This window comes from Saimiri boliviensis, chromosome 6 (assembly GCF_048565385.1).
Source record: "Saimiri boliviensis isolate mSaiBol1 chromosome 6, mSaiBol1.pri, whole genome shotgun sequence".
In the NCBI taxonomy this organism is placed as follows: Eukaryota; Metazoa; Chordata; class Mammalia; order Primates; family Cebidae; genus Saimiri; species Saimiri boliviensis.
The window spans coordinates 46,206,534-46,278,622 of NC_133454.1; the positions used below are offsets into that span (position 1 = coordinate 46,206,534).

Genomic DNA, 72,089 nt, shown 5'->3' on the forward strand with positions numbered 1-72,089 from the left:
AGGAGTTTCCACTCACATCCAGGAAGGTGAGCCTGTCTGCTTCTGCATTGGTGGAGAGCAGTCTTCAGCTTGGGCCCCCTCATTAGGTGAGAAACTGGTTTGGAATTCTGTCTTGCAAATTCTTTTTAAACAACTAAAGTTAGCACTAACAACCAGCTGTTGTTAATTTCTGCTTACACTTGGAGCATTCAGAAATCACATAATTTGTGTAATCGTTGTTAGTTTTGCTGAACTGTTTTGTTGTTTGTTTCTGTGTGGTTGGTTTGTGTGTGTGTGTGTTTGTGTGTTTGCCCTTTCCCTTATCGGATTTGACCAACTCCATACCTTCTAGCTCAAGAGTGTGGAATCCTCCACTCTGAAGAAATAAGAGTATCTTACTCCCCTCAGCCTTTTGGGACATTCTCAGGCAACTGAGAATCATGTGAGGGTATCTGGGAGGAATGTTTCCTAAGACATGCAGCGGCTTTAAGTAGGTTTCCCCCTCAGAAGAACATATTTAGGGTCTAATCTCAGCGAGCAGGTGCATATAAAGAGCTGACCCCTCCTGCACCTTGAGTCCCTGACACACTGTGCCAGGTTGCTGTGACACAGGTGGACTGAACCGATTCTGGGGGTAATGGCCCTGAAAAGCTAGGTCTGCAAGCAGCACACTTTGGGTCTGACACATGTCCTGACTTGGCCAAATCCGAAGAGGAACCTTAAATTATGGGGAATGAGGCCTCTAAGTTAGCTAAAACCCCAGCAGCTGTGGAACATAGTTCCACCTTTAGAAACTCTGACCAGGTATATGCAAAATATTTATGGTGAATTGTCATGTAAATATTTAACCAAGTGGACCACTATAACTAAAGCAGAATCTAAGTTACAATGCCCTAAATGGGGCTCTTTTGAGATGCCCAAATTAGTGTACTCATGAACTAGGATGGAAAATGCAGGCACAAAAACCAAACAACTAGAATGGGAGAGCTACCTTCAGTGGTACCTGGAGAGTAAAAGCAGGGAAGATCACCTCATCTCCTTACAGAATATCAATAGTTAACACAGAAATGCTAATCAAGAACTCTGGAATTTTTTTATTTGTTTTAGAGAAATCCTGGGAATCGCCTTACTTCTCCCTTGGCACCTCCCCCACCTCCACTTCCACCCTCACTCTACCCTAAACTCTCTGAACTTCCCGGACCATATCTGTTCCTTCTTCTGCATGTTCCAATCTGCCATCTTCTCTTCTTTTTTTATCACTGGCTCAACAGAAGACAGTAGAGAGTCTAACTTCAAAGACCCTACCTCCTGCCGATTCTCTGGTGGCCCCAGTGGCAGCCTCTCACCTGGAGAAGAGGGACCTTGCAGGGACATCTCTCATGATCACTCTGTTTCGGGAACAACTGGTAACAGGTACGGGAACTCTAGTGATTGTCTACCAACCCTGGTCAAAGGCTCAATTATGAGGCATAAACAATTTTCTGACCCCCATAAAGATCCAACTGGGCTTGCCTGAGAATTTGAGCTCATTATCAGAGCCAATATCCCAGGTCATTCAGACCTTTATCAGCTATTCCACATGTTGGTCTCGGAAGCTAAAGCTAAGGAGTGGCTGGAAAAATCACAGTGGTCTGACTCTGTAGCAGATTTGACCCCTTAAGGCCCAAGAGATCCACAGTAGCTCCCCCAAATCCAGAAAACAGGGGCAAAGACATACAGGAAAGAGCCACTGCTCTGTTAAATATCATTTCTTCAGTGTTCCAAAGGGCTGTGGATTGTAATAAAATCCAACAATGCTGCCAAAACCCGACTGAATCAGTTTTAGATTATTTTACACATTATGATGAAACATTGAGACAATATTGCAGGATGTCCGCTGATTGTTTTGAAAACAATAGAAATGGTACGTTATTAAGTGCAAATCTCTTGTTCTTTTTTTTTTTTGAGATGGAGTTTCACTCTGTCGCCCAGGTGGGAGTGCAGTGGCACAGTCTTGGCTCGCTGCAACCTCCACCTCCCAGGTTCAAGCGATTCTCCTGCTTCAGCCTCCTGAGTAGCTGGGATTACAAATGGATTAAATGATGATTTATCCACCCTTGTAAAATGGCACATGACAAATTGGGCCATGGCCAGAACTAATGAACTAGTTAACTTAGCTGACCAATTATCCGGCACTATGCTAAAAAAGGATAAACAAAAGATTGCCTGAGTTATGCATTTACAGCTAAAGCAATTAACTTCTCAAATCTCTCAGCCTCAGAAAGATTTTAAGCTCTCTCAGTTTGAAGACTCTTCCCTCCCAGTCTGTTAGTACTGTTAAGAGACCAGGACACCTTAAAAGGGACTGCCTTACACAAAAAGGAAAGAAAAGGCAGGTGAGTGCAACTCAGGAAGACTAAGGGTGCTCCCGGGTTTCACCTCTCCAGATATTCCAGAGGAAGTACAGGGTTTTCACCTCTCCAGATATTCTATCCTGACAAAGAAACTGGGAAAGATTAGTATAATAATAAACCGTGAGCTAACAACTGCCTTAAATGACACAGGAACAACTGTATCTCTTATAAATCCAACTTATTTAGAAACCCCATTCCTCAGAGTAATGAAAGAATTAACATGGTGAGTGTGTCTAATAAAACGATCTCATGTTTTAAGTCTAAACCTATACCTTACCATTTTGTTGGGTTCAGCTCCCCGGCCACAGGCTCCATGTGTGACACTCTCAGTGTGTCTCATGTGTTTCTAATATGCCCTGGGGCCCCTGTCAATCTTTTGGGCCAGGATCTCCTCAATATCCATAATGCCCATATCTCTTTTTCATCAAAAAGTGAATTTTTAAAGAATTGGAGCAAGGAGACCAAAAATACCAAATTAAAAAACATCGTGGCAATGTACCACAATTTAGTAATGTTAAAATGTCATCTTGTGACCAGGAAAGTGAAATGGAGACAGAGAAGGAAACATTAGACGGGAAGAGAGAACATTAGAATAAAGGGCAGGAAACAGTAAAACTCCTTTTAGCTTCGGCAGTCTTCCTGTTAACCCCAGAAGCAGGACACTTGCTCAAGGCTGTCCCCTCCCACTCATGATCTCAGTCAAATACAGATATAGAGAAAATATTCTCAGTCACTGTCACTCCTATAAAGGTAGAGATAAACTCAAAGAAATCCCTACTCAACCTTAAACAACATCCTCTATGACAAGAAACCATAGATGAAATTGCCCCTATCGTACAAGATTACCTAAAAAAGGGGTTCATTATTCCCTCCACAAGCCCCTGCAACAGCCCTATGTCCCCTGTAAGAATAAAAGAAGTGGGAAAGGATGGAGATGTGTACAGGACTTGAGGATAAGAAAAAATATAATACCTAGAGACCCAGTAGTCCCCAACCCACATACCCTTCCATCAGCTATACTCACCACCAGCCAGTATTTCCCAGTTGTGGATCTCTGCAGTGCCTTCTTTAGTACTCCTGCACATCTGGACGGCCAGTATTTGTTTGCCTTTATTTGGAAAGAATGGCAATATACGTGGACTGTAATGCTCCAAAAATACACAGAAAGTCCCACTCACTGTTCGCGAATATTAAACGTTGATTTAGCAGATTTAATTTTTCCCCAGGCCTCAGCACTCATCCAGTTTGTGGATGATCTTCTCCTTTGTTCAGACACACTCTCTTCCTCTCAGGAAGACAGTCTATATTTACTCAGTTAGCCACCAAGGGACACAGTGTCTAAAGACAAGCTGCAGCTACACTCACCACAACTTAAGTATTTGGGGCATATTATCTCAATCAAAGGACTGAGTATTAACCCTGATAGAGTGAGAAGAATTTTAGCTTTCCCAATGTCCACCACCAAGAAGCAACGTAGAGGACTTTTGGGCCTGACAGGCTATTGTAGAAACTGGATGCCAAATTTCTCCCTTAAAACTCAACCTCTGTATGCATATCTAAAAATTGAACAACCTGATCCCATCACATGGACTCCAGAGGGAAAATCAGCTGCATGACAAATAAAAAAAAAATTCTACCTAATACTCCAGCCTTAGGGCACAGAAATTACAAATTGCCTTTCTCCTTTTTTGTACATGAAATCAGAGGTACTACACCTGGGGTACTGACTCAGAAACATGGTGATCATCAGAGACCTAGAAGCTACTGTAGCCAACGGCTGGACCCTGTGGCTCAAGGGCTGCCTCCTTGTGTGAGAGCAATAGCAGCCATGGCCCTTCTGTACAAGTCTGTCGAAGAAACAATTATGGGTTCCCCCTTCATCATTTTTGTGTTGCATTCTCTTGAAACCCTTCTGAACTCTCATAGTCAACTTCTCTCTGTCGACTGGTTATCCTCTTATGAAATTCTTCTTTTATCATCTCCCAGTATTACTATTTCCCACTGTAATTAATCTTAACCTGGCCACTCTTTCACCAGGCCCTTCCAGTGAAACCCCTCATGACTGTGTTCTGATAACTGACCTACTTCTCACACCCAAGACAGGCCTACAAGAGATGCCACTGGATAATGCTGAGATAGAATGGTATACAGATGGGTCTTATTTAAGAGGAGAGGATGGACATTTTAGAGCAGGATAGGCTGTGATTTCCTTACTAGAGATAACTGAAGCAGTCTTCTTCCCCAAGCCACATTAGCTCAAGTGGCCAAATTGATTGTCCTGACCTGAGCTTGTCACCAAAAGAAAAGGCTGCCAAAACAAAACATTTACACCGACAGTGCTATGCTTCTGGAGTTGCCTATGACTTTGGGAGGCTAGGGAAAGAGAGAGAATATTTTAATTTCCTCAAGGCAACTCATAAAAAATGGACAACAAGTAACAGAGTTGTTAGAAGCCATTCTAAAATCAAAATGTTTGGCAATTATAAAAATCTCATTTAGACAACACAGAAAGTTGGGGTAACCATTTGGCTGAGTTAAAAGAGCAGCAGTTGAAAAGCCACCAGCCCCAGTTTGGAAAATGGCCATGAAACCTGAAACACTTAAAAGCATGTTGAAAGAAACCCAGAACATAGCTCCTACAAAAGAGAAATCTACTTGAAAAGAGGCAGGGAGATATTTGTCTCCTGAAACTGAAATATGGTGTGGACCTAATAATAAACCCATTATTCCAATGGGATGTCAGGTGTCCCTTATGGAATATGTTAATAATCTAACCCACTGGAATTCAGATAAAATGATATCCTGGTGTAAACGATATTACTGTAAACCATCCTTCACAGTGGCACAAAAAGTTTACTCTTGATGTGTTGTTTGTCCCAAATATAACCCAAGAAAACCACTCCATGGGGCCCAGTGTCAATTTCCCCTTCCGGCTGGACCTTTTGAGGTATGGCAGCTTGATTTTATCCACCTGCTATCATCTCAAGTTTATCAGTGTGTCTTAGGGTTGAAGCTTTACCCTGTAGGCAAGCAACAGCCACAGCAGTTGGAAAAATCCTACCAGAAAAAATTAGCCCACTATTTTTTAATAAAAACACAATTGGCTAAGTAAGTTCACAGAGGCGTTTCACCTCCCCTGGCCCAGAGCACTCCTGCTAGTGCTGCTTTTACTCCAATCTACCCTTTCAGGAAAACATCAACTGCCTCCTTATGAAATTATAACTAGAAGGCCCATGTGTATGGGAATGAAAATAACCAATCCAATTTTTCTCAAGGGAGATATATTGCAATACTGAGTGGGACTCATTTATCATCTTAAAAAAGCCAAGATTTGGTAAAGAATTTCTTTCACAGTGTGCTACCTGAATATAATGTGCCTGGTCATGATCTGCAGCCTGGAGGTTTTGTCTATTGGAAAAGACATTTAATAAGGGATTCTCTTCAACCCCAATGGAGAGGCCCATACTAGGTACTATTGACTAATCCACCTGCCGCAAAATTAGAGTGATTTATATCTCTCATGGATTCACATCTCTTATCTTAAAAAGGCACAAACTCCTAAGTGGATTGTAACTCTCATCAAAGACCTTCACCTCCAGTTTGCTAAACATCGACCTTCAACCCAGAATTAGAAGCAGACAACAGCTGTTGTGGACTGCTTAACCGCACGACACAGGGCAGGCCTGTATACAAAAGAATGCCTATGTTTATTGCATAATAACCGTTACAATTACTGTCCTAGAGATACTGGCAACTGCTGTCTTATAAAGAACACTTGCCTTGTCTGATTTAACATCCTTTTAGTAGCTAAAATGAATTTCACAACCTTGCTATTATTGATCCTATATCCCTACACCTTCTTGCCATTGCCACCCACTGACACCCATGAAACAAACCTGTTTCTACAGTGGGCTCAGGATTATGGAGACAGATCACAAAAGGACACCTGCTGGATATGCAGACTCACGCCTCTTTCCAGTGGCTCCACCCTGCCATGGTGGGTATCCCCCTTCCAAGGTCAGGACTGGATAGAATACCAAAAAATTATTACATCACAGAAATGGTCTGGTACTCTTAGTGCTGGCATAACAGAACAAGGAACACGGGAAAAGTTTTTCAATGGAGAGGATGAGCTCATTAGCTCTCACTTTAGCATCTCTCCCAACTAAAACAAAAGGTGGTAACTATGCCCCAAACAACAGCCTGTTTCAAAATGGAATAATGCAAATTTGAGATGAATTTATCTGGCCCACTCCTTCGTTTGGCCAACTCAGTTAAAATGCTGGGAGCAAAGAAACCCACCAAAGACCTATGGTCAAACAGTACGAGAAATATGGGTTGGATACTGGGGGAACGCTGTGACACATTCTCATATTACAAGACACTGGCATGCCGCAAATCAGTTGTAGCAACCAGGTATTTATTGGCTAGCTCCAAATGGGACATATTGGCTGTGTGGCATTAATTTATGGCTGTTGTCACCTCCAGGGTGACTAGGACAGTGTTCCCTAGGTTATGCTTGGACACAAGGATGAGTAACTCAGACCCTGCCAAAACTAGTAAGCCTTTTTCATTTACAATCTCATTGGACACCTTGAGTATTCCAATGGTATGATCATTTAACTTCAGTCCTCATACTTGAAGATTGAAGGTAGGTATTGAAGATGTTATACAGCATATAGAGGCCTTAATGAATTATACCAAAAATGTCCTATATGATAGCCAGATGAGTATCTCATTGCTAAACAAAGAGGTCATGCTTTTGAGGAAAGCTGTGTTGCAAAACCATATGGCCTTAGATATACTTGCGGCAGCACAGCGGGAGACCTGCATCATCATAAAAACTGAATGTTGTGTTTATATTCCGCATGAATCGAAGAACATAACCTGACTTATGAGGGATATGAAAACCCAGATAAGCCAGCTATCGGATCCAAAACCCTCACTAATCGATTGGTTGAGTGGTTGGTTTGGATCTTGAGGAAGTTGGTGGCAGAAGCTGTTGCTTATAATAGTAATAATAATAATAATTTCTGTTCTGTCCTGTTTCGGCTTACAGTGTTGTTATGGTATGTGCTTTCAAATAAGTCCACGCACAACTGAAAGGGCTTGAGGAGGCAGTAATATAACCTGACCCAGTTTCCACGTTTGCTGGTTTGCTACCTATTTGTTGCTATAAATCTGGCCTAGGTCCATTTTATATTTACACACACACACACACACACACACACACACACTTTCTGTTTTTTCCTAGAGATGGGGTTTTGCCTTGTTCCCAGGCTGGTTAAGCAATCTGGCCACCTCAGCCTTCTAAAGTAGAGGAGTGCGCGGAGGACCCGCGTGCCTTCCGGGTGACCTAAGAAGACACTGGCGAGCAGAGTGCGGCCCCGCCCTGTTCGCCCACACCGCCTGGGCCCACGGGGCGGGGCCAGAGCAGGGAACCTTTACCTACCCTCCAGGTTTGGTCGTAAGCTGGATGCTTTTTTAGCGCCTGTAGTTGCCATTCATAAACAAAAAATTTAAAAAAGATAGCTGGACGTCTGGCGGAAACCGGTTAGCTAGACTACTGTGTTCTGTTCTGTATCCCCTGCATCCCCTGGATGAAATATATAAATAAAGTATATGTATATATATTTTCTTTTCATTCTTTTCTCCCCGTTTTTTTTTTTAAATCTTCGTGAGGCATAACTTCTTAGGAATGAGCCTTCCTAGCAACGTGAGACATGATTTTTTAAAGAAATGATCCTTCCTAGGAAGGTGAGACCTGAACTTCTAAGAGTTAGCCATCCTAGTGAGGGGAAACCAGCTCAAAAGCAACAACAACAACAACAACAACAACAACAAAAAACCAAACGAAACCAAACAAAAAAGAAAAGGAAGAAAAAGCAACGCTAGGCCTGAAAGTTGTATTCCTTCCTTCAAAAATGCTTTCTTCAAAAGATTCTTTTAAAAAGAAGGGAAAATGTGAAAGGAAGTTAAATCTTGAGACCCCAGACTCATTAAGCCAAAGGGAAAAGCTAAGCTGGGAACTAGGTTATGCAAACCTGCTTCCCCATTTCGGTTTCCAAATAAGATGGCTACAGGATGAAAAGCTACAGGCCTCTTCCATATTTTACCACAAAGTAATTCTTAGTGATCTGCAAGATCTTTTAAGGTATTTCTGTTAAAATTTCACCATGGCAATGTAAATTGATAGATTATGTTTACAGATGCAGTCACCCCAGTGCCCACCACACACAAATGCCTGTCTCATTGCTCCCCTGCCCCATTTTGTCTATGTTATCTTATGTAAACATGTGGATTTCCTGCATTTTTTCTCTACTTCATTTGTCTATGTCAAATGTGAAAAATGCAGATTCACTGGAGAGACTTTACTCAGGTCTACACTTTCTTGTTCTGAATATTCAAAAATTATTGGAGTGTGGTGGCGCATGCCTGTAGTCCCAGCTACTCGAGAGGCTGAGGCAGGAGAATCACTTAGGTAAAAAAATGCAGATTCACTGAACTAGGCAAAGGCATGAAAGAGTATTTTTCCTTATTCCCCTCATACATGAAAATTATGTACTTCTCAATATCCCACCTTTTCCCCTTTTAATTTGGAGCCCTCAAAATCATCTTAGGAGAAAGGTATAGAACTGTCTCCTGGGCATGCATCTTTAACTTTGGCAAATAAATCTCCTAAAATGATTGAGCGTTGTCTCATCATTTTTCTCTATTGACACCTTTATAAAAGGGCTGGAGGAAATTAGGCATGTTTGCCCTTCCTTCTTCCATTGTGTGAGGACACAGCAACAAGATACCATCCTGGAAGCATAGACTGGCCTCTCTCAGACATTAAACCAGCTGGCACCTTGACCCTGGGAGACCCAGTCTCCAGAATTGTGAGAAAAGAAATTTCTGTTCTTTACACATTACCCAGTCTGTGTGGTATTTTGTTATAGCATCATAAACAGACTAAGACAAAAGTCTTCAAACAGTGAATGGATTTTGAAAGGAGTAAAAGATGGGCTGGGCATGGTGGCCCACGCTTGTAGTCCCAGCACTTTAGAAGGCTGAGAAGGGTAGATTGCTTAACCAGCCTGGGAACATGGCAAAACCCCATCTCTAAGGAAAAAGAAAAGAAAAAAAAAGAGATGGAGGGGTGGGAGTTTTACAGACAAGGAAATACATAAGCAAACTGATAAGCAAAAGCATGTCGTTAGTAATTCCATGTTGCTTTATCCATATTCATGACCATGTTTACAAATTCCTTCTGGAATTCTGCTATTGATATTTATAATTTTTGGCATTACCTCTCATTTACCTTTGAAAACCTGGAGAATACTTTTTTCTTTCTTTAATCTTCATATACATGCTTAATGAATTCTCATGATTAATGGAAATTATGTAACCTTAATTTATTCACAAATATTTATTGGACCCTTGACATGTTCAAGGCCCTGTAACCGGTGCTGTACGAGTTACTAAGATGAATATATAAACAACTACTCTATGTATACAAAGAACTACCCTACAAAGCAGAAAGCTATAAAGTACCTTAATTGAGTTGAAACTATATTTGCTATAGGAGGGCTGAGAGAAGAGGGAACATCTACAATTTTTTTTCTTTCCAATTCTTTTCCTACAACTAATTCATCCGACCTTGGAGGTTTGATTTGATTTTTTTTAAAAAGTTAACTGTTCTTTTACAACTTCCTCTTCAGGATTACTTGTCAGGGTTTGCTGCACCCTTCGCAGCTTGAAAGACTTTCTCTTCATCCAAAGATTTGGAGAAATTAGGAGCCATTGCCTTCTCTCTGCCATTGGGTTCAAGCATGCACCATACATTGTCTGGAGAGACTTTACTCAGGTCTGTACTTTCTTGTTCTGAGTATTCAAAAATTAGCGGGGTGTGGTGGTGCACACCTGCAGTCCCAGCTACTCAGGAGGCTGAGGCAGGAGAATCATTTGAACTTGGGAGGCTGAGGTTGCAGTGACCCGAGATCATGCCACTGCACTCTAGCCCGGGCAATAGAGACTCCATGTTAGAAACAAACAAACAAAAAAAAGGTATCCGATTGTGTTTAGCATATCTGCACTGACCCCTTGTATTTGGCCTTTAGCCTCTTTATGACTACCCTGATGGAGGAAGACCCAGGAAGTGGTAGCCTTTCTAGTTTGTGACGCACTGTGTGTTTTGCGTGTTAGTTTAATCCTCAGAATGGCCCTGAAGGCTGGGACATCTTATCTGTGTTTAGAGTTATGGAAACTCTGATCCTCTAAGAGAATTTTTCCAAGGTCTCAGATCTCTGAGGTAGTAGACCTTGGATTGGAACATCGCTATTTCTGACCTTAAAGCCCATGCATTTCCCTCAACGTATTAACCATGATAAGGTGTATTTTAAAGTCATCTTCCTGGGTTTTATAAAAGTCTTTTAGAAATCTCAGTTCATCACAAAGTTTCCTGTTCAGGCTCATGGGTTTCATGTACTCAGCCAGCGTTTATTTGCCAAACTCTAGGACAGCCACCTGCTCTCTGCAGCAGCCCCAAGCCTACTCATTATTGTCATTTACAATTTTATAGTCATAATTATTTCTTTGTATAACGGCATTCTGAGATTTTCCAGAATTTCCCACTGTCCTTGTTTTACAGTGCGCAGAATTCGCTTTTGCTCTAATTTGACTCCTAGATGACACAATTTCCCAGTTTTTTTTGAACGGGTGGGGGATGGGGGATGCGGAACAGAACACAATGGTCTAGCTAACCGGTTTCCGCGAGACGTCCAGCTATCTTTTAAATTTTTTTGTGTCTGCAAGGCAACTCCAGGCGTTAAAAAAGCATCCAGCTTACGACCGAACCGAGAGGGTAGGTGAAAGTTCCCTGCGCTGGCCCCGCCCCGTGGGCCCGGGCGGCGTGGGCGAACGGGGCGGGGCCGCACTCTGCTCGCGGGTGTCTTTATAGGTCACCCGGAAGGCACGCGGGGACTCGGCGAGTTCTTCGCGGCGGGGCCTCTCTGCCACTCCAGCCCAGCGCCCCTCGCCCCTCGCCGCGGCCCTCAGGGGTCAGCGCCGGAGCTGCGGTCCCCGCCTCTAGGAGACTCTCTCGGCCTCAGCGCGCGGTCAGCGTCGCTTCCGGCAGTTCCCGACCGCGGGCGATGGCCGCCGCTGGGGGCGCCCGGCTCCTGCGCGCCGCTTCCGCGGTCCTCGGCGGCCCTGCAGGCCGGTGGCTGCACCACGCGGGGTCCCGCGCTCTGGCGGGCGGCCTGCTGAGGAGCCGGGCGCCTGTGGGGAGCGCGGGGGCGAGCCGTCCACTGAGCTTGTCGGCGCGGGCGCGGAGCAGGTAGGGCGCTGTGCAGGTGCGATCGCGGGCAAGAGCCGGGATCCCCGGTGGGTAGTGCCTGGCCCGCTGGGCCGGGTCTCCGGTGCCGCCGCCTCTCCTGGGCGCCTGCGCGCCGGGCGCACCCCCCCGAGGCCTGCCTCTCACCCCGCTCCCCTGGGGTGCCCTTGCGGCTCAGTCTCGCTGCTCGGTGGCGTCTCACCGCAAAGCTCCTTCCTGCACCAGCCACTCCCTTTCCCAGCGCCTCCAGTGCCCTCAGGAAAGCCGGCAGTTTGCTGCTGCTCGTTCTCCGGTTGATTTGCTTGGGATCTGACCTTTGCTCTGCCCGCAACTGGTAGTGACCTTCGTGACAGGCTCCCTGCTGCTGTCCTGGCCGGACACTCCTGCCAGCAGTTTCTTTCAGGGCCTTGCCCTGCTGTGGGAGGACACCCTGGTCCCAGATCTTTGTCAGGGAGTGTTTAGGTAGAACACACCGAGCCCACACCTCTGCTGCCCTCTAGGCCTTTTGCTAGTTCCTCAAGTGTTGAAAGCCCCTGCGTCGAAGTCGTCTGCCGGGACTTGAAACTAGACTTTGGTAGGGATTGTCTGACGTGTCTAACGTCGTCAGTCCTTAGGAACCCAGTGTCCCCGTTTGTACGTTGAAGATAATAACAGTTTAAACCTCCTACGGTTAATTGAAGGATAGATGAGTTAATACAGCGATACAGGTAGTCTTGTGCCTGGCACATAGTGAGGGCTCTGTGGATGTCACCTAGTAGCAGCAGCAGTCGCTGCCGGCTGCCTCTTAGGCTCACAGTGTTAAGAGGGTTTTGTATTAAATATTGCAAGATGGGACCAATTTCTCCCAAATGTGTTGAAGTTTTAGGTTCTTGGGCATATTTGTTTTTCAGAGACACTCCTTAGATATACTACAGATGAAATTTACACATAATTTCAGAGGCTAGCAACATGGTGGAGATTTATATAATGCATATCTCTCAACAGCCCTTTGACCCCATGATGTACGGTGGCAGGAATCACGAGCTAGAGGAAGAGTGTGTTGGATTTGTATGCTGCTTTTTCTGGTTTCTTCTTGAGAAGGTCCCTGAGAGCAGGGCCTAGGACTTTCAGTCATCATTTCCCCATGACTCCCGTTATCTAATGGGTGCTCCATATATTTTTGTTGCGTGAACTTTGGGGGAAATCAGGGAGAAGGTAAGCCAGATATATTTGTTCCCGTTTCCTCTGCACTTCCCTGCCTCTGACCTGTGCGGGTGCCTTGCTTTCTGTTATACAATAGATGAGTTTTGGACAATTGTATACATTGGGACAGATATTGAACATACTTGTGTAACTGGTATAAGGGAAAACGAATGCATTTGTGGTAATTGGGAGTTGTCTCTGTCAGATTTGTTCAGATTTGGATATGTCAGATTGTCTTAAAGGGGAACACATCTATTTCCTCATAATCCTGCTGCCACTCTTTATTGGTACAATTTCTCATCATGGCCTTATAATTCCTCTTACAGACTTTGGAGCTACAAGTAGATTTTCCAGTTCTTATTGTGTTAATGGGACTTGTGCTGTCCAATACGGTAGCTACTAATCACATATGGCTATTGATGTTTAAGATAATTAAAGGTAAATAAAATTAAAGGTTCAATCTCCCAGTTACACTAGCTACATTTCAAGTACTCAGTAGCCACGTGTGGGTGTTGGACATTGTATTGGACATTGCAGGTATGTGGAGAACACCTTTGTTATGGCACAGAGTTCTTATGGACAGACAGAGCAGTTCTAGAAACTAGTTCTTTGAAGTTTAACAACTCAATAAGCATCAGTAATTGAGAGTCAGAAAAACCCCTTTTACTCTAAAATACCGCGACACAATACTTTATATTTTGCAGTGATTTAGGTTACAAAGAGCTTTCATGTGTATTATTTCACACGACTCTTAAGACAATTCTATGACGTAGGGAGGATAGATAAATGGGAATAAAAATTTTGTATTAATTAGTTGGCAAAAAACTAGGACTAGAACTCAAGAAGTTTTCGTTGATTTTTGAAAAAAATTTTAATTTTTATTTGTTTTTAAAATTTCAGTAGTTGTGGGGGGTGGGGAGTTGGGGAGAGATAGCATGGGGAGAAATGCCAGATATAGATGAAGGGAGGAAGGCAGCAAATCACATTGCCATGTGTGTACCTATGCAACAATCTTGCATGTTCTTCACATGTACCCCAAAACCTAAAATGCGATTAAAAAAAAAGGAGTTATAACAGTGCTGCTGCCTCAATAAAGCTACTTTCTTCCAAAAAAATTTTTTTAAGTAGTTTTTGGGGCACAGGTAGTGTTGGTTAATGGGGGAGTTCTTTAGTGGTGATTTTGGAGGTTTTGGTGCACCCTTCACCCTAGTGCAGTGGTGCCATCATGGCTCACTGCAACCTCTGCCTCATAGGTTCAAGCGATTCTCGTGCCTCAGCCGCCTGAATTGCTGGGATTACAGGTGCGTGCCACCACACTCACACTGTGTTTTGGTAGAGATAAGGCTTCACCATGTTGGCCAGCCTGGTCTCGAACTCCTGGCCTCAAGTGATCTGCCTGCCTCAGCCTTCCGAACTATTGAGATTCAGGCATGAACCCCTGTGCCCGGCCTAGTATCTACAGCTTCCGACTCTTAGGTTCCATACTCTTTCAACTGAAGAATTACCTTTTTCTCTCATTTCCAGTTCCTCTCCTGTTCTTTGGTAAACCTGTTAATACTCTTACTTGACAGTTGTTTTGTAAGGCTGTACGCCTTTAATATAGACCAGCAGGTTGGGCTTCTTAGCAAAAGCGCGTAGTCTTTAAATAAAAGTTATTAATCAGTGTTTGTTGAAGTCTACTCTGAGTAACCTATTTTGCATGCATTGTCAGAACTGTAAGATTAATGTCCTGATTTTATAGAAGATGAGGCTGATGTAAAAGATATTTCAAATTCCTTTGCTGTAAGCTTAGCTCTAGAGTGCTTCAGAAGAACAGCAACACTAAAACCTCTGGTTTTCAGTAGTGTTTATAAATGATGGAATTCTTTCTAACGTACTTCCTGTAGCTTTAGCTACCAGGCTTTCATTGATGTCAAATCTCTAGACTTCTCTGCTGGGCTCAGACCCATACCCATATTTCCATCTGGCTTTTGGACATTCTTATCTAGCTTTTTCAGTATTGAATTCAGCAGGTCTAAGCTTGAACTTATTTCCATCTTCCCCAAAGCTCCTTTGCTTTCTGTCTTATTTATTTATTTATTTATTTAGAGATGGGGTCTCGCTATGTTGCCCAGGCTGGAGTGCAGTGGCTATTCACAGGCGCGATCCCATCAGCATGGGAGTTTTGACCTGCTCTGCTTCCGAGCTGGGCCTGTTCACCCCTCCTTGCTTCCTGCCTTAAACCTAGGTTAAATGGTGCCACCTAATTGCGTGAGCTGGAAATCCCAGTGTTTTTCTTCCTCCCTTTTCAGTTCATCTTATGTAGATGGCCGCTAAAATTTGGTCTACCTCCTGGATGTCTGTTAAGTCACTGTGTTCTCTGTCCTTGCTTAGTTTGTGGTCTTTTGATAACCTCCAGAGTGGTCTTTCTGCCTCCTGGGTATTTTCATTCTCAGCCATTCTACTTTGAAAAAAATGACAGTTGTCTTGTTGAAAATCATGAGTAATGTGTGGGAATACTAGTTTTAAAGCATTTTTGGCTGTGAAAAAAAGTTGGAGAGCACAGGCCCTTTTGAGGAACATTTCTGTACATATACACACACTTTTGATGAGTTTTAATTAATAGAATCCTGGTTCTTTCCAGTGTTATAATATTAGGGAGGGCTTCAGTTGCCTCATTTGTGAAATGGGATCACTAGACTTGATAATTTTCAAGATAGTTATGGCTCTGAAATTATTTAATTCTGAGTTTTACCTGAAGATGTAGTTGATGGGCTCTTGCCATCTATTGGTAGTAGTAAGAATAACAACTCATTATTTTAAGTTGAGAATCTTTCTAAATGTGAGGTAAAAATTAAAACGAACAATAGTGGAGGAATAAGGATCTAGTTGCTAGTATAATGTCTTTTCTCAAGTTTTGGAGGGATGTATGTGAGAAGTGAAAGAAATTTAAGTCTGCTAGCTGATAGCTAACAATCTTATAAAACATGCAGGGAGGTATTTATCTTACAGATTCAAACAAATAAAAAACTTTTTCTAGTCTTTGATTTGTAAGTATACAATGTGGACTGAAATGAGATGTCAAATACACAGAAAACTATTAAACAACTTCTCTCAGCAATAGTATTCTATGTAGCACTTGTACAGCAGTTGCCCTATTGAGAGCAGAATGATTTGCTCTTTTTTTGGAGACAGAGTTTCACTCTACCCACTAGGCTGGAGTGCAGTGGTGTGATCTTGGCTCACTGCAACCTCCGCCTTCTGGGTTCAAGCAATTCTGCCTCAGCCTCCTGAGTAGCTGGAATTATAGGCATGTGCCACGATGCCCAGCTAATTTTTGTATTTTTAGTAGAGACAGGTTTTGCCCTATTGGCCAGGCTGGCGTGCAGTGGTGCAATCATATTCTACTGCAACCTCCTCTTCCTCTTGGGTTAAAGGGATCCTCCCATCTCAGCCTCCCAATTAGCTGGGCCTGCACGTCATATTACTACACCTGGCTAATTATTTTATTTTTTTAAAGGTGGGCTCTTGCTATGTTGCCCAGGCTGGTCTCAAACCCCTGGCCTCAAACAACCTTCCCACGTCAGCTTCTCAAAGTACTGGGAATACAGGTACAAGCCATTGCACTGGCTTTTATGAGAGTCAGATAGACTTCATGAGTGATAATAATTGCCAAATGTTTTGTAACTGTGACATTAGGGAGACATATACTGAGGCCACCAGGTGGCCTTGACCGGGTAGTCATTGCCATTTCCCGTAAGGTTGTAGAGCTTATTACCTGGTAGGTGGGTAGATGTGTCATGCCTTCTTCCCAAATAAACTTTGGAAAGAAAAGAAAATACTTTCGGCTAGGTATGGTAGCTCAGGCCTGTAATCTCAGAGTTTTAGGAGGCCAAGTTGAGACAACTGCTTGAGGCTAAGATCTGAGACCAGCTGAGCAACATAGTGACACTCTGACACTACAAAAAATAAAAATAAAAAAATTATCCAGGTGTGGTGCTGGGTATCTGTAGTCCCATCTACTCTGGAGGCTTTATAGGCTTTTAAACTAATTATTTTAAGTTACGTTTTGAAATTACTAAAAATACTAAAGGACTGCTTTCTTTTCCAGCTCAGAAGATAAAATCACAGTCCACTTTATAAACCGTGATGGTGAAACATTAACAACCAAAGGAAAAGTTGGTGATTCTCTGCTAGATGTTGTGGTTGAAAATAATCTAGATATTGATGGCTTTGGTGAGTATGAAACATTTCTTAAAATACATAAGTGAAATTGTTAGGTTTCAAAATTTTTTTTGAAGAAGTTTAACCTATAGCATGCTAGGTAAAATATTAACATTTAGGATGTATTAGTGTTATATTCTTATTTATAAAGAATAATAGAGTGACACTGTTCTGTTCTTTGTACACCTAAATAACTCGTGTCCAGAAATCTGCTGTAAGGTAAGGCCTCTTTACCTTACTATTTATGTGTGTGATGCAAAGCTGATGGTAGGGAGTACAGTTAAAAGATACCAAGTTAGAGAGAAACAAATGTAATAGCACAGAGGGGTAGTTAAATATCTTGAATATCAGCTCGCCTTCTTAGGAAAGGTAACTTGTCCGAGAAAGTGTTTTGTTTAGAAAGTTTTTGTTTTTAGTCTTCTGACCATATGCCTTAACTACACGTGCAAATCCGGTGTTCCTGCAGCTGCCCTTTTACACTTCCTCAGGCGTAGCCTGTATATCACCTGTCAGTTTTGTTCAAGCACTGTGTGCCTAGGATAGGAGTTCTCAAAGAGGGTTTCCTTGACCACTAGCATGAGTGTCACCTGGTAAATACAGATTTTCAGACACTTCTCCCCCGCCGCTGCCCCTACCCCAGACTCACTGAGTCACAAAGTCTGGGATAGGCCCAGCATTGTGTGTTTTAACAGCTGTCTGTGATTTTGATGCATGTTCAAGTTTGAGAGCCACTAGTCTGGAATAAGGTTCAAGGAACATATCTGACTAGGCTTCTTTCAAGGCATAGTTCACGTTACACTTGTAAAACCATTTCTAGATCAGAATTAATTTCTCTTTCTTTGGTTTTCTCATGATATATTAAATCTACCTCTCTTTGTTAATGCTTATAACAGTTTTCCTTTTTAGAGAGACTGGACCTCTCTCTTATTAGAGTACTTGTTTTTGAAAGACTGTTAGGTAACCTCATGGAGTAAACTTTGTTCAGAGTTGGCACTCAATAATATTTGCTGAATATCTTTTTTTTTTTGAGGCAGGGTCTCCCTCTGTCACCCAGGCTGGAGTGTAGTGGTGCAATCACAGCTTACTGCAGCCTTGACCTTCTGGGCTCCAGTGATCCTCCTTACTCTGTCTCCTGAGTAGCTGGGATTACATGGGTGAGCCACCATGCCCAGCCTTGAATGTCTAAATCTACTTTTTTTTTTTTTTTTTGCTAGTTTAAAAATAATTATAACAACTAGAATTTGAGTGTATGCTACATTCCAGCATATGTTAAATGAGGTAGATTTTTTGTTTTGGTCTCCCTTTGATAGTTGAAGAAACTGAGTCTCATAGAAATTAATTTTCCCTGGTTATGCATGCAGCAAGTGAGAGGGCTAAGACTCGAACCTGTCTTGAAGTCAAGATGTGTATCTCATTGTGGTTTTGATTTGCATTTCTCTGGTGATTAGTGATGTTGAACGTTTTTTCATATGTTTATTGGCCGCTTTTATGTCTATTTCTTTTTTGTTTTTGAGACCGAGTCTCACTCCGTCACCCAGGCTGGAGTACAGTGGTGCAATCTTGCCTCACCACAACCTCTGCCTCCCGGGTTCAAGTGATTCTCCTGACTCTGTCTCCTGAGTAGCTGGGACTACAGGCACTTGCCACCATGCCTGGATAATTTTTTGTATTTTTAGTAGAGATAGGGTTTCACCATGTTAGCCAGGATAGTCTCGATCTCTTGACCTCGTGATTTACCTGCCTTGGCCTCCCAAAGTGCTGGGGTATCAGGCGTGAGCCACCATGCCCAGCTGTCTGTGTCTTCTTTTGAGTGGTGTTTGTTCATGTCTTTTTTTTTTTTTTCCAACTTTTATTTCAGCAAGTACATGTGCAGGTATTTTAAATGGATGCATTCTGTGTTGCTGAAGTCTGGGGTATGAATAATCCTGTCACTCAGGTAGTACACATAATATGCAATAGATAGTTTTTCGTCCTTGTCCCTCTCCCTTCCCCTTCTGGTAGTCCCCAGTATTTATTGTTCCCAACCTTATGTCCATAGGGCCCAGTATTTAGCTCACACTTAAAAGTGAGAACACTTTGTTTTTCTGGTTCTGTGTTAATTTGCTTAGGATAATTGGCCTTGAGCTGTATTCTTGTTGCTGGAAAGGACATAGTTTTGTTCTTATTTATGGCTGCATATTCCGTGGTATATATGTACTACATTTTCTTTATCCAGTCCTCTATTGATGGGCACCCAGATTGATTCCATATCTTTGCTATTATGAATAGTGCTGAGGTAAACATACAAGAGCATGTGTCTTTTGGTAGAATGATTTATTTTCTCTTGGGTATGTACCCAGTAATGGGATTGCTTGGTTGAATGGTAGTTCCATTTTTAGTTCTTTGAGAAATCTCCAAACTGCTTTCTGCAGTGGCTTAACTAATTTACATTCCGACCAGCACTGTATAAGTGTTTCCATTTCTCTGCAGCCTTGCCAACATGTACAATTTTTTGACGTTTTAACCTTTTTTTTTTTTTTTTTTTTTTTTTAATTTTTAAGTTTTTTTTTTTTTTTTTAAGCAGGCCGTTGTAAAGCCCTGGCTGGAGCACTGATGACCCTGACTTTTTAATGATATTCTTTATGACTGGTGCAAGATGGTATCTCGTTGTGGTTTTGATTTGCAAAGTGGAGTATTTGTCATGTTTCATGTTTTTGGCCACTTGTATGTCTTTTTAAAATATTTATTTATTTATTTTGAGACAAATTCTCACTGTCACCCAGGCTGGAGTAAAGTGGTGCAATTTCAGCTCACTGCAACCTCTGCATCCTGAATTCAAGTGATTCTTGTGCCTCAGTGTCCTGAGTAGCTTGAATTACAAGGGCGCTCCACCATGCCCAGCTAATTTTTGTATTTTTTTTTTTTTTGAGACCGAGTTTCGCTCTTGTTACCCAGGCTAGAGTGCAATGGCGCGATCTCGGCTCACCGCAACCTCCGCCTCCTGGGCTCAGGCAATTCTCCTGCCTCAGCCTCCTAAGTAGCTGGGATTACAGGCACGCGCCACCACGCCCAGCTAGTTTTTTGTGTTTTTAGTAGAGATGGGGTTTCACCATGTTGACCAGGATGGTCTCGATCTCTCGACCTCGTGATCCACCCGCCTCGGCCTCCCAAAGTGCTGGGATTCCAGGAGTGAGCACCACGCTTGACCTCTGCCCACTTTTTAATGAGGTTATTTGTTTTTTAGTTGTTGATCTGTTTAAGTTCCCTAGAGATTCTGGATATTAGACCTTTGTTGGATGCATAGTTTGTGAATATTTTCTCTCATTATGTGGGGCGTTTACTTTGATTTTTTTTTTTTTTTTTTTTTTTTTTGAGGCAGAGTCTTGCTCTATTGCTCAGGCTGGAGTGCAATGGTGCAATCTTGGCTCACTGCAACCTCCGCCTCCCAGGTTCAAGCAATTCTCCTGCTTCAGCCTCCTGAATAGCTGGGATTAGAGATACCTACCACCAACCCTACCTAATTTTTGTATTTTTGGTAGAGACAGGGTTTTACCATGTTGGCCAGGCTGGTCTAGAACTCCTGACCTCAAGCAATTTGCCCACCTTGGCCTCCCTAGTGCTAGGATTACAGGTGTAAGCCAGTATGCCTGACCACTGCCCACTTTTTTTTTCCCGAGATGGAGTCTCACTCTGTTGCCCAGGCTGGAGTGCAGTGGAGTGATCTTGGGTCACTGCAACCTTTGCCTCCTGTGTTAAAGCAGTTCTTCTGCCTCATCCTCCTGAGTAGCTGGGATTATAGGTACATACCACCATGACTGGCTATTTGTTTTGTATTTTTAGTAGAGATGGGGTTTCATCATGTTGGCCAGGCTGGTCTTGAAATCCTGACCTTGTGATCCGCCTGACTTGGCCTCCCCACGTGCTAGGATTACAGGTGTGAGCCACCGTGCCCAGCCCTCTGCCCACTTTTTAATGAGGTTATTTGTTTTTTTTGTTTATTGATTTAAGTTTCCTATAGATTCTAGATATTAGACCTTTGTTGGATGCATAGTTTGTGAATATTTTCTCCCATTTTGTAGGGTGTTTACTTTGTTGATAGTTTGTTTTAATGTGCCGAGGCTCTTTAATTAGGTCCCACTTGTCAATTTTTGTTTTTGTTGCTATTGCTCTTGAGGACTTAGTCATAAAAATTCTTTGCCAGCGCCAGTTTCCAGGAGAGCATTTCTGAGGTTTTCTTCTAGTATTTTTGCAGTTTTAGGTCTTACATTTAAGTAATCTGAGTTAAATTTTGTATACAGTGATAGGTAGGGGTCTAGTTTCATTCTTCTGCAGGTAACAGCCAGCTATCCAGCACCATTTACTGAATAGGGAGTTCTTTCCTCATTGTTTATTTTTGTTGACTTAGTCAAATATCAGATTTTCTGGATGTATGGCTTTATTTCTCAGTTCTCTATTCTGTTCCTTTGGTCTGTGTGTCTAGGTTGTCTAGTTTGTGTGCATAGGGGTGTTCATAATAGTCTCTAGGATCTTTGTATCTTTATGGGATTGGTTGTGATGCCATCTTTGTAATTTCTGATTGTGCTTATTTGGATCATCTCTCTTTTTTTCTTTGTTAGTTTAGCTGTGGGGTATACATTTTGTTTATCCTTTCAAAAAACCAACTTTCAGCTTTGTTGATCCTTTGTGTAGATTTTTGGGTCTCAGTTTTATTCAGTTCTGCTCTGAGTTTAGTTATTTCTTTTATTCTGCTAGCTTTGAGGTTCTTGCTTTTCAAGTTCTTCTAGATGTAATGTTAGATAGTTAATTTGAAATCTTTCTAACTTCTCAATGTAGGTGTTCAGTGTTTTAAACTTTCATCTTAACACTGCTTTTGCTGCATCCCAGAGCTTTTGGTATCTTGTGTCTCTGCTTTCATTTATTTCAAAGAATTTTTTATTTCTGTCATATGGTGGAGCCACTTTAGCTGGTAGAAATATTTCCTGATCTTTGACAGAAGTGGGTAAACCATGCTGTGGTTTGCGTGCGTTGGAACTTGTGGCTTTTATGCTGTTGAAAAAATTTAAATCTTAATATCTCATAACAGTGTTAACTAAAGTTTCATTTAATGATGGTGTGGTACTCAAATATATCACAAATCAATAATGTTGGAATCGCTGCTAAACATGATCCAACACTGAAAAAGGCTGAACAATCAGCCTGACATTTGGTGCTGTTTATTTAGGAGTAGATACTGTATAGACAAAAGTACTTACAAAATAGGATTTTAAAAAGGCATTAAAGTAGGATTTTTTTTTTTCCTCCCTGAGACAGAGTCTTGCTCTGTCGCCCAGGCTGGAGTGCAGTGGTGCCATCTTGGCTCACTGCAAGCTCCACCTTCCAGGTTCAAGTACTTCTGCCTCACCCTCCCGAATAGCTGGGATTACAGGCATGTGCCACTGTGCCTGGCTACTTTTTGTATTTTTAGTAGAGGTGGGGTTTCACTGTGTTGGCCAGGCTGTTCTCAAACTCCTGACCTCAGGTGATCCCCCTCCGCCTCGGCCTCCCAAAGTGCTGGATTACAGGCATGAGCCAGAGCACCTGGCCTAAAGTAGGAATATTTTTAAGCTCACAAAAAAAATCACTTGGTCAAGGGTAATGGAAAACAATACTGGCAATATGGTCTGGCTGTGTCCATACCCATATGTCATCTTGAATTCCCACATGTTGTAGGAGGGACCTGGTGGGTGGTAATTGAATCCGGGGGCAGGCCTTTCTTATGCTGTTCTCGTGTTAGTGATTAAGTCTCATGAGATATGACAGTTTTATAAGGGGGAGTTTCCCTGCACAAGCTGTCTGTTTGCCTACTGCCATCCATGTAAGGCATGACTCGTTCCTCTTTGCCTTCTGCCAGGATTGCGAGGCTTCCTCAGCCATGTGGAACTGTAAGTCCATTAAACCTTTTTCCTGTATAAATTACCCGGTTTTTTCATTTATGTCTTTGTCAGCAGTGTGAAAATACAGCAGATTGGTACCAGGAGTGGTGTGCTACTGAAAAGATACCTGAAAATATGCAAGCGATTTTGGAACTGGGTAACAGGCAGAGTTTGGAACGGTTTGGAGGGCTCAGGAGAAGACAGGAAAATATGGGAAAGTTTGGAACTCCCTAGAGATTTGTGGAATGGCTTTGGCCAAAATGCTGATAATGATATGGACAATGAAATTCAGGCTGAGGTGGTCTCAGATGGAGATGAGGAACTTGTTGGGAATTGGAGTAAAGGTGACTCTTGCTATGTTTTAGCAAAGAGACTGGTGGCATTTTGCCCCGGCCCTAGAGATTTGTGGAACTTTGAACTTGAGAGAGATGACTTAGGGTATCCGGCAGAAGTTTCTAAGTAGCAAAACATTAAACAGGTGACTTGGATGCTGTTAAAGGCATTCAGTTTTAAAAGGGAAACAGAATATTAAAAAAGTTTGGAAAATTTGCAGCCTGACAATGCGATAGAGAAGAAAATCCCATTTTCTGAGGAGAAATTCAAGCTGGCTGCAGAAATTTGCATAAGGAACGAGGAACTGAATGTTAATCCCCAAGACACTGGGGAAAATGTCTCCAGGATGATGCTGGACAATATGAGTGCCATGCATCCAATTCCCAAGGACGGGCTTCAGCGTCAGCAAAAATTACAGTAGTTGATACCTTACATGAAATACCAGTGAAAAAAGGTGAAGGTGCCCAGCTATAAACCTCCAGAATATATTAGTCTGCATGGTTAAAAGTAGTCATGGGCAATTACAATACCTGTTCTTGCCTAATAAGTTTCTTTTACTCCAGTCCACTAACACATTAGTTATATATTCACTGGTTTTACATAGAGAGATACAAAATAAAGATCACACATCAAGACTATCTACAAAAATTTATTATATATTTACAAAAGAAAGCATGCATATTATTAAACAAATAAAATACTTTTTATCATACACACACACACACACACACACACACATACACACACACGCAAAGAGATCTTCATGGCAGCTCCTTCCATCACAGGCCCAAAGGCTTAGGAGAGAAAAGTGGTTTAATGGGCCAAGCCCAGAGCCTCCTTGCTGTGTGCAGCCTAGGGACTTGGTGCCTGGCATCCTAGCTGCTCTAGCCATGGCTATAAGGGGCCAACATAGAGCTAAGCCCATGGCTTCAGAGGGTAGAAGCCTCAAGCCTTGGCAGCTTCCATGTGGTGGTGAGCCTGCCAGTGTACAGAAGTCAAGAATTGCGGTTTGGAAACCTCTGCCTAGATTTCAGAGGATGTATGGAAACGCCTAGATTTCTAGGCAGAAGTTTGCTGCAGGGGCAGGGCTGCCATGGAGGACTTCTCCTAGGGCAGTACAGAAGGGAAATGTGGGGTTGCAGCCCTCACACAGAGTCCTTACTGGGGCACTGCCTAGTGGAGCTGTGAGAAGAGGGTCGTTGTCCTCCAGACCTCAGAATGGTAGATCCACTGACAGCTTGTACTGTATATCTAAAAAAGCCATAGACACTCTATACCAGACCATGAAAGCAACTGGGAGGGAGGCTGAATCTTGCAAAGCCACAGGGGGGCAGAGCTGCCCAAGACCATGGGAACCCACCTCTTGCATCAGTGTAACCTGGATGTGAGATGTGGAGTCAAAGGAGATCATTTTGGAGCAATAAGATTTGACTGCCCCACTGGATTTTGGACTTGCATGGGGTCTGTAGCGCCTTAGTTTTGGCCAAATTCTCCCATTTGGAATGAGTGTATTTACCCAATGCCTGTACCCCCATTGTATCTAGAAAGTAACTAAATTGCTTTTGATTTTATAGGCCCATAGGTAGAAGGGACTTGTCTTGGATAAGACTTTGGACTGTGGACTTTTGAATTAATGCTAAAATGAGTTAAGACTGTTGGAAAGGCATGATTGGTTTTGAAATGTGAGGACATGAGATTTGGGAGGGACCAGGGGCAGAATAATATGGTCTGGCCATGTCCCCACCCAGATCTCATCTTGAATTCCCATGTGTTGTGGGAGGGACCTGGTGGGAGGTAATTGAATCTTGGGGGCAGGTCTTTCCCATGCTATTCTTGTGATAATGATTTAGTCTCATGATATCTGACAGTTTTATAAGGTGGAGGTTCCCTGCACAAGCTCTCTTTTTGCCTGTTGCCATCCATGTAAGACTTGACTTGTAAGGAGCCAATGTATGTAGCTAGGCCTGGAGAAAAAAAAAAAAAAAAAAAAAACAAGTAAGACATGATTTGTTCCTCCTTGCCTTCTGCCAGGATTATAAGACTTCCCCAGCCATTGTGGAACTGCAGGTTGATTAAACCCTTTTACCTGTATAAATTACCGAGTTTCAGGTTTGTCTTTATCAGCAGCATGAAAATGGACTAATACAACTGGTCCCATAGTTGCATCACAGAACTGTGGCATGAACATCAACCTTCAATAGCTGATGTTTATAGGTGGTGAAAATTCATCTTTGCTCCTCCCTGCCCTACCCCTTACCTTTTTTTTTTTGGTAAGAAATTTATCTCAACTTAACTTTTAAATTATGTGAAGATTTCAGCACTAGCGTCTCTTGTATAAAAAAAGACAGTTAGTTTTAGATTATCTTCCCTCCCCACCACACCATTTAGCATACTGTCTGTTGTTTTTTGACTTTTTAATAATATCCTTTTTTTTTTTTTTTTTTTTTTTTTTAAAAGAGATGGAGTTTCACTCTTGTTGCCTAGGCTGGAATGCAATGGCATGATCTTGGCTCACTGCAACCTCTGCCTCCCTGGTTTAAGTGATTCTCCTGCCTCAGCCTCCTGAGTAGCTGGAATTATGGGTTCCCACCACCATGCCCAGCTAATTAAAAAAAAATGTTTTTAGTAGAGACAGTGTTTCACCATGTTGTCCAGGCTGGTTTTGAACTCCTGACCTCAAGTGATCTACCCACCTTGGCCTCCCAAAGTGCTAGGATTACAGGTGTGAGCCACTGCACCTGGCCAACAGCTAATATCCTTTCTGACTGGTGTGAGATGGTATCTCATTGCATTTCTCTGATGATTAGTGATGTGGAACATTTTTTCATGTTTGTTGGCTGCTTGTATGGCTTTTTTTGAGAAGTGCCTGTTCATGTCCTTTGCCTGTTTTTTAAAGAGGTTGTTTTTTGCTTGTTCATTTAAGTTCCCTATAAATTCTGGATATTAGACCTTTGTGGGATGCATAGTTGGTGAATATTTTCTCCCACTCGGTAGGTTGCCTGTTTACTTTGTTGGCAATTTATTTTGCTGTCTAGAAGCTCTGCTTAATTAGTTCCCACTTACCAATTTTTGCTTTTGTTGGAATTGCTTTTGGAGACTTAGTGAAAAATCCTTTACCAATCCAGTGTCTGGAAGAGTATTTCCTTGGTTGTCTTCTATGTTTTTTATAGTTTGAGGTCTTACATTTAAATCTTTGATTCATTTTTAGTTAATTTTTGTATGTGGTGAAAGGCAGAGAGTCCAATTACAGTGTTCTGCATATGGCTAGCTAGCCATCCCGGCACCATTTATTGAATAGGGAGTCTTCTTCCCATTGCTTGTTTTCGTGTGCCTTTATTTATGAGTTTTTTATTCTGTTCCATTGGTCTATGTGTCTTTGTATCAGTATCATGCTGTTTTGGTTATTGTAGCTTTATAGGATAGTTTAAAGTCTGGTAGTTTGAAACCTTTGGCTGTGTTCTTTTTCCTTAAGACTGCTTTGTTTATTTGGTATCTTTTTCAGTTCTTAGTAGGATCTAGGACTCAACTCTAGAGGTGGGACTTCGAACCAGACCAAATTGAAGACTAACTAAAACAGAGACAGAGCAGAAGCAGCTTTCCATAAGACATGACCACCACTGGGCCATGTCAGTTTACCATTGCCACGGTTACACCTGGAAGTTACTACCCCTTTCCATGGCAATGGCCCAACAACCTGGGAGTTACTATCATTTTTCTGCAAATGTCTGACCTTTAATTTGTATATAATTAAAAATGGACAGAAATATAATTGTAGGGAGTTCGAGACCATCCTGGCCAACATAGTGAAAGCCTGTCTCTACTAAAAATACAAAAATTAGTTGGCTGTGGTGGCACATACCCCAGCTACTCCCAGTTGCAGTGAGCTGAGATTGTGCCACTGCACACCACCCTGGGTAACTGAGCCAGACTGTCTTAAAAAAAAAAAAAACCCAAAACACAAAAAAAGAAAACTGCAGAATAGCCTCTGAGCTGCTACTCTGGGCACACTGCCTGTTGGGCAGCCTTGCTCCACAAGGAGTTCGACCTCTGCTGCTGCTGTACGCTGCCACTTGAGTGAAAGTTTCTATTTTACACCACGCACTTGCCCTGAATCCTTTCCTGGGCAAAGCCAAGAACCTTCTTGGGCTAAGCCCCAGTTTTGGGGCTGACCTACCCTGCATCAATTCCATATGAATTTTAGAATAGTTTTTTTTTTTTTAATAATTCTGTGAAAAATGATGTTGATAGTTTGCTAGGAATAGTGTGAATCTGTAAATTGCTTTGGGCAGTATTATTTGCCTATTTTTCTGATGAGGTATTATTTATTTTCATAGGTTAGCCAAAGCTCTTTAAATGTCCTATTTGATAAAAATTGTGAAGATGAAAATTTTAAACATTTACTTCAGTGGCTTCCAACTGCTATTTTACATGAAGCTACATATTCTCAAAATAGTGTAAAGTACTTTTTGTATAAATTATTTGCATGGATTGCCTTAAAATAATTTCTTCTAAATTAAAATGTAAGTATTATGATTTTTTTTTTTTTTTTTTTTTTTTTTTTTTGAGACGGAGTTTCGCTCTTGTTACCCAGGCTGGAGTGCAATGGCGCAATCTCGGCTCACCGCAACCTCCGCCTCCTGGGCTCAGGCAATTCTCCTGCCTCAGCCTCCTAAGTAGCTGGGATTACAGGCACGCGCCACCACGCCCAGCTAGTTTTTTGTATTTTTAGTAGAGACGGGGTTTCACCATGTTGACCAGGATGGTCTTGATCTCTCGACCTCGTGATCCACCCGCCTTGGCCTCCCAAAGTGCTGGGATTACAGGCTTGAGCCACTGTGCCCGGCCCCAGTATTATGATCTTAATAGTTGAAAGTATTCTTTTAAGTTTTTATGAAATTTTTTTTCTTCATCACTTGCGACTGTAAGAGTACTTTTTTTTTTTTTTTTTTTAACTGCAGGTGGCAACCATTACTGGGTCATTTTGAAATCAATTTAGTCACTTCCAACTAGCATTTTAAAGAAATCAAAAAGAACAGAACATATAAAAACATACTATCTTTTACAAGTGTATTATGAAATGTTTATTTAGCTATTTTACAAAGTATGTGTGTACAGGGTCATGATGTAAAATGAAATTCATACTCTGAATCACAGTTAAACAAAATTTTTTTTGAAAGTCATTGGTTGGAATAGAAGAATTTCCTGCCTGGGTTTTTTCCCCAGCTTTAGTACTTTTTCAGCTTTGTGACCTTGGGTTAGGTGGCTAACCTACTCATACCTCATCTTCTCATCTGTAAAGTGGGGATAATATTAATATCTCCCTTATAAAGTTGCTGTAAAGATCAAATGAATAAATCAAGTGCTAAATAAATATTAGCTAATACTGTTAACATAGGTATTAATACAGATTTATTGTTCATTATAGCAAATTTTAAAAATACATTTAAAAAGAATGTAACACTTCATGTCATTATACAGTGATAAGCACTAAAATAATCTTTTTTCCCCAATACCTCAGAAATATAGAAAATTTAATGTAAATACACTCTTTAGTACTTTCATAAGAATTCTGCTGGTATCATAGAAACTCACATATTCAGACTTGGAAGAAAAGCTTTAAAGATCAAGCATCCTGACATGTCCACAAATCTTGGTATGTAAAGATAAGCTTGCGATAAGTAAGCTAAACTAGGTTCACCAAAGATAGAGGTAAGCCTAAGCCTCTCTCTAGAATAAAGATGAAAGAAATGAAATCAGGAAGGCTGAGGTATTATCGTTATAAAGAAGAGCTTAGTATCACAACATTATGGGGGCAGCTGTTTCATTATTTCCTAAGGCAGAATGCAGGAGCCCCTGTAAATTCTGCACTTGTCAGAAGTCATACTCACAGAGGACCACTACTGCAAATGTGGCTGACCAAAGTACTTAGTTTCTTTACGTTTTCTCTCTGGGTGATCTCATCCATTCTGTGACCTTAAATCCTTTCTAGATGTTGATAAACTCTTAAATTTACATCCTTAGCTCAGGCCTCGCCTCTGAGCCCTGACTTACAGATCTAACTTCCTGTTTTATATCTCTTCTTGGAAATCTCACATATTTAAAACAGCTTTTGATTTTTTTCTCCTGACGAAACCTGTCCTTCTTCCAGTCTTTCCTGTCTCAGTGATGAGCACCACCCAGCTGTTGGAACCTGAAACTGGAGAGCACCATTCCTCTTCTTTCCCCCTACCCGACATCCAGTCCGTGGACACCTGCCAGTTGTGCCTCCAGTATTCCTCTCCAGTACGTCTTGTTGGCTCCATCCCTGCAGTCGGCATGCGGGGCTGGCCAGCCACTGTGCATCTGGAGCTGTGCTAACTTGCTCTGTTCTAGAGCCTAGCAGCCAAGTGATTTGTCTTAACAGAAATAACACATGTGAGTCCCGTGATGAAAAACCATGACCTGTAATCCCAGCACTTTGGGAGGCCTAGGCGGGCGGTTTACAAGGTCATGAGTTGGAGACCAGCCTGGGCAACACGGTGAAAACAAAAATACAAAAATTAGCGAGGTGTGGTGGCATGCACCTGTAATCCCAGCTATTCAAGAGGCTGAGGCAGGAGAATTGCTTTAACCTGGGAGTCAGAGGTTGCAGTGAGCCAAGATCACCCCATTACAATCCAGCCTAGGTAACAGAGTAAGACTGTCTCAAAGAAAAAAAAAAAACAACCACCAAAAAACCCAAAAATCATGAGTGACTTTTTTGGCACTTAGGAAAAAATTCATATTCCCAACTGTGAAAGGCTGCATTATCCGGCCCCATCTGCCACTCTTCCTCTTTTTTTTTATTCCCTCATTGTTCTTTGTCTCGCTTTGGTGATACTGGCCCTTTCTCAAGAGCTTGAACTCACCCAAAATTCCTACCTTCGAGACTTCGTATATACTTTACCCTCTCCCTGAGACATGTCCCTCTCTCTCCCATCCTCAAAATTTAGCTTTTCATATGTCAAATCTCAATTTATATGCTTCCTTAGCAAGGCTTTGCCCTGCCACCCAGTCCAAAGTAGGATTTATCTTGTTACCCTGAACCCATTATCCTCCTCCTCAGCATTCTGTTCATTTGTTTCACAGTATCTGTCACAATTTAGTAATTATATATTTCTTGTGTATCTTTCCCAATAGACTGCGATGAGGAATAAAGTCATTCCTGTTTTATTCCTCATTGTGTATGAAGTAATGAGTGAACAAATGAATAAAAAGGGACAGTCATAGATTTTGGAAACAGTTTCAACATAAACATTTTCATTGCCAACTTTTATATTTAATATAGATCTTTTGGATGATGCAGGTATGTTTTCAGAGGGTATCATAATATTCTGCCACTAGGGGGCAGTACACATCTGTGGTTCAATTTACTTAGTTTACTCTCAAGACGTCTTTTTTCTTCTATATTATTTTCCTCACATGTCTGTTTTGAGGGAAATTATACAAATAGGAAGAACCTGATTGTGTTTGTATAAGCTTATATTTATTCCCCTCACATTTGAGTCCCTATTGATATAATGTATTTCTGAGTATGCTAGATCAATCTTTACTCTAGAAAATTAGATTTTATGTTTACACATAATTTCATTTTTAATATATAATATTCCCATGCAGCCATCATCTAGATTTTTGTTTGGGAAAGGGGTTAGGTGTCAGGGTGGGCAATCTGTGTTGTCAGCACTGTAGTAGATATACAAAATGATCTTAATATGAGATGCACACACACGAAATGTCTTTTCCTATTGCTAAACACTCAAGTTACGTGAAAGGAGGAGCAACAGTCTGCAGAGATCTGACTTTCTCTGGGAATTAATTTCACAGTTAGAGTTTCTGAGGATTTGTGCAAATGCTTACTATCATTATTCCTATTTAAAAAAACAAAACTTGGTTCAGGAGTTCACCAACCTTGAAATTAGTAAGCATGCTTTACTATTCTTTATATAATTTCGTATGCATATTTGAAATTGTGCAGATTAACAGTATTGAGATCTTCCTCTGGCAAAATCAGAAGTATTGTGAAAACCAAAACTGTTGTCAAGAATCCTATAATTTTAAGCTGGCAGGCTGTGTAAGTTGTAAATTTTATGTTTGTTACTGCAGACAGAGATGTACCCATTTAGCTGATAAACAAATCCCTGCTATCCTTTGTCAGCACCATGTGAACAACACTTTTTATAGACATATGAATATCTGTATGATTTTCCTAACTATGGTGATGATATTTTAAACTGTGGTTATAATTTAAAATTATTTTTAAAGACTGTATCTCGTTTCAGCCAAGCATTAAGTGCTAATGCTGAAAAATGTATCTGAAAATGAGTTATTTTGGAACAGAGGTTAGAGGTAACAAAATGCTAGGAAGAAAGCCAAAAAACTGTCACGGTGCATATTACTGCTAATTTAGGAGAAAGAACTCTGAATTCTTAGCCAGAATGTGAACAAAATCAAAGCAGTACTAAAGTGTATATACTTTTAAGTTCATGAAAATTGTTGTATAACCAAGCCAGGTTGGTGGCTAATATGCTGGCACCAGGGGCTAATAGGGTGGCTATAACGTGTTCCTAAATCAGGTTATTATCTGTGCTAAGGCATGAAGTATGTTATTAATTTTAATTGACACATCATAATTATATATATTTATAGGGTAGGTACTGTGTGATGTTTTCATATATGTATATAACATGGAATGTTTAACTTAAGCTAATTAACATATCCTTTACCTCACTTATTTTTTTGTGATGAGATGTGAAATTTACTGTTAGTAACTTGAAATACACAATACATTATTATTAACTGCAGTCACCATGCTGTGCTGTAGATTTTTAAAAATTAATTAAAAAAAATTTTTTTGAGACAATCTCATTCTGTCACCTAGGCTGGAGTACAGTGGCATGATGTTGGCCCACTGCAGCCTCCACTTCCCGGGTTCAAGTGATTCTTGTGCCTCAGTCTCCCTAGTAGCTGGAATTATAGGCGAGCACCACCATGCCCTGCTAATTTTTATATTTTTAGTAGAGGTGTCGTTTCACCAAATTGGTCAGGCTGGTCTCAAATACCTGATCTCAAACAGTCTGCCTGTCTCTGCCTCCTACAGTGCTGGGATTACAGGCATGAGCTACCGTGTCCAGCCTGTGCTGGAGATCTTAAACACAAATTCCTCCTAACTGAAAGTTTTGTACCCTTTGAACAGCACATCCTCATTTCATTTCCTCACCCCCACTCTCATCCTCTAGTGACTACCATTCTATTCTCTAAGGCAGCAATCCCCAACCTTTTTGGGACTAGGGACTTTTATCCTGAATATTTAAAGAGCTCTCAAAACGTAACAGTAAGAAAACAACCCAATTAAAAAATGGGCAAAAGATATGAACAGATACTTCACCGAGGACAATGTAGAGATGGCAAATAAGCTCATAAAAAGATACTGAAGGGCACCTGGACCTGAACTTGTCCATATGAATGACTCTGTTTTGTTTAGAGTTTTCTTATAGAGGGACAGGAGACTAATGTTGATGCCATACTTCCAAGTGGCTTTGGAAAAAAAATGATGCAAAGCTAAAAAAAAAAAAAAAAAAAAAAAAAAAAAAGAAAGAAAGAAAGGTATTTTACACCTTTAACTTCTTGGAGAAATGTGTGAAAGTCACAATGGGACACCACTGTATACCAACTAGAAACAAACCATAGTACATTCAAAGAGTGGGATGCTTCTTAGCAATGAAAGGGAGCAAATTATGGATACACGCAACATGCTGGATGAATCTCAAAGGCATTGTGTTGAGTGAAAGAAGCCAGTTTCAATCATACACTGTATAATTCTGTTTGCATGAATATTCTGGAAAAGACTAAACTACAGTGATAGAGAACAGATCAGTGGTTGCCAGGGGTTAGGTACTGGGGAGACTGTGACAACAAAGCAATGGCAAAATGGAATGTTTTAGACTGAGGAAGCTTCTCTCTGTCCTGAGTGTGGTGGTGGTTACGCAAGTCTATACATGCATCACAACTCATAGAACTGGCCGGGTGCAGTGGCTCACGCCTGTAACCCCAGCCAGCACTTTGGGAGGCTGAGGCGAGCAGATCACCTGAGGTCAGGAGTTTGAAACCAGCCCGGACAACATGGTGAAACTCCGTCTCTACTGAAAATACAAAATTAGCTAGAACAGGATGGTACTTCTTCATTTCGACTGGCCACTGGTGCAAAAAGTAATGTCCTTTGTTTTTCAGGAGGGATTTATTGGCATAAGAGCCTTTTCTCTCCATTTAATATATTAAGTAAGGCAACTTACAGTATTGTATGGTGATACAATGATTACTAGTTGCCTACAGCATTGGGAAACTTAAGTTGAAGTCATAACTCATCTCTAACTAGTAGGATTACCTTAGTCCATTTAACTTCTTGGGCTTAGTTCTTAATTTCTCTTACATTTACAAATAAAGTTGAATTACTCTAAGAGTTTCCGTAACTTCCAGAAAATAAAAATAATGACTACTAATGCGTACATAGTGATATTAGCTACCAGTCATGGTTGCCAGTATATATATATTTATATGTATTAAATACACAGTCCTGTGTAATTCTTAGAACTACTATGTGAGGTTAGTATAGTTACTCTTGAGGAAACAGACCTGCAAGGTAAAGCAGCCCAAGGTGTCAGGGCTAGTAAAAGGGGAAGCTGTGTTTGAAGGGAGAAAGTCTGGTTCCAGAGCCCATGCTCTTAACTCCTGTACTTCACTATATGGTCTCTGTCTCCCATAATTCTATTATTGCTTTGAATTGGATTTAATAAAAATGAAGATTTAGAGAAATCTCTCAATGGTTTCTTTTGAGACAGAGTCTCACTGTGTCACCCAGGCTGAGGGCAGTAGTGCAATCGCAGCTCACTGCAACCTCTGCCTCCCAGGTTTGAACGATTCTTCTTCCTCAACCTCCCAAGTAGGTGGGATTACAGGTGCCTGCCAACATGCCCAGTTCATTTTTGTATTTTTAGTAGAGACAGGGTTTCACCGTGTTGTTTAGCCTGGTCTTGAACTCCTGACCTCAGGTGATCCACCTGCCTTGGCCTCCCGAAGTGCTGGGATTACAGGCTTGAGCCAATGCGCCTGGCCTGTTTCCTTTTTTTTTAAACAGCAAAATATGAATAACAAATGCTTAAATTGTAAGGAGGGAGCAACTCTAGTTAAAGTGATCCATTCAGAGGAAAATTAAGAAGGTTACCAGTTGTTAATAGTGGTTGTGTTATATATTTCATATAATGTTTAGTGACCAAAAGAGAATATAAATCAAACTGAAGTAACTCTGAGGATTCTACAGTCTTTGAAGTTGTACAGTGGCTTTAAAAAATTATGTAAAAACAAACCCAAATCACTGTTTTTAAAGTCAGATTTAACCAGAGTATGATTCTGCACGATTCTGTTGTCAGGCCCTCCCCTGGGATAAAAATGTGTTCTGGATGCTATATTTTAAGAAAAGCCCAACTGGCCTGAGGGATGAGATTTAGAACTATGTTATGTAAGAAACAGTGGAAGGATCTGGGAATGCTCAGCTGGGAGAAGGAAGAATGATCTCAAATGTATGAAAAGCTGTCCTTTAGAAGGATTAAACTCCATGGGATAGAGTTGGACCAGTAGGTGGTAGTTACAGAGTGGCAGACTTGAGCTTGGTGGAAGCCAGCTGAATGCAAAGTTGGCTGACTTATGTGGTGTTGATTTCTTTGTCAGGAGATTTTCAAGTGAAGGCTAAGTAACACCAGGAAAGGGATGTTGCAGAGCAGATTCGTCCTGGTTTAGATGGACGAGGTGACGTTGTAGTTCTCTTGTCACAGTGTCTAGCATACAATATGTACTCAGTAAACAACTGTTAAATTAATGACTTAAAGCAGGCGTCCCCAAACTTTTTACACAGGGGGCCGGTTCACTGTCCCTCAGACCGCTGGAGGGCCGCCACATACTGTGCTCCTCTCACTGACCACCAATGAAAGAGGTGCCCCTTCCTGAAGTGCGGTGGGGAGGTGGATAAATGGCCTCAGGGGGCCGCATGCGGCCCGAGGGCCGTAGTTTGGGGACGCCTGACTTAAAGAAATAAAACAGGAGAAATATTCTGATTATTTAAAACCGCAGTGACTTATTTTAAAATGACGTATTTGATTCTGTCCAAATTACAAGTAGAGATTGAGAGGGAAGAACATTTAATTTAGTGATAGGTTTGATTGCTTTCTAGTTCCTCTTATATACCATAACTTACATCATTATTATGTAAGTAATTATAAGTTTAAGAATGCACACATTTTTGTATGTATACATGTCTCAGCTTATTAACTTGTAAGCTCTCTGCTCTTAGGATTATGTATTTTCATAGGTATTCCTTCACAGCACCAAGCCAGAACCTTTGTGAAATAATATAATGTGAAGGATTTCAAACATGTGTGTGTGTGTATGTGTGTGTGTGTGCGCGCGCATGTGTGTGCATGTGTGTGTACATGCACACACACGTGCGCAGCAGTGGGGGGGTTGTTGCCCCTAGTCTCTTCATTTTCGCCTTTCATTTATGTATTTTACTTCATTTTTTTGAGACAGTCTTGCTGTGTTGCCCCAGCTGGAGTGCAGCCTCAGCTCACTGTAGCCTCTGCCTCCCCGGTTTAAATAATTTTTCTGCCTCAGCCTCCCTAGTAGCTGGGACTACAAGTGTGCACCACCATGCCTGGCTAATTTTTGCATTTTTAGGACAGACAGAGTTTCACTATATTGGCCAGGCTGGTCTTGGCTCCTTACCTCAAATGATCTGCCCGCCTTGGCCTCCCAAAGTGCTGGAATTACAGTTGTGAGCCACTGTGCCTGGCCTCATTCACGTATTCTAATGCTGATTCTAACATTTAGAACCTTTACTGAACCAGGTTTGAATCGTGTCTGATGTAGAAGGGAGTATGTTCAGTGTTTGTTGTTTTTGTCAGGTGCATGTGAGGGAACCCTGGCTTGTTCAACTTGTCACCTCATCTTTGAAGATCACATATTTGAGAAGTTAGATGCAATTACTGATGAGGAGAATGACATGCTCGATCTGGCATATGGACTAACAGACAGGTAAGATTTTTGGACTGTTTTCAATTGTGCTAATAATCTGGGAACACAGATATTTTATTATGTTTTCTATGTAAGACCAGACTCATGAATGTAATGGTGTTCTACCAGGTTAAATAACAGATTTTGAGTATCAGAAACATGGCATTTCTCTTTGTTTTCCCTGTTCTACAATTTAGACCTTATGAAACATTTTACAAAAGTAAAAAAAAAAGTTAATTGGAAGTATTGGAAATATAAGTTCTAGATCCTAACAAATCTTCATTAGGTCTCTTTTTACTCCAGGAATTAATATTTATCACAACTTAAAGGGAGGGGTTAAATTTAATGATTTTATAGTATTCTTGAAGGACAGGTGTGATAAGTGAACAAATCATAGTGGAAAGTTTTACCTATTTGAGAGAACAGTATTTTTAAAGAAACAATATATAATAGTAATTATGTTAAAATGAATAATTATTTTTCTAAGTGTACATTAATCAGAGCTTCTTATTGTTGTTAATTTACTCTTAAAAATGGTAAGATTTACAGTTGCAAGTGACATCAAGTGATACCTTCTTTTTGAAAAAATTATCTAGTCTTTTGATTGGAGTCAAGGAAGGTGGCTAGTTGATATACTGCTTCAAGGGGTAAGATAATGAGGGCTTATTACTTAAGGTTGGCACTGTTTAACTCTAATTTGGTAACCTTAATGACAAGTAATTTTTAAAAAATAGTTTTATTTCATGTATATTATATAGCTAGAATTTTAATCCTCACAATCATTTTTAGGTCATTTGAATTTATTTAGGTAAGAAGGATCATTTTGTTCCTTTTATGGTTTATTTCCCTCTTGGTGAATGTGAGACTGATAACCCTGGGAAGAGAAACTGATAAAATAGTATCTCTTTGGACACCAAAGCAGAGAGGAATGTGGCTACTGTCTGCCTGTCCTCTCACATTTTCATTGCCACGTTCTCTATGAGCACCTCCTTTCTTTTTCCCTTAACACAGAGACTAAATCCAGTGACTGTATTAGTTAGGTTCTGAGAATTGTGCCTCTTAATAAGAGAGTTAAATCTTAGCTCACTGCTTGCCCTTTTCTATAGATACAATTTGTAGATGCATGTAATATAATAGATAATATTCTAATTGAAAGGGAAAAGGGAGTGCTACATTTAGAAGAGATACAAAAGGTCTATAATAAATAGCAAGAATATTGATGATAAAATTTCCAAGTTTTAGCGCTAGAAAATGGAGAGCAAGGAACAGCTTTTATAGTGTTTTATAGCTGGTATTCTTAAGTACACAGAATTTTAGTAGAAATACTTTTGGGGGAAAAGTATAATTAGTTTCACAGGAGCATTTACAAAACACATCGACATTTGGAATGGGAAGAATTTTGTTCAAAGCTAATAACCACATGTAAACTTATTTTTAGGGTATCGGAAAGTTTCAGAAAAGGGATAAGAAAATTCAGCCTTTTAATTTATACTTTAAATACTATGTAGATGTTTTTAATTTTTAAGCAAAAACACTATCATTCCAATAATTTTTTTTTTTTTTTTCGTTTTGAGACAGAGTCTTGCTCTGTCGCCCAGGTTGCAGTGCAATAGCATGATTGTGGCTCACTGCAACTTCTACCTCTTGGGTTCAAGTGATTCTCCTGCCTTGGCCTCCTGAGTAGCTGGGATTACAGGTGCCTGCCACCACGACCAGCTAATTTTTGTGTTTTTAGCAGAGATGGGGTTTCACCATGTTGGGCAGGCTGGTCTTGAACTCCTGACCTCAGGTGATCTGCCCGTCTTGGCCTCCCAAAGTGCTGGGATTACAGGCATGAGCCACCATGCCTGGCTTCAATGTTTTATTGGTTGTCCTTAACCTTGATTGTTGATAGATGCATGATACATGATAGCCTCATTTTTTTTTTCGTACTGGTTGCCTGTCTCCCTTTTCCCATTAGAATAACAGCCATGTCTTGTTTTAACATTGTATCTCCAATGCCAGATTTACAATAGAGGTCACCAAGAATTTGCACAATTAATAGTTGATGGAAAGGAAGATTCAGGAATTACCTGTGAGTTTACACTGGATGATTGTCATTGCTGCCTGCCACCAGTGTCCATGGATAATCTACACAGAGGTCTCAGATTCCTCAAATGCAAGATGTGGATAATAATAGTACCTACCTCATATTATTGCTGTGTGGAGCTAATGAGGAAATATATGTGAAGCTCTCAGACTAGTGCTTGGTGGAGAAAGCATTCATTAAATGGTAGTTGTTAGCATTGTAGCTACCATCATATTGACCTATCTGTTGGGAACTTACTGTAATGCCTAGGCACTTAAATATTTCTAACTTTCAGGGTTAAGCAGTACTGTCACCATATTGTAGGTGGGGAGATGAGGCTGAGTTATTGCAGATTTGCTTAAGGCTGCACAGCTAGTGTGTAACACCCTTGATTTGAATCCAGCTATTCAAAGCCCTTGGTCTTTTACTATTTCAAGCCACTTTTCTGAATTGAAAACCAAACCCCAGAACTAAAGTAAACCCGATACCCAGTATATTTTCACCGTCAGGGATATGTAGGAAGAGAGACTGGAGAAAATAACTTCCAGGTTTGCAGAAGTGTCAGTGTTGTGGGACTCAAAGTGTGAAATCGGGAACCTTGTTGTCTGTCTCCTTCTCTAGAAGTTTGAGACACTGTCTGTACTGGTGGATCTTGGAGCCAGAGACCTTTAAGGAGGTAGAAGAAGTAGGAGAGTGAGAAAATAGCTGCGAAGCGTACTACTGCCTTATTTTCTGGAGTGAGCTGGAGCGTTTAGTGCTGTCTCTCTCTGTGTTCCCATAACAGACCTATTGTTCTTCTATCACCACACTTGTGGTACCCTCCGCTGTTTCACTGATAACTGTTTCCATCTCTGTTTCCCTTACTAAAGTAACAGTTCCTTGAAGACCAGCATCATTTTGCTATCTGTATAGACATACCAAGAGTAATCAACAGGCTCTCAAGGGCTTGCTGTCCTAATGAATTTGTCCAAATTGGCTTGCCACTTTTTCTCTCTTGCAGACAGAGCTTAATGCATAATTGAGTGTTGTCAAGGCTGTTTCCAATTCTACAAATGAAGAACTCTTGGTAGAGGGAATATCTTTCTATTAGGAATCAGTATTTGTCATGGTTAAGCATACTCCTTTACTTCAAAACTTCCTGGTGGTTTCTGTTAACTCACCAGTAAAAACACAGGCCCCTTAACTCATATTCACAGCTGCCTGTGGCTCTGGTCACCTTTCCGGCCCATCATTCCCCTTGTCCTTGTTTGTGCTGTGCAGCAATCAAGCTAAAACACCCATCTTGCCTTCAAGGTGACTTGAGCTTTTCTGCATTGTGTTGCCTTTGCCTCACGTACTTTTCTTCTTGATCTTTTATTAAATAGTAAATAGTAAATCCTACCTATCCTTCAGAGCCCATTGTGGATACCACCTCCTGTGGCCAGAAGTAGGCACCTTTTCCTTAGATTTCTTAGAGCCATTTGGCTTTCTCCCTTGGTGGCATTTGCCAAAGTCTCGCATGTTAACTACCTGAGTATGTCTCATCTCTTCCCTTTGACTGAAAGTTTACTCATTAATGTTGGTATTCGCGACCAATCCTAACAGCAGTCCTGTGAGGAGTTCTCCTACTCATCTTGAAGATTAGGTTAGGAAACCAGCGGTTAGTTAAGTTAAGCAAGTTGGTGTATTAAATGCTGGATTCCATACTGCTGGTGTCATTGGCTGTAATTCTGATGCTGTCTCTTTAAGTGCATCCCAATGGCCAGAAATTAAGACGTTAAGAAATTATGGAGTTGAGTTGCTGTTTTTCACTGACATTTAGTATTGTGCCTGTAGGTGCTCAATAAATGCTTGAAGAATACATTAGTGAAACCAAGACATGAATATCACATTTCATCAAATCGAAGACATGTTGATTGTATGATTAACATTTCTTTTTATATGCCGCTAAGGAAGAAAAAAGCACTGCTAATTCAAGTATGGTGTAGTGTTTTGACTTAATGCATTTTCTGCATGTTGAAAGAGTTATTTAGACTTATCTAGACATAGATTTGAATTATATATCACTACTGAGAAAAGAAAATAGGCTGACTGTGGTGGCTCATGCCTGTAATCCCAACACTTTGGGAGGCCGAGGCAGGCAGATCACTTGAGCCCCGGAGTTTGAGAACAGCTTGGGCAACATGGTGAAATCTTGTTTCCACAAAAAAACACAAAAAGTTTCCAAGCATGGTGGTGCACGCCTGTAGTCACAGCTACTCAGGACGCTGAGGTAGGGTGATCACCAGAGCTCGGGAGGTGGAGGTTGCAGTGAGCTGAAATCATGCCACTGCACTCCAGCCTGGGTGACAGACCCACACCCTCTCTTTAAAAAAAAAAAAAGAAAGAAAGGAAAATATACACAAAATAAATTTAGTAGTAATTCTGCAAAAAAGAGGAAATTATAGTCATTCTTAAAATATTTATTAATTCCAAATTTATATACTGCTTTCTTTCTGTATTCTTCTTCATTTTCATTTTGTAATCTTTTTAGACTTATTTTGAAAAGTAGGTAAATTCAACATGTGTTACTTACGTACTTCCCATAACTAAGTTGAAGAGACCCCTGTATGAATATTGTTATCAAATTTGTAGCTATGACATGACCATTACCTGATAGTGTAGCAGTGATTGTAAGATTCCATTGATTTTAAGATGCTTCTTGATTTTCAGAGATGGTAAAAATTTGAGAAAAAATATGGTCTTAGAATTGATGACTTAAGTTTATGCATTTATTCCAGATTTCTTCTTTTAAAAGCTTTAAAAAGTATAGCTTTCTTTTATAGTCTGTGTGGTTTTAATTATCCAGGAATTGATTAATCATTTTCTTGGCCTTGCTAATTACCTCAATTCACCACTATTGTGCTTTCTGATTGTTTCCTTGCTTGTCAGTTCTTTGACCAAAACGTAGTGGTCTGGTAAAAATAGGAACTAAAGGCTAAGATGAAGCTTTGGCATACCAGGTTTATTGTATTCATATTTATTTACCTTTTCTGATCCTTTAGTTGGTGGGGCTGGTTCTATCTGTTTTGACATAAAGGAAATTTAAAAGGTTAAAAAGTTTCCTGACTGCTTTGGGTAAGAAAACGTAAAGGCTATCTTAAACAACTGGATTGCATTGTGAATCATATATGCATAATACTAAACCATACCTTCCTCCTTTTTCATACAGATCACGGTTGGGCTGCCAAATCTGCTTGACAAAATCTATGGACAATATGACTGTTCGAGTGCCTGAAACAGTGGCTGATGCCAGACAATCCATTGATGTGGGCAAGACCTCCTGAACTAGAACAAATAGGAATATTTTCATGGAATTTTACCTATTTTTATAATTATTATTTCTTAATATCATTAAATGAGAACATGGATGAGTGGACTTTGTATTATGACTAGCTTTACTCTTTTAATTCACCTCATTTAACTACTGAATTTTGTAGTTCTTGCAAGTATGCAATTTTTATTTTGATTATATTACAAAAATGTCAATCAAATATTAGAAAATAGTTAATGTGATTAAAAAAACTGACATTTTTTTCCTTATGTTTGTTTAGTGACTTTAGCAAAATGTTTTCATATAATCTCATCTGTTTACCTAGAAGATTGGTTAAGAAAAAGATATTATTCTTGTTTGATGTGGGTGAAGGCAGAGATCTAATAGGCTATACCACTAGTTAGAAAATCTGTACTAGAACCCGTGTCTTATTACTATAAGTTATATGTTCAGACTGAAACTGGAGAAATTATGACTATCTTATTTATAGCAGTAGTTAAATATGATTATATATGGACAAAAATATTTAATTGCTCAGTTAACTGCTTAACTTCAAAGATAGTTATTAACCTTATAAATAAATATTTCCAAATTTTGATTGTGAAGTTTTAAGTCTGAACATAGGCATTATAACACTGTCAAAGAAGTTTGATCTCTGTTTTGACTAAACTAGAGGAAAGACTATTAGATATGTTTATTCTTTTCTATTCTGAGAAGAATGGCTTAATTTTGTACTCTCTGAATAACAATGCTGATGTATAAATCTCTGCCTGTAACAGAATGGAAACCTTATGAATGAATTATGTGTCTCTGTCCTTAGCTGGAGAAGGGAATGAGCGGGCTGACATATCACACAGCCCCAGGTGGCGCCATTCTCTCACACAAGGATGGGGCTCCAGGGTGAACAGTCTGTGCTGCAGTGTGTGTCAGTCCCAGGAGGGAGGGCGTGGCCTGAGCACCACAGATTACCAAGTATGTGTGGAAGACATTTGTATCCTTATCTTTACTATAAATAAATTCATAAAAGTTAACAAAGGGGTACACAGAATGGTCTCTGGAAATACAATAAAACTTTAACTTGGACTAATTGTGAGGAAGAGCAGAACAAATTAGAAAAAAGGTGAATTACAGGACAATTGATTTAGCTTCATGTGTATTATTGCAGCTTGATCATTTATATAAATACTTGTCTAGTACAATGCTTGACATACAGCATTGTGTTAGGCCCATTAGGGACACAGAGATGAACAAAACAAGGAAAGTCATCAGGGGATTTGCATTTTATTAGGAAAAGGTAAATTATATATGTATGTGCAAATAATTTGCTTAAACTAAACTGACTAGTTCTGGAAAGTAAGATTTTAAACTGATTTATATGTAAAAAGTGATTAGGGACCGGGCGCGGTGGCTCAAGCCTGTAATCCCAGCACTTTGGGAGGCTGAGGCGGGTGGATCACGAGGTCGAGAGATCGAGACAATCCTGGTCAACATGGTGAAACCCTGTCTCTACTAAAAATACAAAAAATTAGCTGGGCATGGTGGCGCGTGCCTGTAATCCCAGCTACTCAGGAGGCTGAGGCAGGAGAATTGCCTGAACCCAGGAGGCGGAGGTTGCGGTGAGCCGAGATCGTGCCATTGCACTCCAGCCTGGGTAACGAGCAAAACTCTGTCTCAAAAAAAAAAAAAAAAAAAAGTGATTAGGAAGAACTTGAAGTATCTGATTTTCATTTGACGCTTAATGAGTATGTTTTTGTTTTTGTTTTTTTGAGACAGGGTCTTGCTTTGTCACCCAGACTGGAGTGCAGTAGTGCGATCTCAGATCACTGCAACTTCTGCCTCCCAGGTTCAAACGATTCTTGTGCCTCAGCCTCCTGAGTAGCTGGGACTACTGGCACGGACCACCATACCTGGCTGATTTTTGTATTTTTTTGTAGGGACAGGGTTTTGCCACGTTTCTCAGGCTGGTCTTAAACTTTTGAGTTCAAGTGATCCCCCCACCTCATCCTCCCCAAATGCTGGGATTACAGGTGTGAGCCAGTGTGCTTGGCCATAATTATTGAATGCTTTCTATGTAGAGTATGCTTGTCTTAATTTTCTGTTGCTATAATAGAGTACCACAGACTGGGTAATTTATAAAGAAAAGAGATTTATTTGGGTCGTGGTTCTAGAGGCTGGGAGGTCCAAGAGCATGGCACAAGCATCTGCTTGGCATCTGGTGAGGGCCTTCTTGCTGCATCGTTACATGGTGGAAGGGCAAAAGAATGCGAGTGAGAGCAAGAGAGCAAAATGATTCTCCTTTTATCAGGAGCCCACTCCTGACTTAACTAATCCACACCTGAGATAAAGGCATTAATCCATTCATGAGGCTCTGCTCTTAAAGGAGATCACCCCTTACAGGACCCAGCTTCCTATGTCATTACAGTGGCAACTAAATTTCAACATGAGTTTTGGAGGGGATATTCAAACCATAATGGTGCTATAATTTTAAAGTACGTCAAAGCCAATTTATTCCCTTAATTAGCTTCAGTATTCTTGTCTTTGTGTGTGGATTACCTAATCTTTCCTTCCAGAGCTACTTTAATGATTATATTCAACCAAAGCACTCTAAAATTTAGAGTATAAATTGTCTTATATTTCAAATTAGAAAAAATAGATGAAGTTTAATTGTGTTAATATAGAAAACCTTCTAAAATTATTAAATGGAGGCTATAATCTATAATTGATTTGTATAAAGGTGATTTTTCAGTTTGAAAAAAATCCTTCTGTATTTGATATATGTGTGTTGTAGGTAAATGTGTTCATTTAATCTGTTGCTGCAAAACAAATAACCCCAAAGCTTAGTGGCTTAAAACCAGAATCTTATATTATTTCAGACAGTTACCATGAGTCAGGAATTCAGAGTACAGGGCAAGGATGGCTTGTCTGCTCCACAATATATGGGTCTTATGCCAGATGTTTCAAAGGCCAGGTTCTGGAATCATCTTCAGGCTTATTCTTCATATGATTGGTATCATATGTTGGCATCAGCGGGGACAGGGGGTTCTAGGAGAAGATATTGACTGGAACACCCACACGTGGCTTCTCTGTGTGGCCTGGACTTCCTCACAACGTGGTGGCTGGGTTCTAAGGACAAGTATCCTCAGAGGAGCATGCATGCCAGGCAGAACTAGATCCCCTTTATGAGGTGGTTGTGGAAGTGACACAGTATCACACCCAACTGCACTTTTCATTAGAAGTGAAGCACTAAGTCTGGCCCATCATTCAGAGGGAGGGGTTTCCAAGTATTTGGGGCTATCGCAGTAACTGTTAACTTTTTGGCCCTTGATTTCCTGTGAATATTGGCCTTTTAACTAACTGTTCCAAACTTCTTAAGAGTAGCTAGTTTTTACTGTTATATTTGAAAGATTCTTGTGTCTGCTTTATTATGATGGCTCACTTGTTTTATTCTGTTACTCCCAACATTTTCCTTCTAGGCTATTGATTTAAATGAAAAGAAAAAATAGTGGGCTCCTTTTCAATGCTATATAATTTTTTTTTTTTCCTTTTGTAGCATTTTTCCACCAAGAAATGCATCTTCCTTTGGTATAGAGTTCTATGTAATTATTGGTTATGTGCTAATACTTAATACTGTATTTGGCTTTCACAGATAAAACCAACCTATAATTATTTAAGTAATTCAGAACCATTGAATTAATTTCTTAAGTGAACCATTGTAAGGAATTCTAAAACCTTTTGCCTTTCACTGTGAAAATACTGTCTAATTTTTCTGTCTCGAAAGACAGCTTTCCTATTTTCTTACTAGCTATTTAAGTATCAGATGATGATCCATGTGGTCACTTAGTGGTCATTCAGCATTTACTAGAATGATTATATTTACTTGAATAATTATTTTCTAAGAGAGACTTTTGACTCTTCATATGTTTTCCCAGCATTTCTTTTTCTTCTTTTTCACAAGTCTTTTAATTGTTTTTCCTTCCTGAAATTTTGTGATAAACCACATTTTGGATCAGAATTTGTTAGATGGCTTTCTTATTTGTAGCACAACTTATTCTATTTTCAAAAAAAAATAGGAATAATTTTATATTTTACATTACTAAAACTATAAAGTGTAAATAAACCACAGTAAGACATTCAAACATTATGTATAAATTTTCTTTTCTATTAGAGAAATACTGAAGAGTAGAAATATGATCTTTGTTAGGCAATGACAGGATTCTTTTAATGTGTCAATATGTCACATGACATCAAGTTATTTTTATAAGATTTTTTTCTGTTTATAATTTCTAGAAACTGAAAAATTAGAAAATCAGCTGGCAGGAGGAGGGCATGATCAGTAGCAGACACAAATACATGTAGCCATAATAGAACAGAAATGGGGAGTTAAGGGATAGTTTAAATCTACTAGAAGCAGCTTCCGAGGGGAGTTGATAGAAGGAGGATCTTCACGGTGAGGGGCATCACTACTGCAGTGACAGTTACTTGTAAGCTATCTAATAGACATCTCTTTCCTTTTTCCTTTAACTCCCATTTGCTTATTATCTAAGATATTATTTGTCATTTCATTTGTAGAATTGATTTGATAGTAATATGAAATTAAGCAGAGCCTTTTGCTTTTCTGGCTCCCTTGATTACTTGCCATTTCTGAAACCATCAGCACTCAGCTTGGTTTACCTCAGTGGCCTTTATTACCCTCTTACCTGTCCCATTACTCTGCTTCAGGCTGCCCTTTGGAGCATTTACTACATATGGCATATGTAGTACTTACATCTATCTGGCAGTTAGCACATCAGCAGTTTTCATCAGTTTTTTCCTGATAGAATAGCACTTACTCTTTTTTTTTTTTTTTTTTTTTTTAAACAGAGTCTTGCTCTCTTGCCCAGGCTAGAGTACAGTGGCATGATCTCTGCTCACTTCAGACTCTACGCCCCGGGTTCAAGCAATTCTCAGGCCTCAGTCTCCCGAGTAGTTGGGACTACAGGCACCTGCCACTATGCCTGGCTAATTTTTTGTATTTTTAGTAGAGACAGGGTTTCATCATGTTGGCCAGGCTAGTCTCAAACTCCTGACCTCAAGTGATCTGCCCGCCTTGGCCTCCCAAAGTGCCGTGATTATAGGCGTGAGCCATTGCACCTGGCCAGTGCTTACTCTTGTTTTTTAAATTTAATTTTTTTATTGCATTTTAGGTTTTGGGGTACATGCGAAGAACATGCAAGATTGTTGCATATGGTACACACGTGGCAGTGTGATTTGCTGCCTTCCTCCCCATCACCTATATCTGGCATTTCTCCCCATGCTATCTCTCCCCAACTCCCCGCCCCCCACTGTCCCTCCCCTATTTCCCCCAGACAGACCCTAGTGTGTGATGCTCCCCTCCCCGTGTCCATGTGTTCTCATTGTTTAACACCCATCTATGAGTGAGAACATGCGGTGTTTGATTTTCTGTTCTTGTATTGGTTTGCTGAGAATGATTAATGCAAATCAAAACTACATTGAGATACCATCTCATGCCAATCAGAATGGCGATCATTAAAAAATCTGGAGACAACAAATGCTGGAGAGGATGTGGAGAAATAGGAACACTTTTACACTGTTGGTGGGAGTGTAAATTAGTTCAACCATTGTGGAAGACAGTGTGGCGATTCCTCAAGGACCCAGAAATAGAAATTCCATTTGACCCAGCAATCCCATTACTGGGTATATATCCAAAGGTTATAAATCGCTCTACTATAAGGACACATGCACACAAATGTTCATTGCAGCACTGTTTACAATAGCAAAGACCTGGAACCAACCCAAATGCCCATCAATAATAGACTGGACAGGGAAAATGTGGCACATATGCACCATGGAATACTATGCAGCCATCAAAAACGATGAGTTTGTGTCTTTTGTAGGGACATGGATGAAACTGGAAATCATCATTCTCAGCAAACTGACACAGTGCTTACTCTTTTTAAGAATAAGGACTTGGTTGTGTTCAATTTTGTAACTGTAATATCTATCATAGTATTTAGCCCACAGTAGATATATAGTAAGTATTTGAATTAATCAAATCCTGGCCTTACAAGGAATCTGCTTCTAGCATTTGGTTCTGTGGCAGTCACCTGTTATGGATGGGACTACATAAGCTCAATACAGACCAATATACTGAGCCTTCATCCTAATTAACAGGAGTCAGGTTACATAGGAATGTTTTTTTGAAAAATGAGATAATTTCCACTGCAATGAACAGGACAGTGTTCAACTTTTTTTTTTTTTTTTTTTTTTTTTTTAACATATCTTGGAGGAAACTGTCTTCAAATGAGCTGAATGCTACTTTTGATCTTGTAGGTCAGTGGTTCTGAGGCGTGAGTGCTGAAGGTCCTATAGGTGGCACATGTACTCCACATCCTTGCATCACGTGGTTCCGCCATGTTCATACCTCCAGATGAGTGTTCCTCTATCACTTGGAAGCACCTGGCCTCATCCATTCTCATAGCTCTTGGTGACTTCTTACCAGCCTTAGGCTTCTCATGGATTCTAATGAGGATTCCTCAAGGTATGAGAAAGGGATAGGTGGTCCACAGAATATTCTCTTCAAGCAAGCAAGCCAAAGACTGAGAATTGCTGATTAACACTTTTCTTAGTATTTTTGAATTTTAACCTATTTCTTTCATACAGCTTTATTTGTTTCTTATCTGAACTCTAAGGACTGAATGAGCCTCAGAGAGATAGCAAAGTCAGCTCTCTTATGTAGTAGGGGAAAAGCATCACATTTATCATTTGAAGACCTGGATACTGTTCAAAAATTATCTGAAAATTGGAAATCAAGAACTGCATATCTCTTCAAAGTTGTATACAGAGGCTTGTCTAACTGGGTCACTGAAGGATCACTTGATGTTTTAGGATGTGGATTAGCAAACTATGTTGTGTGGGTCCGCTCCAGTCCACTCCCTGTTTTTTTATAAATACAGTTTTATGGGAATACAACCATGATCATTCATTCCTTATTGTTAATAGGTGCTTTCATACTACAGCAGCAATGTTGGAAAGTTGTGACAGAGACCATATGGCTTATAAGGCCTAGAATATTGGCTGTCTGGCTCTATGCAGATAAAGTTTGCTGACTCCTGTGCTAGGGGAAGGTAACTTTGACTTACTGTGTACTATTGATTAGTACTCAAACTCTCTAAACTTAGATGTTGGCTTAGAAAAAAATTGGTAAGTTGCAAAAAATTTCTCTTTGGTAGGGAAGGTAACCCCAGAGTTAATAGTTTTCTTGCCTTGAAGGGCATTATCCAGTTTTGTATCTATCTCTGCAGTCTTATTACGGCATTCTTTTTCCGATGGACTGCATGTGCCAGTTTCTGATGTCCTTCTTTGAGCCACTTTTGTCATTCCGCAGGTCCCTTCATTAATGAATTAAATAAATCTTAGATATATGCTCACGATATATTCCTGTGAGAGTCTTTATTGTATGAGGAATTATATACTATGAGTCTCCTTGAGGCTCAGCAGTGCTTCTTGAATGTAGTCATTTAGCTCTCTTGACCTCAGTTAACTTCTCTGTTCAATGGAGATAATTATACCCAGTATCTTAGCCAAATTACCATCTCACCCAAATAATAATTGGACATAGTTTTGTAATTAGCATAAAAGATGTTATGTTTATGAAACAGTTTTGTTAACTGCAAAGCACTATTTGATTGCTGGACATTGTTTCTTGAAAAAAAAATGTAGATTTTTGGTATTAAAGCATAGGTAGAAACCTGTTAGGTGTGAATTATAAACAGATATTTGATTCTTTGACTTCTGCATTCAGAATGGTTATTTTTTTAAAACATATAAAGGCCTTTCTACTCTTAACCCTAACCACTCATCTGATGAGTGTACTGAAAATAGAAGTGCTTTTTGCAGTATGTCAGAGAACTATTCTACTGATAACCACCCCTACATGAAATGTTAAAGTAGTTATGAGTTGGAAGTTTCTAGGCTATAATCAGAAAAGGGAGCAAATGACAGAATACAGCTGTGCATTGTTTGGAAGTGGGTTGGAAAGAATTCATTGCCTCTTTAATTGAAAAAAAGCAAGGAGTGATACTAAGCGAAGTAAAAGAAGGAAAGTTCTCATAGCTGAAAATGGAACTATCAGTTGTTTGCTTTTTAGAGGAACATCAGTTCTTTGAAACCCATACAGTTCCTTGTAATATTCCAAAACAAACTGCCACATGGAAACCCGCTGAAAAAGGAATAATAGCACACTACTCTTCTCCCAAGCCACTATTAAAACATACATGCCAATTTAATGTATTTTTTAAAAAATCAAGCTCAGAAAAAATATTTTACATATTTTTTTGACAGTCCAATCTAATTTTTTGAAGTATGATCATTGGGTAGATCTTGCCCAATAGATAAACTATTATTTTTTATTTATTTCATCTTATTATTTTTGAGATGGAGTCTTGCTTTGTTGCCCAGGCTTGAGTACACTGGCACAATCTCAGCTCACTGCAACCTCTGACTCCTGGGTTCAAGCAATTCTCCTGTCTCAGCCTCCTGAGTAACGGATTGGGACAGGCGCCTGCCACTACGCCTGGCTAATTTTTTGTATTTTTAGTAGAGATGGGGTTTCACCATGTTGGCCAAGCCTATCTCAAACTCTTGACCTCAGGTGATCCACTTGCCTTGACCTCCTGAAGTGCTAGGATTACAGGCATGAGCCACCATGCCCGGCCAATAAATCATTCTTTGAACACAAGCAAATATACTTTGGAGAAAATTTTAATAATCCTGGAAGGGCTACATTCAACCTAATTCTATTGTGGGGGGAAGGCAGCATGCTCCGGCTGCTCAGTGACAACCAAGTGAAATTGCCAAAAAGATTCTCATGCATACAGTAACTTAAAGTGGCACAGTCTACCTAAGATCAGGTCTGAGTTACGAAATCAAAAGTGGCAGATCCTATGGTCTGTTAAAGTCCAATTCGTTGTTATTTTCCAAATGCCTTGAGTACTTGATGTAGAGTAGGTGACCAATAAATATTGGTTGAATTTCTTGAATGAATCTTTTATGAAAAGATCTACTTTGCTCATCTCTGTGTCCCAATAACAGGAGCTTGAGGAGAAGGAGAAAATCTTGGGTTAGAGCTTTTGATTAATATGTGTGATTTATATTAAATGGATTCGCTAAATCAGAAAGAGCAAAGCGAAACAGAGCTCTTGAGGTTAAAGTCTTGTGAGGAGTGAAATCATTACCCTAAGCTTTTAGGATGTGATGACATAAGTTTTCAAGTATTTTTCTGTCTTTATTGCTTTTGTAAGTTGGTCAAATTCTTCAGTTCTTTTAAGAAGACTGCCAGTATTTACAAAACCGTTCATGTCCACAGTGGAGTGGACGTACTTTGACCTAGCACTCACCTCTCTCGGCCTCTACTTGTATGTCCTAAGGTGTACTGCAAGGTGGCTCCACTTGTAGGATATAGAGGCTTCTTTTATTGTATAGGACAAAAGAGAGGGTGACCCTGGGAAGCTGACTTTCCTGGCTTTTCTTTCCTTCACCAGGGACTGAAACCTTTGTTCAGCCATTGGGCTAGCTCTCAGTCAGCCATCCTGTTACTTTTGGGCAGTACTCAATGCACAGTCTTGGAGCTCTTCTGCAACCCTGGTGAAACCCCATTGTTTGGAGGACATGGCCTCATCTTGATGTAGCTAAAGTATACACCTCAAAATGCCCATCATTAGGCTCAGAATCCATGCTGAGCAGCAGGATAACAGCTGATCACAAGGCATCAGATTATGAAATGACCTGTTGACACTCTTCTGTCTCTATTATTACCCAACTTTTTAATGCCATGAGTCCAATTTTGTGGATCAGCTATAGCCTTCCAAGACAAAAGTTGTTTGGAGAGAGAGCAAAGGAAAATTAAACAGGAAATAAGTAAGCCAACAGTCATCACCTAATGCAACTGCACAGAAAAGCTGAAAAATATTTTAACTGATTTCAAAATGTTTGTAGATATCAAAGAGCCAAACCATCTGGGTGAAATATTCCATTACTCTTATTTCTTTTGTAGGGGCATTAATTTTAAACCGGAAAAATCTCACCCCTGCCCAAGTTAACATACTTTGTACTTAGCACCTCATTCAAAACTCTCAAGCAAGTTAAGTTCTAATTAGTAATAAAACTTAGAAGCGCATAGCCATTAATGTTTTTCTTTCAAAATTTGTCCATGAGGCTTGAAAAGGAGAGGACTCCCTCCCTGTCCCACTCATACTTCCTGCCAAGATATTAATTCCATTCTAGCTCCTCCCCTATGCAAGGAAAGTCATGCCCTCCTCATTAATGTCCTTTTAATATTATTCTATGCAGCTGCTTTACCTTCTGCTCTAATTCTCTGGGGTGCTCTGCCTACCCTCTCTTCTTACCTGAGTCTTTGGGTAGTGCCTACCCTGCCCTGCTTTTCCAAGGTGCCTTCCTTGCCTAGCCAAATGCTGGCCCTGAGTAGTTAGCTGGGGAGAGCTTATTGGTAGGACTCCTTAATCTTGAAAGAAATGATCAGTTTGGTCACCTGAAAAACTCAGACTGGAGATGGGGGGCTATGATTTGAATGAGGAGGAGATATCCAAGAATGTTTAGGGTCAGTCTCTGCAGATCAGGTCTGTAAAGGCCATGAAGGACTGGCAAATGAGATTATGTCCACTTGGAAGGAAGGAGGACCAGAGGGGACAGGAGATGCTGTTTCACTCTATCTTGCTATTTCCAAATAGCAGGGTGAGACACTATTTTCAGAATTTTAGAAAGAGAAGCTGGAACCTAAATTTTGATGTGAAATCTGATTTTTATATGTTTGCAAGGATTTTAAGTAGTTTTAGTTTGTTTTTAGTATGTGGGATGAATAAAATATCCATGACAGATAGAATGGGCTGCAACTTCTGGTCTAGAGGATCCCTCAGGAAGGGGTTAGTTGAGTCCTAATTTTCAAATTATTTATTTTATTTTATTTTTTAAATTAGCGATAAAGTCGTGCTCAGCTGCCCAGGCTGGAATGCAGTGGTACAATCATGGCTCACTGCAGCCTTGACCTCCTGGGCTCAAACGACCCTCCTGCCTCAGTGTCCTGAGTACCTGGGGCTGTAGACATGTGAAATCATGCCCACTAATTTTTGTATCTTTTGTAGAGATGGGGTCTCACTGTTATGCCCAGGCTGGTCTCAGACCCCTGGGCTCAAGTGACTTTCTGGCCTCAGCCTTGCATAGTGTTGGGATGACAGGTGTGAGCCACTGTGCCCAGTCTTGAGTCCTATTTATTAGACCTTGGTTGTACTCGGTGGGCTCTGAAATGTCAATAGAGATCTTGTTCTATGAGTTTGACTTTCAAGGAATCTCAAAACTGAGTATTCACCTTTGAGGTCTTCTCTGGTTTTAGGAGGCTGGTCCGAAGATCTGGAGTGAACCTGTAGGTTGACAATGGACTGGAACAGACCAGCTGGTCTCTTTCTAGGTTATATGCCTGATTCGAAGGGGGTCTGTTAGGCTACACAGGTTTCTGAAGGGTCTACATCCTCTCTTACCATGTGGAAAGGGCCAGATGTGTCATCTAAGCTTAAGCCATTAGGGAGTTCTCTCTCCCTCAAAAGCATTTTAAATAATCTCCCCAAGTCTTGCTTTAATTGGCCTTCTAAATCTTAAATAAGCCTGGATTAAAACCATTCCTCCATTAGGATGATCAGTCTGAAAACAAATTAGATTGATTCCACAAGTCCAAGCCCCTTCATATAGCATATAAGAAATGCCAAGCCCTATAGCTTATGTTTTGGTAACACAAACCTCCTGTGTTCCCTGAATACATCATGCTGTTTCATGACTGCATTTGCTTAGGCTGAGCTCTGACTGGAGCTTTCTCCTGCTCTGTTTTGGCCCAACTAACTCTCAGTTCTCTTTCAAGATGTCTCTGGGAAGTGTCCTCTGAACTTTCAGCTGGGATTAAATGCCCCCACCTTTTTGGGCCCCCACACCCCAGGATCTAGTTCTGTTTTAGCCTTTGCCATGTTATAATATATTGAGCCTGGTGGTGAGTGATTGTCTCTGCCAGCAAGCTGTTCCTGTGTACCATCTGGCACAGAGCATCTGGCACTGGAGTCTGACACCCAGTAGTCAGTCAGTACCTGCTACATCAAAATATTGGAAAGCAGAAAAAGGGTTCCTTCCTGCTGCAGGGACAAGCCGTGTGAACACTTTAAAAAAAGGAAACATAGAGTCTAGACACCTCAAACTCAGGAAGGTGTGATAGTGTGTGTAAGAAGCCCAGGCAACATTATTTGTCGCTGGTTTGAATGTGTCCTTTGTCTCGGAGCCTGTTAACTGTGTTTTTACTTACTGACAGTTCAAGTTTTTCTCTTGTTCCCCTCACCCCCACCATACTTTAGAAGGGCAGAGACATCTGATGTAATAACATCTGTGACCCAGGGAGGGAAGGTGGGAGGAAGGAAGGGAATATCCATTTATTCACTTAAATATTTCTTGAGCATCTGCTAGGTGCTGAGGATTCAGCAAGGACAAAACAAAAGAATTCCTGCCCTTGCAGCTTCCTCTCCAGTGTGTAGGGGAATAGAAAATTAATAATAATAGAGGCTACCTTAGGTGGTAATAAGTGCTACGGAGAATGTAAAGCTAGAAGAGGAATGCAGGTGTTGGGGGTGGGAAGCAAGGAGCTGCGGATTTTGAATAGGGCGGTCTCTGAGGTGGATGCCACAGGAAGGCTTGCTTGGGGAGCTGGCCTGGGAGGGCAAGGGAGCAGCAGGAAGGGTGGTCCAGAAGGTGAATGAACAGAGAAGGGGAGTTTGCAGATGGTGCAGGCCCTGAAGGCCAGGGCAAGGGCTCAGCTTCACTGGAAGGTTTTGATAAAAGCAGTTCAGTGCTCTGACTTACCCTATGTCCACCACTGTGCTAGGTATTCACATAAACGACCTCATTTAATTTTGTAAAGTACCCTGCAAGATATGTGGTTTTATCATCATTTTGCAAGTGAGGACTTAACACAGACCATCTCCAAGATTAAATATGCAGAAACCCGGGGAGCCAGGAAGACTTAACCTCTTTAAGGCCCAGCTTTGACCTCTGTAAAATAGGAATGATGCCTATAAACCCTCTGCAATTCTGAAAATCAAATGATAATGTAAATAAAGAGAGTAGCAAAGTACTTGAGGAACTCAATAAATGTCAGTTCCCTTCTATGTTCCAGGGCCACACACACAATAGCAAAGTGAACACTGGATAGAAAATCTGCTCCATCTTCAGTGAACCCGAAGTAGGCACATCATGGACTTAATAGATTTTAGCTTCTTCTTTCTCCTCCTCCTGTCTGCATTTCCTTATCTGTATATTGAGGCTGTTGGACTGCTCTCCAAAGCAATTTCCAGTTATAAAGTTCTTTATTGATTCTACAGTGTCTTAGCTGTTTGGTACCCATCTTCCCTAATAGCTAGCAAAGGGTGGAAATGCACACTGTGGAAACCCTGCCAATCCCCAGTGAAAGATCTGAGAGGTGTGATGATAGAACCGGTTAAATGCCAGTGTCCTCTTCAGGTTTGACTGGGTCAGTGATCTTGTCAAAGGGGCACGATGAAGAGCCCCATGGAGGATCCTAGAATTTCTGAAAATGGATGCGAAATACGACATGCCAATGCTTCCCCAGTGATGCTGGAGCACTTCTGCCTCTCAGATGTCACTCTTATTACTTTATAATTACCTTCTGACCTTTACTGACTCTGACACTTGTGAGTCTTTAAAAAAAGGATTCAAGAATATTACCATTATGCAGTTGCCTAGAAACGGGGCCTAAAATACATCTGGCTTTAATAGAAGAGCTAAAATGAGTTTTCATTTTTTGGCATTGTCTCTCTTTCTCCTTTCTCTTTTCTCTCCTCCCTCCCCCAACTTTTTCTTGGTATTAACCACGAACTGCAATAGAATTTTTCACTAATCCTTTCTGAACTGTCCAGAGCCAAGGTACCCAACATAGAGACCATTTTTCCATCATGGGAAGCTTTAGCAACACTAACTGGGCATTATGAAATCTAATCCCCAGACCACTTACACGGAGCAGGTATAGAATCTGTATCGTCAAATCACTCATCGCTCTCTCTCTAAGGGAGCTTTGCCAGCACTCACAAGGATGCTAGAAGAAGGAGATTCTATTGAGATTCTGTTTGTCGCTTCATCAAGGCATGTGCTAGTACACTATGCCAAGTGGCTACAAACGTGATTTTCTGACCCACAAACATTTCTGTTCACCACTTTAATGTCTCCTCTAAGATGTACTCTCTTGCTTTCCTCTATCCTTTTTATCATTGCAATGTTCCATCAGTCTGTAGCTGGTGCACCTTGTAAAACCAAGCTCTTATCATCTGATAAAAAGAAAAGAGAAGACAGTGAAAAAGAGCAACAGAATATATTTCCTTTTTTTCTATGTCTGCTATTAGATCTCTACCTGTGGAAATACTCTGATTTGCAAAAATGCTTCTGGTGGCAAAGGTCACAGCAGACTTACTGGGTCGAGAGGTCCAGAAGTCTGCTGGCCAGGTCAACACACCACCCCTACTCACCATGCCGATGCTTGGTGGAGGTTTAGGGATGTAGAGTTCTGTAAGGGTGGGGGGCCTCCAGGGATCAAGACACTCACAGTTCAGAACTGCTCCAGAATGAGTTTCCATGGCCAGCATCACTCCCAAGCTGTTTCCAAATTTGCCTGATCATACGAACCATCTGAGGGCTTGTTAAAAGTACTGATTCAAAGCTCCTTTTCTGAAGAATTCTGATTCCGTAGATCTGATGTAGAACTTGGGGAACAGCTTTTAACAAGTACCCTGGTGATTCATGTCAGGCAAGTTTAGGAAACAGACCAAGAGTAGAGTCCGGGCGCCTTGCCACTGCAGACAAGGCTTTCTGTGATCTTGCTGCAGATTCCGTAGTTAGCTCTGGACATACACTGGTTTGTGCTGCACTGTCGTACAACTCCAGGCCTTGACTTCTTGCTATGCACGCTGTCCAGCGGCTGCCTGCCATCTTCATCAGGCTTCCCCAGGTCTTAGGACCCAGTGCAGGTATTGTGTCCTTGTGTTTCTGGAACACTCTTGCTCTTGCTTCTAACAAAAGAACAGTACTTAAAGTTTATTGCAACTATTGGTTTACCTTCTGCTATCCATTTTCTGTGTTATATGTTTCATAGTATGTCTACCCCATACTCCTCAATTTGAATAAATGTGCTGGGAAGGGGGACTCTGCATGTACTAAGTTGTGTCCCAAGCTTCCGCAAGAGGCCCTGGGCCATGGCAGGCGCTCAATAGACATTTGTGAATTAATCTCTGTCTGTGGCGCTAGACTGCGAGCCGGTCTTTAATCTCTGAAATTCTAGCACCTTGCTCAGCGCCTGTCACTCTAAGGATAGTTGGATGAATTACTGAGATATTTGACTTTATGACCAGGTTTCAGTCCACTTAGAGCTCTTAGTGACAAGGAATTAGGCAAATGCAACCTTGAAAAGGAAAAAAGGAGCCAAGTTGGGGAACAGCAAGGAAACCTGGAAAAGAGCAGAGGAAACAGACACATAGAGACTGGAGAATGGTGGGGACCAGGGTAAATTGTCTTAGTCATGAGGGTAAGAAAGGTTTCAAGAAGGGGATAATTGCTGTTTCTAAACAACTCAATTCTTGCTGGTAGTTTCCAAAGGCAGCCCAGAGATCATGCAGGGCCATATTTATAACCTGTCCTCTGCTTGAAGTGGCTCTGCACACAGCCTAACCCAGAGAGAGCATTAACCCAGTACCATGGTTAGGAGGGCAGATTCTAGAGTAAGAGGGCCAGGTCTCCAATCCTAGTATCTTTTTCCTTGAGCAAAACATCCGAATCCCTATTGCCCCAGACTCCTCATCAGTAAAATGCTGTACTAATAGCACCTCATCGTAGGGCTGTTGAGATACATGTGGTAATCCATACACGGTGCTTAATACCTTGGCTGGCACCTAGTAAGTGACTAGTTGTGGCCTGTGCATCAGGCACTCAGCTAGGGACTGGGTATGTACAAAACAGGTGAAGTGTCAACTGTGTAAACTTTGGAACTCATACATATGGTCTGGATTGGGAGCGCAGAAAAGTACTTAGCCTTTCTGAATCTCACATCAAGTGTAAAGTGGGGATAATGGCTAGTTTTTACTGAGACACATCCATTTGCCTGTGATCCACACAACCATCCTATAAAGATATTATCTCATGTACTCATCACACAATTTCAGTAAGTGTCAACTAGTGATCACTTTATAACCTCCGACTACCCTTCACCCTTGCCTATCCCCAGTACCCTGGTTATTTTCACACACATCCCTGAAAGAATATCACTTCATCTGTCAATATACCTCATAATGTTTGTTGGCTTCATCATGTCTGGAATTCTAAGTAACCAAATTTAGTTCTGGACAAGGCACACAATTGAATACCATGCCTATGGTCCAATTTCAGAAACATCCTTCTCAACCCACTGATGAATGGATCCCTTTCAGGCTACAGGGGGCACTGGAGCTAGAAGAAGAATGACAGCCAAGCATCCGGCTGAGAAGGATGACTGGGAGCCTTGCAGGGAGTCATCTCTGTGACCTTGGCCTCCTGCGGAGCAATCTGGAAAAAGGATGCCTTGCATGACTGTTCAAGGGCACCACCCAGCCAGGCTCTCACAGTGGAAACCTGCATCCAGACCTAAAACTGTACATACAGCACATGCTACAATGACGTGGGGGAAACGGGGATGCTCTTCAGGGGACTGTCGGGATGCACCGAGGGCTGCTTAGAACTGGGCTCTTTTAAGTAACACCAATGAGCTTTAGCTGCTGCACAGGCAAAGTGGCAAAAAGAAAAGCCCATTTTGACAAAATTGTTCCTTGGTCCTGTCACATCAGGCTGTCATTTGGGCTAACCTGTCCAGAGCTCTTTGCATCTCAAATCTGAAAAAATTCTAAAATATCTGAGCTCTACGGTGAGCAGAAAATGGTCCTGAATAGTTCTCCTCCCTTTTGACGTGGATGTCTCTACCATTCTAAGACTGTTGTGCTCTTTAAAAGTCCCTTTCTCCTTCTCCCAGAGCTCACTTTGCTATGTAAGCAGTTAGCTCCAAATAGATTGGTTCAGCACCAGTCCAGAAAAAGAGTAATCCTTGTGTAAAAAGAAATATGGTTAAGTTGCAGTTACTAATTCTCTCTGTAAATAACACGTGTTCCTCTTGAGGAAGACTCTAGCCCTGATAGAATCATCTGATGCATTCTTTGTGATTGCTCCAAGGCAAAACTAAGGTAAGCTTGGAGCCAGAGAGAGTGCTTTATCTATTTATTTATTGGTGGTGCTACTGGTGGGGAAGGTAGCGGTGCCAGTATTCCTATTACAGTATGATTTTTCAAGGGGAATAGTATTATGCAACCAGTGAATCATGAAAACTACCTCCAGTCTTTCAGCTGAGGAGGGCGCCTCCCTCCTCCCTAACAAGCTGCAGATTGGCAGTAACAAGAGGCAAGTACCTCACTGCTTTCTCCTGTCGTAGAAGTTTTGATGTCACCCTTTGGCATGAGTGGGAACCTAGTGTATACCTCTGGAAGTGAAGCCCGCTTAGCTGGGTTCTGGCCAAGGGAAGGCTGAAGTTTCTATACCTCCAGTCTACAATCCAAAAGATAGTAAACAAGTGGGGGGTGCAGTTCTTGTTTACAGGGGTTGCTGAAGTATCATGACACAAAGGCTGCTCTCCCTATCCTCGGTCATTGTTCTCTGAGTGGTGACTGAGCTGAATTTCACTGCTCGTTTGGAAGAATCTAAGGCGAAAAGGCATCCCCGCTGGCTCCCTCCATTTTAGCTAATAGCACCTGATGGCTGAAAGCACTACTCAGTCTGACTCGGCCTTCTGCTGAGAGACTGCCTCTCAGCTGCATGAAGTTTAGCTATACTCATTATCATAATTAACAATAGCTGCCCTAACAGAGAAACCCCTAAGCCTTCGTGACTTAATACGGTTTATTTCTCATTTCCGTGAGTTTCCGTGAGGTTCCTGCTGCCCTCCTCTCTCTGATAGGGCCATTTGTGGAACACAGGGCCCCCAAGGTCTCCGCTGCAGGGAAGAGTCAGATGGAGGAAGTGCCTGGCTCCTAGTCCCTTGGCCAGAATTAGTCTCAGGACCCCAACCTAACTTCAGGGGAGGCTGCGAAATACAGCTTGGAAAAAGTGAAATACATGGTAAGTACTGATTCTCTCTGCCATATTGGCTATCATAATTCCACGGTTTTCCTGTGTTTTCCAGCAGCGCACTGATGAGAATGTTGAATAGGTTAAAGCCAGGCAGGAGCACTGTCAGCGAACAACAGCCCCCGGGTTCTCAAAGAAGTTATTTTTCACAGGGATTTGGGCAAGAAGAACGCTTTTGCAAACAAGCAGAATCATTCCTAGAAGCAAGGGCTGTGACAGTAAGCTAAGACGGTTCCCGTCTGCTGGTTGTAGTTGATACACTCATTTCATTCCTTCGTTGAGGCAGAGTCCAAGTCCCAGCTGGAAGATGGATTTTGTTATCCTGTTGCTCGGTTTCTAATGGACACAAGAAAGGTAGGAGCTGTAGAAAGTTTCTCTGCAAGGAAGCTACTGAAAAATAAAATAGAATCTTTTCCTGTGAAAAATTCCAGCACTTTCCCTGGCTAATCCAGAGATTGTGAGATTGAGTCTGGCCATGTTAAAAAAAAAAAAAAAAAAAGGACAACAGGAAAAAACAGCAACCCTCAGAAGTCAACAGTTTTTTTCTACATTAGAGCTAGGCAGATTTTCCACCTGGTGCCTCAGCTTAGCCTGAATGACAAGGGAGAAATGAGGTGAGAGACATACACTTTTCTTTCTTTCCTTCTTTTTTTTGAGTTGGAGTTTTGCTGTTGTTGTCCAGGCTGGAATACAGTGGCGTGATCCTAGCTCACTGCAACCTCCACCTCCCAGGTTCAAGCAATTCTCCTGCCTCAGCCTTCCGACTAACTGGGATTACAGACGTGCGCCACTCCGCTGGGCTTTTTTTTTTTTTTTTTTTTTTTTTTTTTTTCTAGTAGAAATGGGGCTTCACCATGTTGGCCAGGATGGTCTCAAACTCCTGACCTCAGGTGTTCCACCTGCTTCAGCCTGCCAAAGTGCTGGGATTACAGGCATGAGCCACCTTGCCCAGCTGAGACACACAGCTTTCAAGGGCATTCCAGAATCTCAGAGGGAGGATGGTTAGGGAGATGTATGATTTTTATATTTATCAAAAGAGGACTTAAATTTGAAAAGAAAATAAGAGACAGAGAAAGAGTGAGAGGGGGAAAGAAAGAAGAAGAGAAAAGCAGAATGAGAGAAAGAGAAGCAGTAGAAAGAGAAAACGAAAGGAAAAGAGACTCCCTACTACATCGCCTGAAATCTTCCAAACCTGCATATGATTATACGGTGATTGAGTGCATGTGTATCATTAGTTGCTAGGACAACGAGTTGCAATCTAATGCTCTAGAGCCTTATATCATGTGGAGTAGGGGTGGGCAGATTTTCTGAAGTGCTATGGTTGTGCTTTTATCAGTCTGGGGGCAGATCCGAGGTGGCATGGCTAATGGGGGTTTCTCTCTCCAGGAAGGGTCTATCAGTCTATGACTCAGTTGTCACCTTCTGAGACCGAGATAGTGTCTCTCTCCTGAGTCATCAGTTTTAATGCCCATAGAGGTTCCTCTGCCAAATTTTTACTAATTCTTAGGGACTTGCCTTCCCATTAGCCCTCTGCTTTTGGCTCTACACAGGTGGCTTTGGTCCTTACCACGATGCTCAAAACATTAAACTTGGCCCTTTCCAATGTTGTCTTTAGAATTTTTATAGTTTAAGGTTTGAGATTTAAGTCCCTGATCCAGCTTCAGTTGATTTTTGTATAAGGTGAGAGATGAGGATCCCGTTTTATTCTCCTACATGTGGCTTGCCAGTTATCCCAGCACCATTTGTTGAATAGGGTGTTCCTTCCCCACTTTATATTTTTTGTTTGCTTTGTTGACTGTAAGTATTTGAGTTTATTTCTGGTTTCTCTATTCTGTTGCATTCATCTATATGCCTATTTTTATACCTGTACCATGCTGTTTTGGTGACTGCGGCCTTATATTTTGAAATCAGGTAATGTGATGGTTTCAAATTCGTTCTTTTTGCTTCGTCTTGTTTTGGCTATGCAGGCTCTTTTTTGGTTTCAGATGAATTTTAGGACTTTTATTTTTATAGTGCTGTGAAGAATGATGGTGGTATTTTCATGGGAATCATATTGAATTTGTAGATTGCTTTTTGGTCATTTTCACAATATTGATTCTACTCATCCATGAGCATGGGATGTGTTTCCTTTTGTGTCATCTATGATTTTTTTCAGCAGCGTTTTATAGTTCTACTTGTACTTTTCACCTCCTTGCTTAGGTATATTTCTAAGGTTTTTTTTTTTTTTTTTTTTTTTTTTTTTTTTTTTTTGTAGCTGTTGCAAAAGAGGTTGAGTTCTTGATTTGGTCCTCAGCTTTGTTGCTGTTGATATATAGAAGAGCTACTGATTTGTGTACATTAATTTTGTATCTGGAAACTTAGCTGAATTATTTTGTGAGTTCTAGGAGCTTTTTGGAGGAGTCTTTAGGACTTTCCAGGTATACAATCATATCATCAGCAAACAGCAACCCTTTCAATAGTATTTAAACAAACCCACAACTAAAAGGCATTTACAAGTACACATTTATAACATTATAACTTTGCAGATGACTGCTACTGAAGTCAGAACACAGCAGATAACATTAAAAAAATCCTTTTTATGGAGAGATATACCAATTTTGTCGATTGGAAGACATAATATTGTTAAGATGCCAATTCTCCCTAAATTAATTCATGGATTGAACAAACTCCAAATAAAAATTCTAACACTTTTTTTTTTTTTTTTTTTGGTAGAAATCGACATGCATAGGGAAATACAAAGGAATAAGAACAGCCAAAACAAAGCTGAAAGGGAAGAACAAAGTTTGAGGACTTACACTACTTTTTTTTTTTTTTAAAAAATATCTGTATTTTATTGCACTTTAAGTTCTGGGGTACATGTACAGAACATGCAGGATTGTTGCATAGGTACTACATGGCAATGTGGTTTGCTGCCTCCATCCCTCTGTCACCTATATCTGACATTTCTCCCCATGTTATCCCTCCCCAACCTCCCTACACTCTGCTGTCTCTCCACTATTCCTCAAAAACAGACCCCAGTGTATGATGCTCCCCTCTCTGTGTTCATAAGTTCTCATTGTTCAACACCCGCCTATGCATAAGAACATGCAGTGTTTGATTTTCTGTTCTTTTATCAGTTTGCTGAAAAAGATGGTTTCCAGTTTCATCCATGTCCCTACAAAGGACATGAACTCATCTTTTTTTTATGGCTGCATAGTATTCCATGGTCTATATGTGCCACATTTTCCTTGTCCAGTCTATCATCGGTGGGCATTTGGGTTGGTTCCAAGTCTTTGCTATTGTAAACAGTGCTTCAATGAACATTTGTGTGCGTGTGTCTTTATAATAGATTGATTTATAATCCTTTGGATATATACCCAGTAAAGGGATTGCTGGGTTAAATGGAATTTCTATTTCTAGATCGTTGAGGAATCGCCACACTGTCTTCCACAATGGTTGAACTAATTTACAATCTCACCAACAGTGTAAAATTGTTCCTGTTTCTCCATATCCTCTCCAGCATCTGTTGCCTCCAGATTTTTTAATGATTGCTATTCTAACTGGTGTGAGGTAGTATCTCAATGTAGTTTTGATTTGTATTTTTCTAATGACCAATGATGATGAGCATTTTTTCATGTTTGTTGGCCTCATATATGTCTTCTTTTGAAAAGTGTCTGTTCATATCCTTAACCCACTTTTTAAAAAATATATATTTTATTGCATTTTAGGTTTTGGGATACATGTGAAGAACATGCAAGATTGTTGCATAGGTACATACATGGCAATGTGGTTTGCTGCCTTCCTCCCCATCACCTATATCTACGATTTCTCCCCATGTTATCCCTCCACAACTCCCCACCCCCTGCTGTCCCTTCCCTAGTTCCCCCTGACAGACCCCAGTGTGTAATGCTCCCCTCCCTGTGTCCATATGCTCTCATTGTTCAATACCCACTTATGAATGAGAACATGTGGTGTTTGATTTTCTGTTCTTATGTCTGTTTGCTGAGAATGATGGCTTCCAGGTTCATCCATGTCCCTACAAAGGACACAAACTCATCATTTTTGATGGCTGCATAGTATTCCATGGTGCATATGTGCCACATTTTCCCTGTCCAGTCTATTATTGATGGGCATTTGGGTTGGTTCCAGGTCTTTGCTATTGTAAACAGTGCTGCAATGAACATTCATGTGCATGTGTCCTTATAATAGAACTATTTATAATCCTTTGGATATATACCCAGTAATGGGATTGCTGGGTTAAATGGAATTTCTATTTCTAGATCCTTGAGGAATCACCACACTGTCTTCCACAATGGTTGAACTAATTTACACTCCCACCAACAGTGTAAAAGTGTTCCTATTTCTCCACATCCTCTCCAGCATCTGTTATCTCCAGATTTTTTAATGATCACCATTCTAACTGGCGTGAGATGGTATCTCAATGTGGTTTTGATTTGCATTTCTTTAATGACCAATGATGATGAGCATTTTTTCATGTTTGTTTGCCTCATATATGTCTTCTTTTGAAAAGTATCTGTTCATTTCCTTTGCCCACTTTTGAATGGGTTTGTTTATTCTTGTAAATCTGTGTAAATTCTTTGTAGATTCTGGATATTAGCCCTTTGTCAGATGGGTAGATTGCAAAAATTTTTTCCCATTCTGTTGGTTTCCAGTTCACTCTAATGATTGTTTCTTTTGCTGTACAGAAGCTCTGGAGTTTAATTAGATCCGATTTGTCTATTTTTGTCTTTTGTTGCCAATGCTTTTGGTGTTTTAGTCGTGAAGTCCTTGCTTATGCCTATGTCCTGAACGGTTTTGCCTAGGCTTTCTTCTAGAGTTTTTATGATGCTAGGTCTTATGTTTAAGTCTTTAATCCATCTGGAGTTAATTTTAGTGTAAGGAGTCAGGAAGGGGTCCAGTTTCTGCTTGTGCACATGGCTAGTCAGTTTTCCCAACATTTATTAAACAGGGACTCCTTTGACCGTTGCTTGTTTTTGTCAGTTTTGTCAAAGATCAGATGGTTGTACATGTGTGGCATTGCCTCCGAGGCCTCTGTTCTGTTCCATTGGTCTATATCCCTGTTTTCGTACCAGTATCATGCTGTTTTGATAACTGTAGCCTTGTAGTACAGTTTGAAATCAGGTAGTGTGATGCCTCCAGCTTTGTTCTTTTTGCTTAGGATTTCTTGGCTATGAGAGCTCTCTTTTGGTTCCATATGAAGTTTAAGGTGGTTTTTTTCCAGTTGTGTGAAAAGGGTCATAGGTAGCTTGATGGGGATAGCGTTGATTCTGTAAATTACTTTGGGCAGTATGGCCATTTTCACTATACTGTTTCTTCCCATCCATGAGCATGGAATGTTTTTCCATCTGTTTGTGTCCTCTCTATTTCCTTGAGCAGTGGTTTGTAGTTGTCCTTGAAGAGGTCCTTTACATCCTTTGTTAGTTATATTTCTAAGTTTTCTATTCTCTTTGTAGAAATTGTGAATGGCAGTTCATTCTTGATTTGCTCTCTTTAAGTCTGTTATTGATGTATAGGAATGCTTGTGTTATCTGCACATTGATTTTGTATCCTGAGACTTTGCTGAAGTTGCTTATCAGTTTCAGGAAATTTTGGGCTGAGATGATGGTGTCTTCTAAATATACAATCATATAGTCTGCCAATAGAGACAATTTGACTTCCTCCTTTCCTAATTGAATACCCTTTATTTATTTTTCTTGCCTGATTTCCCTGGCTAGAACTTCCAATACTATATTGAATAGGTGTGATGAGAGAGGGCATCCTTGTCTAGAGCCAGATTTCAAAGGGACTGCTTCCAGTTTTTGCCCATTTTTTATGATACTTGCTGTGAGTCTGTTGTAAGTAGCTTTTCTTATTTTGAGATAAATTCCATCGATATCTAGTTTATTTAGAGTGTTAAGCATAAAGAGCTGTTGAATTCTGTCAAAGACCTTCTCTCCATCTATTGAGATAACCATATGGTTTTTGTCTTTGGCTCTGTTTATGTGGTGGATTACATTTATAGACTTGCGTATGTTGAATGAGCCTTGCATCCCAGGGATGAAGCCTACTCAATCGTGATGGATAAGCTTTTTGATGCGCTGTTGCCATCAGTTTGCCAGTATTTTTTTGAAGATTTTTGCATCTATGTTCATCATGGATATTGGCCTGAAATTTTCTTGTTGAGTCTCTGCTGGGTTTTGGTATCAGTTGATGTTGGTCTCATGATTTGGGGAGGATTCCCTCTTTTTGGATTGTTTGGAATAGTTTCAGAAGGAGTGGTACCAGCCCCTCTTTGTATGTCTGTTAGAAATTGGCCGTGAACCCATCTGGACCTGGGCTTTTTCTGGTTGGTAGGCTATTAATTGCTGCCTCAACTTCAGCCCTTGTTATTGGTCTATTCAGGGTTTTGACTTCTTCCTGATTTAGGCTTTGGAGGCTGCAAGGTCCAGGAATTTATCCATTTCTTTCTTTCTTTTTTTTTTTTTGAGATTGAGTTTCACTCTTGTTACCCAGGCTTGAGTGCAATGGCACGGTCTTGGCTGCTGCCATGCCCAGCTATTTTTTTTGTATTTTTAGTAGAGAAGGTGTTTCACCATGTTGACCAGGATGGTCTCGATCTCTTGACCTCGTGATCCACCCTCCTCGGCCTCCCAAAGTGCTGGGATTACAGGCTTGAGCCACTGCGCCCAGCCTCCATTTCTTTTAAGTTTACTGGTTTATGTGCATAGAGTTGTCTGTAGTAATCTCTGATGGTGGTTTTTATTTCTGTGGAATCAGTGATGATATCTGTTTTATTGTTTCTTTATTGTATGTATTTGATTCTTCTCTCTTGTTTATTAATCTGGCTAGTGATCTGTCTATTTTGTTGATCTTTTCAAAAAACCAGTTTCTGGATTTATTGATTTTTTTTTCTGAGTTTTTTTTTGTGTCTCTATCTCCTTCAGTTCTGCTCTGATATTAGTTATTTCTTGTCCTCTGCCAGCTTTTGAGTTTTTTTTGATCTTGCTCTTGTAGCTCTTTCAATTTTGATGATAGGTGTCTATTTTAGATTTTTCCTTGCTTCTCATGTGAGCATTTATTGCTATAAATTTTCCTCTAGACACTGCTTTAAATGTGTCCCACAGATTCTGGTACATTGCTTCTTCATTCTTGTTGGTTTCAAAGGACATCTTTATTTCTGCCTTCTTTTCATTGTTTATCCAGTCAACGCTCAAGAGACAGTTGTTCAGTTTCCATGATGTTGTGCAGTTCTGAGTTAGTTTCTGAATCCTCAGTTCTGAATCCTCAGCACTGTGGTCTGAGAGACTGTTATGATTTCTTCTTTTGCATTTGCTGAGGAGTGATTTACTTTCAATTATGTGGTCAATTTAAGAGTAACTGTGATGTGGTGCTGAGAAGAATGTATATTCTGTGGATTTGGGGTGGAGAGTTCTGTAAATGTCTATTAGGGTTGCTTGGTCTAGATCTGAGTTCAAGTCCTGGATATCCTTGTTAGTTATCTGTCTCCTTGATCTGTCTATTATTGACCATGGATTCTTAAGTCTCCCACTATTATTGTGTGGGAGTCTAAATCTCTTTGTAGGTTATTAAGAATTTGCTTTATGTATCTGGGTGCTCCTGTATTGGGTGTGTATATATTTAGGATAGTTAACTCTTCTTGTTGTGTTGATCCTTTTACCATTATGCAATGCTCTTCTTTGTCTCTTTTTATCTTTGTTGGTTTAAAGTCTATTTTATCAGAGACTAGGATTGCAACTCCTGCTTTTTTTTTGCTCTCCATTTGCTTGGTAAATCTTCCTCCATTCCTTTATTTTGAGCCTATGTTTGTCCTTGCATGTGAGGTGGGTTTCCTGGATACAGCACACCAATGGGTTTAGACTTTATTCAATTTGCCAGTCTGTGTCTTTTGTTTGGGGCATTCAGCCCATTTACATTTAAGGTTAATACTGTTATACTGTTACATGTGAATATGATCCTGCCATTTTAATGCTACCCAGTTGTTTTGCCCATTAGTTGAGGCAGTTCCTTCATTGTGTCAACAACTTTACCATTTGGTACGTTTTTGGAGTGTCTGGTACTGCTTTTTCCTTTCTATGTTTAGTGCTTCTTTCAGGAGCTCTTGTAAAGCAGTCCTGGTGGTGACAAAATCTCTTAGCAATTGCTCGTTCATAAAGGATTTTATTTCTGGCCGGGCGTGGTGGCTCAAGCCTGTAATCCCAGCACTTTGGGAGGCTGAGGCGGGTGGATCACAAGGTCGAGAGATCAAGACCAACCTGGTCAACATGGTGAAATCCTGTCTCTACTAAAAAAAACACACACAAAAAAATTAGCTGGGCATGGTGGCGCATGCCTATAATCCCAGCTACTCAGAAGGCTGAGGCAGGAGAATTGCTTGAACCCAGGAGGCGGAGGTTGCGGTGAGCTGAGATCGCGCCATTGCACTCCAGCCTGGGTAACAAGTGCAAAACTCCATCTCAAAAAAAAAAAAAAAAAAAGAATTTATTTCTCCTTCTTTTATGAAGCTTAGTTTGGCTGGACATGAAGTTCTAGGCTGAACGTTCATTTCTTTAAGGACGTTGAATATTGGCCCCCACTCTCTTCTGGCTTGTAGGGTTTTTGCCGAGTGATCCACTGTGAGTCTGATGGGCTTCCTTTTGTGGCTAACCTGACCTTTTTCTCTTGCTGCCCTTAACATTTTTTTCTTCATTTCAACCCTGGTGAATCTGACAATTATGTGCCTTGGGTTTGCTCTTCGTGAGGAATATCTTTGTGGTGTTCTCTGTGTTTCCTGGACTTGAATGTCTGGCTGCCTTACTATGTTGGGGAAGTTCTAGGTAATATCCTGAAGAGTGTTTTCTAGCTTCGATTCATTCTATCACATTCAGGTACACCTATCAAAGTAGATTACGTCTTTTCACATAATCCCATATTTCTTGGAGGCTTTGTTTCTTTTCACTCTTTTCTCTCTAACCTTACCTTCTTGTTTTATTTCATTGAATTGATCTTCCATCTCTGATATCCTTTCTTCTGCTTGGTCGATTCAGCTGTTGAAACTTGTGTATGCTTTGCGAAGTTCTCGTGTTGTGTTTTTCAGCTCCATCAAGTCATTTATGTTGTTCTCTAATGTGTTTATTCTCGTTAGCATTTTGTCTAACCTTTTTTCAAGGTTCTTAGTTTCTTTGCATTGGGTTAGAACATGTTCTTTTAGCTCAGAGAAGTTTGTTATTACCCACATGCTGTAACCTGTTTCTGTCAATTCATCAGACTTAGTCTCCATCTAGCTTTTTTTTCTTGCTGGTGAGGAGTTGTGATCCCTGGGAGGAGGAGAGGCATTCTGGTTTTTGGTGTTTTCATCCTTTTTGTGCTGGTTTCTTCCCATCTTTGTGGATGTATCTACCTGTGGTCTTTGTAGTTGGTGACTTTCTGATAGGGTCTCTGAGTGGATGTCCTTTGTGTTGATATTGAAGTTATTTCTGTTTTTTAGTTTTCCTTCTAACAGTCAGGCCCCTCTGCTTTAGGTCTACTGCAGGTCCACTCCAGGTCCTGCTTGGCTGGGTATTATGTGCATTGGCTGCAGAACAGTAAGGGTTGCTGCTGGTTTCTTCTTCTGTTATCCTCATCCCAGAAGGATACCTGCCAGATGTCACCCTGAGCTCTCCTTTATGAGGTATCTATTTTCATATGTGGGGTTTGGGGAGCTGCTTGAGGAGACAGTCTGTCCCTTATAGGAGCTCAAGTGCTGCGCTGTGAGCTCTGTTCTGTTCAGAGCTGCTGGCAGGTACATTTAAGTCTGCTTCAGTGGATCTCATAAACGCCTTTTTCCCCAGGTGCTCTGTCCTGGGAAGGTGGGGCTTTATTTATGAGTTCCTGATGTTCTGCTGCCTTTTTTCAGAGATGCCCTGCCCAGCAAGGAGGTAGCCTAATCACAGTCTGCCAGCAGAGGTGTTGCTGAGCTGTCATGGGCTCTGCCCAGCTGCTATGTGAACTTCCTTGTGGTTTTGTTTACAGAGGTATAGTATTGGCGGTCTGCCTTGGTAATGGTGGACTGCCTCAGTAATGGCAGACTGCCTTGGTAGTGGTGTACCATCTTTGCAGTGGTAGACACCCTTCCTCCCACAGAGCTGGACCATCCTGGGTCCAGCTGTGCTTGCTGTGAAACTTTCAATCCAGAGGGTTTCAGATTGCTGGTCTTTGTTGGGGTGAGACCTGCCGAGCCAGATCTCCTGGCTCCCTGTTTCAGCCCCTATTTTTTTCAGTTGAATGGGTGGCTCTGTCTCCTAGGTGTTCCAGGCACCAGTTGAAGTGGCCATTGAGATTTGTGTGAGTTTTTGTGTGGAGACTTGCTGTGCTGGCTGAAACAGCTGTGCTGGAAACTTGTGGTGCTTTTCAGCCCAGGGATTGGTCTGTGGGCAATAAACCCTCTGCATTGTTCTCATTTGGAACTGCACTCCAGAACTGTTTCTATTCTGCCATCTTGGATCCCAGACTTATACTACTTTTGTTGAAGACTTTACAAATCTGTAATCAAGACAGTGTGATGTTGGTATGAAGACAGATATATGGATAAGTAGAACAGAGCAGTACAGAGCATTCTGTTGACCACATATATATGGTCAATTGATTTTGGCAAAATTACAAAGGCAGTTCGATGTAAGGAGGATAGATTTTCAGCAAATGATGCTGAAATGATTGTTATTCACATGCTGAAACATCATCTTTGATCCATACTTGCTCCATATGCAAAAATGAGCTCAAAATTGTTCATAGATCTCAATGTAAAGTCTATAAGCATAAAACTTCTGGAATAAAACATGGGTGAATCTTTTTGTGACCTTGCATTAGGCAAAGATTTTTTAGCTATGACATTAAAAGCATAATCCATAAGAGAAAAAAATTGATAAATTATACTTTATCAGGATTAAGAACTTCTGCTTTTTGAAAGACATAGTTAATGGAATGAAAAGTCAAGCCATAGGCTGAAAAAAACATTTGCATATCACATATCTGATAAGGGATTTATAACCAAATATATAAGTAACTCCCAAAGTCAAAACAACTCGATAAGAAAAATGGGGAAAATATTTCAAGGAACACTTCATCAAGAAACATATGGATGATAAATAAGCATATGACAAAATGCTCAACATCATTTGTTAGGAAAATGCAAATGAAAATTACAATGAGATGCTACTACACATCTTTAGAATATGTAACATTAAAAAGGCTGACAGTACCAAGTGTTGGTGAGGATACTGAGGTTTTGGATTTCTTACATGTTGCTGAAATGACCACTTTGGAAAACAATTTCTTAAGGAGTTCAACAAAAATATAACAGTAATTCTGTTTCTAGTGGAATGAAAACAGATGTTCATACAAAGACTTGAACAGGAATGTTCAGAGCGGCTTTATTGTAATAGCCCCAAACTAGAAACAATCCAAATATCCATTAACAGGTGAACAGCTACACAGATTTTGACGTATTCATAAAATGAAATACTTCTCAGCATTAAAAGGAATAAACTATTCATACATACTAAAACATAAATGAATCTCAATTACAGAATGAAATACACCAGACAGAAAGGAAGTATATAGTATATGATTCCATATAGATATACAGTTCTAGGAAATGCAAATCAATTTATAATGACAGAAGATGTGGTGGCCTGGGTAGGCAGGGATTGGATTGGAAGATTGCAAGGAATACAAAGAAACTTTGGAATAATGGATGTTTTTATGATCTTAATTGTGGTGATAGTTTCAACTTATTAAATTCTATACTTCAAATATAGTTTACTTTATGTCAATTATACCTCAATAAAGCTATTGTTAGAAATCTGTTTTAGCTGGGTGCAGTGGCTCATGCATGTAATCCCAGCGCTTTGGGAGGCTGAGGCGGGTGGATCATAAGGTCAGGAATTTGAGACCTGCCTGGTCAATATGGCGAAACCCTTTCCCTACTAAAAATATAAAAATTTAGCCAGGTGTGGTGGTGCGTGCCTGTAGTCCCAGCTACTCAGGAGTCTGAGGTGTGAGAATCACTTGAAACTGGGAAGTAGAGGTTGCAGTAAGCTGAGATTGTGCCACTGCACTCCAGCCTGGTGACAGAGAGACTCAGTCTCCA

The 72,089-nt window shown here is 40.7% G+C and overlaps 1 protein-coding gene across 1 annotated transcript; it reads left to right on the top strand.

The window, feature by feature from the left end:
- The first annotated feature begins 11,275 nt into the window (after positions 1–11,275).
- FDX1 (ferredoxin 1) lies at positions 11,276–42,769 on the top strand. Its single transcript, XM_003923900.4, has 4 exons — positions 11,276–11,691; positions 16,961–17,085; positions 36,266–36,395; positions 41,633–42,769. The coding sequence occupies exons 1-4, from the start codon at positions 11,507–11,509 to the stop codon at positions 41,745–41,747; spliced, it is 555 nt and encodes a 184-aa protein (XP_003923949.3). The 5' UTR covers positions 11,276–11,506; the 3' UTR covers positions 41,748–42,769.
- Positions 42,770–72,089: the final 29,320 nt, after the last annotated feature.

Excerpts from the sequence above, each read along its gene's own strand:
- FDX1 (XM_003923900.4), top strand. The coding sequence starts at position 11,507 with ATGGCCGCCGCTGGGGGCGCCCGGCTCCTGCGCGCCGCTTCCGCGGTC. Across the intron at positions 11,692-16,960 it reads TCGGCGCGGGCGCGGAGCAG|CTCAGAAGATAAAATCACAG; the intron begins GTAGGGCGCTGT and ends TTTCTTTTCCAG. Across the intron at positions 17,086-36,265 it reads TCTAGATATTGATGGCTTTG|GTGCATGTGAGGGAACCCTG; the intron begins GTGAGTATGAAA and ends TGTTTTTGTCAG.